This window comes from Abramis brama (genome assembly GCF_963993115.1).
Source record: "Abramis brama genome assembly, chromosome: 5".
NCBI lineage: Eukaryota > Metazoa > Chordata > Actinopteri > Cypriniformes > Leuciscidae > Abramis > Abramis brama.
In genome coordinates, this window is record NC_139967.1 from 24,993,579 (window position 1) to 25,065,667 (window position 72,089).

Sequence of the window (72,089 nt, forward strand, 5' to 3'; positions counted from 1 at the left end):
TGATATAAACGCAACCATGTATTTCTGCACTACATAAACACTTGTTTTTTGTTTGCCTACTACTATGTCTTTGCTGATATTTGTACAAATGGGTATCTATATTTTATTAAAATATGGCTATATCTTGTGGACATGCCCTTCAACAGACTCTTAGCCATCGTCACATGATTGAAATATCTACACCGCTATAAAATATTGCAATTATACAAATATGAAGGATCTAAGGATTTTCAATAGCAACGTGTGTGTGTGTGTGTTACTTTAAGAGAGAATCCATACAACTGTGTTGTGTTTTACTTTGTTTTTTATATAATTTTATAATGATTTACAATCATTATTCATTCATGTAGTTTTCATTTGATTTATCATTTATTCATAATTTTATTATTATCATTCATATGTCATTTTCCATTGTTTTTGCAGTATATAATAACATTTGTTGCGTAGATGAAGTTTGAGCATTGAAACATCCAGACGAAGTTTAAGCATTGAAACATACACGATTATTCAATCAACTCTTTTTTTTAGCACCACTTGGTCTCCTGCTTCTGCTTTTGCCTGGCTTTGTCAGTCAAACTCTCAGGCTAGAAGACTGATATCTTCTGGCAGGGATTAAATGAGGCCCCAGATCTATGCGAGATGTCGACTGTAGGAATGTGATGTTGTTTGAGTTTTACAAAAGAGTCAAAATGACAGAAAAATTCACTCAGTTTCCTCTCAGGTAATGCACTGCTATAGTGCAAAGATATATTTTCAGTGTATTGTCTGTTCTATGAGGATGAATTCCTGAAGAAGTGTGTGAAGAATAATGAGGCTCTGGACAGAATTTTTCAATGGCCACAGGTATCCAGATCTTCAGGATAAAGGATGTTAAACGGTACTGTTTTATGTTTTTCAAGTTAACAATTTAGAGTTAATAAGTGTCAATATTATGACATTTGATAACCAATGTGGATAAACAAGTGTAACCAAGACTTATCATACTGTGGCACAAATCTCTGTATTCAATGCAAAACATACTGGTGTGAAGCTTCCAAGCTCTTCTGCATGGCGAATAGTTCTGGTAAAGTAAACTGCAACTCTGTTAATTGATCTAAAGCATTTATGTTCTGAAAAAGAAGAAGAAAAACACTTAGCCTATGTAGCATTTTGTGACACAAAAGGACATGTAGGGTTATCTTCCAGTTTTTATTTTATTTATTTTTTTAAATGTTTTCATTCAGCTTGTCTGAAGTTTAAATCATTGGTTACCCGTAAGCCAATTACATAACGTTTGGTTATGATGTGTGTCTGGCTCAGCTGCATCGAACTTCCACTGTAAACACATGTATGATGCGGAAACAAAACCATCGAGCGAAATACCGGAGTGAACATGGCTGTGAACGACTTTTGCAGATTATGTGAAGTAAATCTACGCATCCACGGTACAATCAGCATCTACGTCACGGCTCTCAGCCCGCCCTCTGTTCGTTGATTGGCCGGCTGTTTTCAGGCCGGAGGAAAACTGGGAGATAGGTCGCTATCTCAGACTGAGGCCGTTTCTCAATACCAAGTACGCAAACTTCGGACTTGAGTCCCTGTAGTTCGGACTTGACAAGTTTGACTCCGGAGAACGAACTCCCGAGGACGGAAGGACTCAAATCTGATAATTCTGCAAATGGAACAGCGGCGTACTTGATAGCGTCACTCAGCTCGCTCTGGCTAGTCCGGTTATCTCTTTATGTATATATTTAGGCTACAATAAAACAAAATATGTTATAAACCACCACTCTGCCTCTTTTCATTTTCATTTAAAAAAATCTTAAACATAATGGCCACACAAATGTGGTTCAGGCATAGGGTGACCACCATCAAACAAACCAAATGTGGGACGATTATACGTTTGTGTGGGACAATGTGGGTCATTTTACCAACACTAAAACATAAACCACCCCTGTGTTTCTGCACCCTTCAGACTGATTATCTTTAAAGATGGACTTTTTTGTTAGGTTTTTTTTAAATGTATTATTATATAATGTCTAACTTAATAAAAACATTTGAATTCTGCCTTTCAGCTGATTATTATTTGTTCTTTAGTCCCTTCCAGAAAACATCACAATGTAACATAACATGTCTTTATTTGACATGTCATTTAAATTCAACATCACTGAGCCCAAGGGCAGCAGGCATCATGCAGATAACTATTTTATAAACAGTTCTGACCAAGTCCAAATAAAATCCAACAAAATAAACAATGAACAAATAAAATATAAAACAACATGAAATTAGATCATTGACAGTCTTATATATTAAGAATATATTAAACCAAAAACTTTCATATTTTTAGAAGGTAGGCAACCACAGCAGGCAACAAGTTGATAAATTCTGTTAAATTAAATAGTTTAATTTAATTAATTATTAATTATTTAGTTATTTAACAATTAAGTTCATTTTAATTGACCGAATTATCCATTTGTTTTCTGACAGGAAACACATGGAACGAATCACCGGTCCACATTTTGATTGACAGCTGTCACAACTGACCGTGTTTACTGCTTTCTTTTCAAACATTGGATAGGATTTTAAAAAAGGCTGTTGTGTTTGTTTGTACTTCTGACGAAGCGCTGTTAAATATAGGTGAAAAACTACACCGCAAAAATAATAAATAAAATGCTTTCTTAAAAAGGCAAAAGAACGCATGCACGTTTTCTTAATATGAGTATTAAAAACCAATAGACCGATGAAAATGCGGGACATATTCTCAATATGCGACGTGCGGGACAAGGGTTGAAAATGCTGTGCGGTAGCCTACAACGCAAAGCGGGATGGGTGATCACCCTTGGCAACGCAATTGATTATCTTCAGTGCATATTTATAACAACACGAAATATAAAACACAACCCTGACTCTTTTTGTTTTCATTTTAAAAATATGATACATAAAAAACATTATAATATTGATCATTAAAACTGACATTTAGCAAAAAGAGACAGGGTTGTGTCATTTTATTTTATTATATATGTACATACAGTGAAGAGAATGTAGGCAACATGCATAATAAAATATTTTATATGTTTTAAATATATAAAATAAAATGACATAACCTTTTTTGTTAAATGTCAGTTTTAATGTAGCCTAGAAATCTAGACGCACCCTAGCGGCAGCAAAATGTATTTCGCAGCCAGGGGGGTCTAGCAACTCTCAATAGGGATCTCCCAGTCACGTGACCCCTAGCCGCGTGTCAGCCATTTTGACGGAATACTTCAGCGCACCTACATACATGAGAATGCGGATTATCACATGTTTTATGGCTGCGAATTGATTAAAATAATATAATAGTATATAATGGTCACTATATTAATTATCTTGAGCCTGCTGTAATGTTCCTATAAATATATTTTCTTTCCAACTGTGCATTCTGAATAATAAATAGGCTAAATATATTTATCCACAAAGCTGCAGCAGTCATATGCTCGTCTTCCCATTAACAGTTTTTTTTTCCTTCTCTTTCTGACATTTCTTACCTGTTGGGTTTACATTTTTTAATTAAATTGACTATAAAGATTGCTTGTGTGTGCTGGTGTTTATTCCAGTCTTTTAAAATAGTTGAATGAATGCTCGCGATCGTGCCTAGTAACGATGTTAAATAGGCTAGGCTATTTAATCAATAATGTACACAGGGTAGAGGAGAATGACAGTCAACTACTTTGAATATTATAGCATTTTGGGCATAAACATGTAAATAATGAAAAGACTGACATTGAAAAATGACACAGAATGATTAAAATTTAAATATTTAATTCAAATAAATAAATGTTCGTGGTTCACACTGATGTTATTCATTTGTTCTCACACACTTCAGCGTCACGGTCACTGGTTTAGACGAACACTGACCATTAGCTGGTACTATTATTAGCACAGCGGCCGTCAGCTAACTCTTCACGTCATGTCATCACAAAAAGAAATATACAAGAGGAAGATATAGGAATTAGTAATCATAGATCCTTATGAAGCACCACAAGTTCTTTTTACAGACATTAAATGTGTAGAAAAACTTCCTGACATTGAGTTCGGTGACATTTACAGCTAAGTTACCTTATTCACTTCCCATCACGCTACACCGGAGCTTCATTAAAAGCATACACAAGCTTAGCAGGCTATCGGTATCACAGCATCGCTCGGGCATGATAGAAAAATAGGTGAATATAGACATTCTCTGGTGAATATTTCGCGACGACCTGTATTATGACCAGCGGTTTAGGATTTTCTATACCGTCAAAATGGCTGCTCCAACTGGCGTGACGTCTCGTGGGACGAGACCGGAAGTAGGGTAAACTCTTTTCCGGTGAAAGCACTAGCAGTAGCAGTCGGAGGACAAATGCGGAGACTAAAAGCGGCCAGTCCTGTTGCGTACCTTTTTATGTTTGCACTCATAGAAGAAACAACCGTATTTATTATTGCACAGCTTTTCTTGTGACGAAATGTTGAAAAAGCGCTGGATTTGGGCTATACCGAGAGAAGAGGGGCACTTTTTTGTGTGTTAAGCACTTCACGGAGGATGAAGTCCGTGTAACTTACGAATCTACGAGAGTCCGGTCGTAGATATCTTACACCGCAGGCCGTGCTTTGCAGGTTTTCATGGAACAACTGGGAGAGAAGTTAAATCAGGCCAGACACAGACGACAAAAAGACGTGTCTGTGGTGTGAAGGAGGAAGCAGATGTTGAAAATGGAGTGTTGATACGGATCGAGTAGCGACAGGCCTATCCGATTGTTAAGTCTGACATCACGCGTGACGTTTAGCCTTTTCCGGGTCCAAGCGCTCCGACCGCTCGTCCAGAAATAACAATGGCGGAGCCAGTAAATTTATTTACGATCACGTCCTTCTTTAGTGAGGCACCCTTGGCGGTCAAAAAGGGTTTAAATTCTTTTAACTCCAACAGAGTGGTTAGTGTAGCTCATCAGTCAGGTGGCATAATTAAGGGTAGAGTCCAGGCATCGATGAAAAAGAAGATTTACGAGGTTGAGGTGAGTTAGCTGTAAGCTAGCTAGCTAGTTGACATCATTTGATATTCCATGTTCTGGATGAGGTATTTCAAAAGAACATGTTCAGGACTGCTATAACTGTGGATGTAAACGAAGATGAAATGGCAAATATGTGACTGCCAGGTTTTAGAGGGTTAACTTAAGTTAGTGAACTTAGGCTAGTCAATTTAGTAACGTTAGTATGATCTGACAGCCCCGGGATGGCTACAGAATTAATAAACATAGGGGTTTTTTTTTTTAGAAGTGTTAGGGTTAAATTGTTTTCAATATAGGTTCACGTTGAGGGCCAAGCAGTCAAGTACAGCACATGCGAGTGCCCAATCGGCAGAGACAAGTGCCATCATATGGCAGCTTTGTTGAATTGGGTTGAGAAAAATGTGTCCCGCACCGACGTGGAATGTGTGTGGAAGAAGGCCAACACTCCGAAGGGGGACGAAATTGCATCCAAGAGAGTGTCTGAGATGACACCAACCACAACACGAGGTTTGTAATAAGTTTGTTGATGTTGCCTGGTTTTAATTATTTTCTTAAATACGTAATGTGGTTTAAAGCTATTGCTAATAAGATTAATCATATTCATGAAACTCTTCTAACATACACTCACGGTGTGTTGTAATTCAGCTAAAAATCATGACTGTGAGCTTTATCACCACATTGAAATATAGTTGCAAGACTGTGAGGCTGAGATGTACACTGTGTTTTTTTTTGTTTTTTTTTAAAGCTTAGATTTTGTGCTATAAATGAATGATCATAATAAAAGGCTGTTGAATTGAGAATCATCACTTGTAATGATCTTAAATACTACTATTCATTTTTATAACCAGTTTTATACCATTATTTCAGCTGGCATCAAAAGACCTGTCACCCAGGAGGACAAAGAATGGGCTCAGGCGTCCTTATTGCAACTTGGGCGTTTTACAGGGATGGGGTGGATTTTGAGTTCAGAGACGCCTCAGGTATTTTTTTTTTTTTACTTTTGTAAAAAATGTACTTTCATGTTCCCTTAAAATTAGTAGAAACATTACAATAACACTACATTATATCAATGACAATTCAGCTAGAATTTTGTCATCCAATTTTGTACAATGTTATGTTTAATCATTTCTTGAAATTTGAAAAGTGTTTCAAACTGTTTATTATAGTTAAAAACTAACATTACATAATTTAGGCTCATTAAAAATATTGGTAAACTACGCACATGTATGTATGTAAACCATTGCTTTCATTTCAAATGTATTTTGTAAACACAATGTGGCTAAGTATGTGGACACCTCACTGACTTCACAACTTGTGCCTAACGTTAAATCTAGACTCTCCCAATCAAGACATTTGATGGGCTGATGACCAGCCCAGGTTTTGTCCAAGCTGAGGACAAGGCTCTATATGTGCTGTCAATGCTTGCTGTCAATGATCAGGAGAAGCAGCAGATTGAGGAAGCAACAGTTGGCCAGGCTAAGAACGCATCATGGTAAGAAAGCTTATTAATAAAAACAAAATTCTGGTGGTTCAGAGAGCAAAAGACTCTGAAACTTTAACACATGGAAAAAGACAACACAAGCATAAATAAGTTAGCCCTGATGACATTCTGCTGTCATTACTCTAAGTCTAAGACAATCCTGAACACCTTGATTAGCTGGATCAGGTGTGTTTTATTAGTGTTGAAGCTGAACTCTGAAGGGCTGTGGCACACCAGGAACTGAGTTTGACACCCCTGCTCTAAAAGAATGTTAGTTGCTTTCGAAAAATGTACTTACTGAAAGTTGATATGGATAAAAGTGTCTGCTAAAGGCTGTAAATTTGCTCAGAATTTAGAAAATGCACTGCAAAATGTCATATGTAAGATGTTTTTTTACATGAAACTGTAATGTCAATTGTTGTGCAACAATGGTCTCTCTTGTGGCTGGTTTCTTTTAACAGGTTTGCATATCGCAAGAAAAGGATAACCGCAAGTAATTTTGGTTTGGTCTTGGCAGCAGTCAAGCGGAAGTCTTACCCGCCTTCCTTATTCAAAACCCTGCTTGGCCAGTACAACCTCAAAGAAGGATCTAAAGTAAGTTGTAGTATAGTGAATATTTACAATGAAGGCATCTGTCTATGAACACACTTATTAAGACTAAGTGGTATTTGTCCCCTCCCCCCAAGGCATGTGATTGGGGAATCCTCCATGAGCCAAGGGCGAAGCAGGAATACACTGAGCGCACTGGTGTTGTTATACAAGAGAGGGGACTGTTCCTATCTGATTCAGGCCTGCTTGGTGGATCTCCGGATGGGACAGTGTCTGGAAACTGCGTGATTGAAGTCAAGTGTCCGTGGTCAGCCAGAACCAAGACTATCCTGCAGGCTGCAGAGAATAGGGACTTTTTCCTGGAGTTTGATGAAGCAGTTGGTTCCCTGACACTGAAACAAACTCACAACTACTGGCATCAGATCCAGGGAAACCTGCACCTGACTGGAGCTAACAGCGGTCACCTGCTTGTGTGGACTCCTCTTGACCTTGTCCTTCTGCCAGTGCTCAAAGACCCAACATGGGCTGTTAACATTAACATTCTGGAAATATTTTATAAAGATGTTTTCCTACCATACATTCTCTCACAGTTGTAGGTACTGTTCAATTTGAAAATAAATGAGAATTTGACATTTCACACAAGCAAGGCATTTATTTATAATACACGTTTGTAGGACCTTCATGCTACACACAGAACTTTTAAATGTAACATTTTATTTTACAGTGTCCTTTTTACATGTTACATGTACTTACCATAGCAATAACAGTACATTAAGCATAAATACATGCAACTAACCCTCAACCAATCCTACCCTAATATTACTCAATTATACTGTAACATTGACACTTTCAAATATAGAGTAACCAAATAAAACTATATATACAGTTATTTATATACAGACATATGTATTATACCCATTAACCTTGTATTTTGAAATTTTTTATCTGATTTCTGCAAGCAAATATGCAGAAACGAATATGTACAATAGTTAAAGGGATAGTTCACCCATAAATAAAAATTAGCCCATGATTTACTCACCCTCAAGTCATCCTAGGTGTATATGACATTCTTCTTTCAGACGAATACAATCAGTTATATTAAAAAATGTCCTGGCTCTTCCAAGCTTTATAAGCTTATGCTAAAAGAGTAACCCTTGAACTTGACGCACAATGTAATGACGATGGCTTCAGGGTGATTAAATCATGGGCTAATTTTTATTTTTGGGTGCACTATCCCTTTAAGCTCAATACCTTTAACTCATCCAATTTAACGGAGAATGGGTGTTTGTAAATTTGTAAGACACACACACACTTTAAGAATTTTGTTAATATTTTGTTTGAACTGGTACGGAATGTGGTCCAAAATATGAAACAATTTCAGTCGCTGAATTGAACGCTCTACATGTATCCTAGCTTTTGAGATGAGTCTGTTATTGTTCACTTCCTCCTGGGTAAACTGTCCATTGACGAGAAAAGACGGGATGTTCAGAGAAACTCCTTCTGGCAAAATGTCCCGAATTGTGAAGCCCTTGTCTGCCATCACCATATCACCAGGATTTAAATGTTGGAGAAGTCCACAGTCAGCTGTTATTGCCTTGTCTGAGGCACTCCCACCGTACAAGTCACTGGCAAAAGTAATGACTCCATTAGGTGCAACACCGATTAAAGCTTTAAGAGTGGTTCGTCCTTTGTACTGGCTGTACAAATGGCACTGTGCATCAAGTCTCTCTGTGTTGGAGACGGCAACCTCTGTGCAGTCGAGCACGATCCTACAGTTGGGGAAGGGCTGGAAGCAGTATGGCAGTGATGTTAGATTCTTGGCTGTTGAGGGGATGTTGTTCTCAAGCAAACCAACATACAAAACATCATACAGGGCACTAATGATGGTGGTGAAGATGTTGGTTACTGCTACAATTAAACCTGGTTGCAAGGTCTACGTGGCCGCAATTTAGTCTAAGCTTCATTAAGGTCAGGAGCAATTGATCAACTAGGGGCATAATTTGGACAGTCCAATCGGAATGATATTGTAACTCAAATTTAGAAAGAAGTGCTTCCAAAAACAGGACAGTGGCAGCATCAGGCAATCCAGTAAAATATTGAACTCTGTCAGGGCTGGAAGAAATTTGACTAAAGGAAAAAGTTTGCTTCTGTTTCTCCAATTGTCTTTTCAATTGGTCATTCTCTCTCCTCAGCATGTCATTCTCCACCTCAAGTGCCACAAGACTTTTTGAAGTACATGGGGTCTCTGCAGTTACCATGTCAGCATCCGTTCCCTCATCCTCACCACTGCTTGGGACCATTTGTTTCTTCCGTTTAGGGGGATGGCTGAGGTGCTCAGGGAATTGGAAAGTCTTCCCCTCATTCCAAGCAAATCGCGATGGCCCAGCAGCTTTTCCATTGGGGAAATGCCAACTGCACACCCTAGAGTTGCAGTTTGGGGTGAAGTTTTCACGCCTGTAAAAATTATAAACAAAATAAATTTTAATTACTTAAATTATTTTTCATGCGAACACACTACAATAACATTAAAGCAGTCATTGGCAATAATTGCTGTCTACAAATGTTTTGTTTGAAGTGTGTGCATGTGTGTACTGAACACTGTAGTTTGTGCAGTTTTTATTTAGCTTGTTGTCCTGTTAGTTTATGCTTGTTCTGTGTATGTACACAGAGCAATGTTAGATCAGAGTCAAATATGTAAACATACCTGGCCATTAATCATGATTCTGATCTTATATCTCAGACTCCCTCCAACAATACTCAATTATAGCAAGAAAAAAACATTAAACCAGTTAAAGTATGATAATATGCTAACATTTCTCATTAACGTTACACCCATTTACCTGTTTTTTAACTTTTAAATCTGTTTTCTTAAAGTAAATTTTCAGAAACGAATGCATGTATGTTATTACCCCATGATTTACTCACTCTGAAGCCATCCTAAAAGTGTATGTCACAGGTCGGGGTGGAGCGCCAGCGGGCCGCCCACCCCTCCGCCCGCGTGCCGCCCCTGAGGAGCTGACCGTGAGCACAAAGGAGGCAGACACAGAATTAAAAATAAATATTCTTTATTAAATAATAAAAACAATATAAAGTCCCTTCCACATCCTCTTTTCTTTGGGAGCAGGTTCTTCCAGCATCAGCAGGCTCTTCCAGCATCAGCCGGCTCTTCACTAGCCTCAGGCTCTTCCAGCATTAACAGGCTCTTCCAACATCAGCAGGCTCTTCCAGCATTAGCAGGCCCTTCCGGCATTAGCCGGCTCTAGCATCAGCAGGCTCTTCCAGTATTAGCAGGCCCTTCCGGCATTAGCCGGCTCTTCACTAGCCTCAGGCTCTTCCAGCATTAACGGGCTCTTCCAGCATCAGCAGGCTCTTCCAGCATTAGCAGGCCCTTCCGGCATTAGCCGGTTCTTCACTAGCCTCAGGCTCTTCCAGCATTAACGGGCTCTTTCAGCATCAACAGGCCTCTTCCAGCATTAGCAGGCCCTTCCGGCATTAGCCGGTTCTTCACTAGCCTCAGGCTCTTCCAGCATTAACGGGCTCTTTCAGCATCAACAGGCCTCTCCAGCATTAGCCGGCTCTTCACTAGCCTCAGGCTCTTCCAGCATTAACGGGCTCTTTCAGCATCAACAGGCCTCTCCAGCATTAGCCGGCTCTTCAAGCGTTAGCAGGCTCTTCCAGCATTAGCAGGCTCTTCCAGCATTAGCAGGCTCTTCCAGCATTAGCAGGCTCTTCAAGCGTTAGCAGGCTCTTCCAGCATTAGCAGGCTCTTCCAGCATTAGCAGGCTCTTCCAGCATTAGCAGGCTCTTCGAGCGTTAGCAGGCTCTTCACTGGACTCAGACAGAGGGAGGAATAGACACGTGTAACTCACAGCATTAGCAGGCTCTTCAAGCGTTAGCAGGCTCTTCAAGCATTAGCAGGCTCTTCACTGGACTCAGACAGAGGGAGGAATAGACACGTGTAACTCACAGCATTAGCAGGCTCTTCAAGCATTAGCAGGCTCTTCACTGGACTCAGACAGAGGGAGGAATAGACACGTGTAACTCGCAGCATTAGCAGGCTCTTCAAGCATTAGCAGGCTCTTCACTGGACTCAGACAGAGGGAGGAATAGACACGTGTAACTCACAGCATTAGCAGGCTCTTCAAGCATTAGCAGGCTCTTCACTGGACTCAGACAGAGGGAGGAATAGACACGTGTAACTCACAGCATTAGCAGGCTCTTCACTGGACTCAGACAGAGGGAGGAATAGACACGTGTAACTCACAGCATTAACAGGCTCTTCACTGGACTCAGACAGAGGGAGGAATAGACACGTGTAACTCACAGCATTAGCAGGCTCTTCAAGCATTAGCAGGCTCTTCACTGGACTCAGACAGAGGGAGGAATAGACAGCTGTGATTGCGAGTGAACAGCAGAAATAATTCCCACACTCACATTTCCACCACACACTGTAAGGTTTCACTCGTGCTCATTTCCACAATAAAACTGCAATTCAACAGACTCAGTGTACCAAGGCTTCCGCCCGCAATCCAGCCGAAGTTTTCTCTGGCTCTCTCATCTGTCTCTCTCATCTGTCTCTCTCATCTGTCTCTCTCGTCCTCTCTCTCCCGCGGCCTCCCGCCGCGACCGCGGCCACGGCCGCTCACGTGCTGCGCGTCTCACCTCTCATTCTCGTCGTGTCCCCCTCTGCTCGTGCCTCTGCTCGTGCCTCTCTCTCCCGCGGCCTCCCGCCGCGACCGCTCACGTGCTGCGCGTCTCACCTCTCATTCTCGTCGTGTCCCCCTCTGCTCGTGCCTCTGCTCGTGCCTCTCTCTCCCGCGGCCTCCCGCCGCGACCGCTCGCGTGCTGCGCATCTCACCTCTCATTCTCCTTGTGTGTTTTATCCTCTCAAAAAGCGGGAGTGGCCTCAATCAGACGCTCAAAGTGAAGTCCCTACACCTGTCGCCAATCTGCCGTTTAGTTGTCATGACGACAAACATTCATACAGATCTGGAGCTGTTTGTCACCCCGTGACATACCCCCCCACCAATCCGCTCCAGTCCCTGGAGCGGGACGCCGAAGAAAAGGGAGAGAAAAAAAAAAAAAAAAGGAGAGGAAAACAAAAAAAAAGAAACAAAGCAAAAAAAAAACAAAAAAAGGGAAAAAAAACTGGTCGCCATACCTTCGGCCCACGGTTGCTCAACTCAGGGCGGCATCCTGCCGACTACGCCATTTTATGTCACAGGTCGGGGTGGAGCGCCAGCGGGCCGCCCACCCCTCCGCCCGCGTGCCGCCCCTGAGGAGCTGACCGTGAGCACAAAGGAGGCAGACACAGAATTAAAAATAAATATTCTTTATTAAATAATAAAAACAATATAAAGTCCCTTCCACATCCTCTTTTCTTTGGGAGCAGGTTCTTCCAGCATCAGCAGGCTCTTCCAGCATCAGCCGGCTCTTCACTAGCCTCAGGCTCTTCCAGCATTAACAGGCTCTTCCAACATCAGCAGGCTCTTCCAGCATTAGCAGGCCCTTCCGGCATTAGCCGGCTCTAGCATCAGCAGGCTCTTCCAGTATTAGCAGGCCCTTCCGGCATTAGCCGGCTCTTCACTAGCCTCAGGCTCTTCCAGCATTAACGGGCTCTTCCAGCATCAGCAGGCTCTTCCAGCATTAGCAGGCCCTTCCGGCATTAGCCGGTTCTTCACTAGCCTCAGGCTCTTCCAGCATTAACGGGCTCTTTCAGCATCAACAGGCCTCTTCCAGCATTAGCAGGCCCTTCCGGCATTAGCCGGTTCTTCACTAGCCTCAGGCTCTTCCAGCATTAACGGGCTCTTTCAGCATCAACAGGCCTCTCCAGCATTAGCCGGCTCTTCACTAGCCTCAGGCTCTTCCAGCATTAACGGGCTCTTTCAGCATCAACAGGCCTCTCCAGCATTAGCCGGCTCTTCAAGCGTTAGCAGGCTCTTCCAGCATTAGCAGGCTCTTCCAGCATTAGCAGGCTCTTCCAGCATTAGCAGGCTCTTCAAGCGTTAGCAGGCTCTTCCAGCATTAGCAGGCTCTTCCAGCATTAGCAGGCTCTTCGAGCGTTAGCAGGCTCTTCACTGGACTCAGACAGAGGGAGGAATAGACACGTGTAACTCACAGCATTAGCAGGCTCTTCAAGCGTTAGCAGGCTCTTCAAGCATTAGCAGGCTCTTCACTGGACTCAGACAGAGGGAGGAATAGACACGTGTAACTCACAGCATTAGCAGGCTCTTCAAGCATTAGCAGGCTCTTCACTGGACTCAGACAGAGGGAGGAATAGACACGTGTAACTCGCAGCATTAGCAGGCTCTTCAAGCATTAGCAGGCTCTTCACTGGACTCAGACAGAGGGAGGAATAGACACGTGTAACTCACAGCATTAGCAGGCTCTTCAAGCATTAGCAGGCTCTTCACTGGACTCAGACAGAGGGAGGAATAGACACGTGTAACTCACAGCATTAGCAGGCTCTTCACTGGACTCAGACAGAGGGAGGAATAGACACGTGTAACTCACAGCATTAACAGGCTCTTCACTGGACTCAGACAGAGGGAGGAATAGACACGTGTAACTCACAGCATTAGCAGGCTCTTCAAGCATTAGCAGGCTCTTCACTGGACTCAGACAGAGGGAGGAATAGACAGCTGTGATTGCGAGTGAACAGCAGAAATAATTCCCACACTCACATTTCCACCACACACTGTAAGGTTTCACTCGTGCTCATTTCCACAATAAAACTGCAATTCAACAGACTCAGTGTACCAAGGCTTCCGCCCGCAATCCAGCCGAAGTTTTCTCTGGCTCTCTCATCTGTCTCTCTCATCTGTCTCTCTCGTCCTCTCTCTCCCGCGGCCTCCCGCCGCGACCGCGGCCACGGCCGCTCACGTGCTGCGCGTCTCACCTCTCATTCTCGTCGTGTCCCCCTCTGCTCGTGCCTCTGCTCGTGCCTCTCTCTCCCGCGGCCTCCCGCCGCGACCGCTCACGTGCTGCGCGTCTCACCTCTCATTCTCGTCGTGTCCCCCTCTGCTCGTGCCTCTGCTCGTGCCTCTCTCTCCCGCGGCCTCCCGCCGCGACCGCTCGCGTGCTGCGCATCTCACCTCTCATTCTCCTTGTGTGTTTTATCCTCTCAAAAAGCGGGAGTGGCCTCAATCAGACGCTCAAAGTGAAGTCCCTACACCTGTCGCCAATCTGCCGTTTAGTTGTCATGACGACAAACATTCATACAGATCTGGAGCTGTTTGTCACCCCGTGACATGTACATGACATTCTTCTTTCAGACGAATACAATCGGAGTTATATTAATAATGTCCTAGTATTATAGAAATGAGAAACGTTAGCAGATTATCATACTTAAACTGGTCTAATGTTTTTTTCTTGCTACGTACACACATCTTCGTGCTTCAGCTTAACTTTGACTAGCGTTATTGCCAAAGCTAATCTTAGCTAGCTAGTTTCATCTTAATTAGGCAGCACAGAACAATGCCTGACAATCCTAACATGATGCAAGATTTGGGTTTATAACAACAAACAACACATAAAACCCATAGACTACATAAGCCTTTTTCTCAAAGCACTGGTTTTGCTTCGGCGCCAGTGGATGCTAACGTTAGCACCCACTGGCGCCAAAATTTCTTCATTCGTTTAAGATTTGTAACTTACCTTATCAACTGCAGCCATTTCCTCTTCTCTTTGTCGTCACAGGGAAATCGGTAAAACGACAGCTGAATGTCACTTTCTTTTTTTAACTCAGATCTGTTCAAACAACACGGGACACAGCACTGCGGCATTGTAAAAACACTAGCGAAAGCGGTAGGTAGATAGAGAGGACGCGGACTTTGGACCCGGAAACAGTATTATCGGAGAGTGGTGACGTCACGACTTAAAAACCGAATAGACCTTCTAGCTGCAAAAACCTAAATTGGGTCAGGCCAATCACGTCGTGTATAGAGTAGGCGGGGGCGGGCTTAACATATGACGACAGAGTTGCGACGGCTGCCACTTGAAAACAAAGAATGGCAGCTGCTGATGGAGAACAACGGTCTTTCGAATCGGCTTTGGCCGCGACTCTGGAGGAAGTTTTTCTTTGAGAAAAGAGCAAAGAACGGCACTTAAGTCATTCTTAAAAAAAGGAAGATGTGTTCGTCGTTTTGCCGGCCAGATATGGCAAAAGTTGAATCTATCAACTAAGCTCCGCTGTTGGGAAAACGCTCTGGTTGGTTGAAGCACTGTCCTATTGCGTGCAGAGGGAATTTGAAAGACAGCCGTTTATCCCGCCCCTCGGATTAAACCGCGTCTATGGTGAGTTTCCAGACCTAACATCTTGATGTAGGTCTGGCTTGCCAGGCTAGTTTTAATGATCAATAATAGCCATTCAATAATAAAGCAAACGATTCAGTCAAACATTAGTCAGCTCTCTAGGCTACAACGTTAAAGTTAAATACACTAAATATATAAAGCTATGAAACTTCACTTTGCCCTCAGCCAAAACGTTTTGCCAGGGAACAAATTATAGATTAATGAGACAAATAAAATAAATAAATAAATCGCCCGTTAGATATACACAAGACGATTTATATCTCATGTTAAACCACTAGACTAGAGACATCCGAGCCAGCGGCAAACGTCAGCAGCACTAACCGAGGAAAGGCTGTTCTCGGCGGGGTACATGAGCACCGAGCGTCCGATTGCCTGGATCTCACAACTCCGAAAACATCAGATCAAATTTTCAAATAGGCGCTATCTATATAAATAAACCAAAGATTTGAGCTTTAAACAACTACATTCTCAAAAGGACTTTGACTGTACTCAGGCCATTTCTCAATATACGTTCTTGTCTGTAGGCTACTTGTGTTCTTGTGGACTTGTGAAACGTCATCAGTCGCTGCCCAAGTACTGTTCCAATTCAAAAGCCGTTTCTCAATACCAAGTACGCAAACTTCGGACTTGAGTCCTTGGTAGTTCGGACTTGACAAGTTCGACTCAGGAGAACAAAGTCCCTAGGACGGAAGGACTCAAGTCCGATAATTCCGCAAATGGAACAGCGGCGTACTTGATAGCGTCACTCAGCTCGCTATGGCTACTCATAGATGGCTACTCCGGTTATCTTTATGTAGGCTATATCTAGGCTACAAATAAAACAAAATATGTTATAAACCACCACTCTGCCTCTTTTCATTTTCATTAAAAAAAATCTTAAACATATTAATGACCACACAAATGTGGTTCAGGCAACGCAATTGATTATCTTCAATGCATACATTTATAACAACACGAAATATAAAACACAACCCTGACTCTTTTTGTTTTCATTTAAAAAATATGATACATAAAAAACATTATAATATTGATCATTAAAACTGACATTTAGCAAAAAGAGAGGGTTGTGTTTTATATTCCGTGTTGTTATAAATATATGCAGTGAAGATAATCAATTGCGTTGCCTGAACCACTATTTTATTATATATGTGCATACAGTGAAGAGAATGTAGGCAACATGTACAGTATAATAAAATATTTCTTATGTTTTAAATATATAAAATAAAATGACATAACCTTTTTTGTTAATTCTCAGTTTTAATGATCAATAATAGCCATTATAAAAGTATAAGTAGCCTTAAAGGTATAAGAAGCTATACAATAATAAAGCAAACGATTCAGTCAAACATAAGTCAGCTCTCTAGGCTACAACGTTAAAGTTAAATAGACTAAATATATAAAGCTATGAAACTTCACCTTGCCCTCAGCCAAAACGTTTTGCCAGAATATTAATGAGACAAAATAAATAAATAAATAAATAAATAAGTAAATCGCCCGTTAGATATACACAAGACGATTATTATATCTCATGTTAAACCACTAGACTAGAGACATCCGAGCCAGGGGTTAGGGGTAGGTCATCAGACCCCCAATGGCGGGTAGGTTTAGGGGTGGGGTTGGGGTAGGTCATCAGACCAATCAGGGATGACTTCCCTAATGAATATTCGTGAGTCTTCCCCTACCATCCTGGGAAAAAAAATATCGCAGTCCGCACAGTCACCTCTCGATGCATCCTCGGTAAAAGCACTATGGGTAAAAGGGGCGGATCAAGAACACATCCGGGGATTTGAACTGGACTTGGCTAGAGTCCAGTGAACTGTATGTGAACTGTATGTGAACACATAATGGCTGCGTCCGAAACCGCATACTCAATGAGTAGGTACTTAATTTCAATAAGTACTTACTTAACGAGCGCTAAAAGAGTAGGTACTTTATAGCCAGATCTCGTTGAGTATGAATGCGAACCGGACATCTGCTATGTTGTTATCATTGTTATCATGTGACCTACCTACGACGCGTTATCACACGCGCAACAACTTAAAAGATGTGGACACGTTTAATTCATCTATCTGTAAATATCTTGATATTGATTAAACTTGATCATTTTGTGGTCTTTTTGAAGAAACAGCTGCCCATTTATTTTGTGAATACATTTAGGGTTGATTTAAGTTCTTATATTTAACCCTACTAATGTGACCCACCGTTTTATAAATTGTCATCTCTTGAATATGTTGTTAATTTCTTTATTTTATATCCAAACATTTTCATCCACAAGCAAAAGTGGCTTACTGCTTTGTTTTCCTCTTTTTCTTGTTGAATTTAACTCTCGTTTCATCCCTCAGGCCTAGGCCTATAAATAACAAAAAATGCATTTTTTAAATGTATTATAATCAATTATTTAAGAAAATATATATTAAGATATTCAACCTTGTAGGTTCTTTTTTCCTGTGTAAAAAAACTCATATTATGTATGCAAACCCATGATATACACTCACCTAAAGGATTATTAGGAACACCATACTAATACTGTGTTTGACCCCCTTTCGCCTTCAGAACTGCCTTAATTCTACGTGGCATTGATTCAACAAGGTGCTGAAAGCATTCTTTAGAAATGTTGGCTCATATTGATAGGATAGCATCTTGCAGTTGATGGAGATTTGTGGGATGCACATCCAGGGCACGAAGCTCCCGTTCCACCACATCCCAAAGATGCTCTATAGGGGTTATGCGGAACGCCCAACGTTCGAACCGGAAAACAGGTATAAACATTTCCGGTTTGCATTACCGTATGCATCTGCAGCGGTAGGTGATCTCTGAGGTAACTTATTTTGCGCTTTTTTTAGAATACAATTCTTATTTCTGTTTTAATTCAAATGTCACGAATGCTTAAATATCAGGGGAAAAAAATATATAAAAAAAATAAAATGCAGTCTTCATTTGATTGTTTTAATCGTCTGCAAGCAAATATAAAAGGTTAAACTACTATGATAGCATACAAGTCTAAACTAACTTACTGATAGTTAGCTAACTCTACATCGGGTGCCATTAGCAAAAGCTACATATACTAACTTACATACCTTCATAATCATGAATAAATGAGGAGGCGTAAAAACTTAAATCCTTTATCTAACGGAGTACTCGGGGCTCTGGAAGTCCGTTTGGCAATACGATGTTCATCTGAATTGATAGAATGGGTAGATCCTGTAAACACCGGCTATAAAAGGTCGCCATTCCTACGCTGTGTTTACCTCAGTAGCTGACGACCGGAAGTAGTTATATCTGTTTTGTAGAACCCGGAAGTATGTTGCGCATAACACTTATTGGGTTGAGATCTGGTGACTGTGGGGGCCATTTTAGTACAGTGAACTCAGGCCACGTCCACACGAAGCCGGTGCGTTCCCGATCCGATTTTTTTTTTTCTTCCTCGTTCTAAAAAAAAATTCCGTAAACACGGCGTCGTCTCAGGAAATATCTGCGTACACACGAAACCACTGAAACCGACTGAAAACGGTGTAGTATATATGCCAGACCAGTATGGGGCGCTGTAATTCTGACACAGAGATACACTATACACGGAGAAGAAGACTTTGAGCATGCGCATAACCTTGCGCGCTGTATACGAACCAAGAAGAAGAGGACGAAGATTATCGCTTGTTGCTCACCACAGTTGCAGTGAAGCAATATATTTTGCTGTAATAAAGTTAGTAGGCTTAGTAGCTTGAACACAATCATGTAAGTCCGCCATTATTTTTGTTGCTGTTACACGTGACACAGACGACACGTGATGTGATGACATCATCGTTTCACAAAATATACGGATTGGCTGTACACACGAAACCGCAAGGGTGTCGTTTTCAGATTTATCCACTTTGGGACCCGGTTTCAAAAAATAGCGGTTTCAGTCTCCCAAAACGCCGGATCCGTGTGGACGAAACGCCAATACGATAAAAAATGTATACGTATACAGCGAAACGCGTCTCCGTGTGGACGGGCCCTCATTGTCATGTTCAAGAAACCAATTTGAAATGATTCGAGCTTTGTGACATGGTGCATTATCCTGCTGGAAGTAGCCATCAGAGAATGGGTACATGGTGGTCATAAAGGGATGGACATGGTCAGAAACAATGCTCAGGTAGGCCGTGGCAGTAGTTGATACCAGGGACCTCCTGTCAAAAAATGATTGATTGGCAGGTGCCACGCCCCTTCCGGTGACAGGTACCCGCCCCTTTTGGCATAGGATCAAAGGGATCAAAGAAGATCAGATGAGATCAAAGAGATCAAAGGGGTTTTGAAGTCTTTTTGACAGCTAGTTTTGATTTTTGATTGACAGGTTGACAGCTAGTTTTGGGTTTTGAAGTCTTTTGATGCCTTTTGATATTGACAGAAAGTGTTTTAATAATTACATCATGGCTATGACAGCTAGTTTGATGTCTTTTGATATTGACAGAAGGTTTTGAAGACACTGTGATTAAATAATTATGTCATGGTATCTGACAGAAAGTCTGATTGTTTGAAGCCTATTGAAGCCTTTTGAACATGACAGTTAGTGTGTGTGTGTGTTTTTGAAGACACAGTTATAATAATTATGTCACAACAGCTAGTTTCGGGTTTTGATGCCTTTTGAAGCCTTTTGAACATGACAGTTAGTGTGTGTTTTGGAAGTTGGTATCACAGGATCCTCCTCCCTACATATTCCTGAGCGTATCCGGGCTGTACTGTGAAAACTGATAAGGAAAAAACTGTGGAAGTTTATCTCACACAAATGTTGAAAAGCCATTCAGTTCTTTTAAAACAATATAAATTATTATACAATAAATAATATAAAATAAAGATCTTACTAAAACCTCACACCAAAAGTTTAAATAAAATGAGAGTCACAAAAAATTGCAATGAGTCTCTCAAAGCACCGTCTCAAAACATAGGAGCGCGCTCGTGTCTCTCTCTGTGTGTGTGTGTGTGTGTGTCACGGGATTCCCCCTGCAACACTTTTGAGCTCTGACATCTGAAACGTGCTGTTCAGACACTGTGATTAAACAATGTCATACAAAACATTCTATCCTTTAAAATAATATAAATAATTATAAAAAAAAGATCTTACTAAAACCTCACACAAAAAGTTGAAATAAATGTAGAACTATCCACTGAGCCAACCATTTCAGTTTAAATAAAATGGTCACAAAAAAATTGCAATCAGTTAAATGTTTAGAGAGTGGAAGAAAAAAACATACAGCTTATGAAACAATGCAATGTATGAAACGGGTTCACGAAAATAAAAAATCATCTTATATGTTTAGAAATCAGGGGCCCTCTGGCCTCTCTTTACACCAGCGTTTGACCTGCGGGGCTCTAACTCACAGATTAGAATGCTTCTCAAAGTAAAAGCCAGAGCACATCGTATTCCAGAGATCAGTGAAAGTGAGAAAAAGAGATTTTATAAAAGTGATGTATATTTTACACAAAGGTTGAAAAACCATTCAGTTCTTTAAGAGTATATAAATGAAATGCTTATAAAATAAATATCCTGCTTATTTAACAAAAGTTGAAAAACATTCTATTCTTTAAAAGTATATAATATAATATAAAATCACAGAGTGGTTCTCTCTCACAGCACCGTCTGTCGGTCTCTGACTTCAGTGATCAAGATATCAGGTGCTGAATTTATTTCAAAGTATAATCTTAAAGGTTTAAATGATATCTTTTAAAAATAAAAGATGTTTTAAATTTAAAAAATATATATATATTCTACAACGATGGTCTGTGGAAAAACTTCACTTTTTATTTATCATAGGTATGTAAAATAATTTGAAATTTTAAGCGTCACAAGTCATCTCACACCTGTGAAAATGTTCAATAATTCCTTAAGTTGTATCTGTGAGAAAATGACCACATAGGCCTATCTTCAGAGAGAGAGCAACAATGAAAACATTTAGAAACTGTGAACCTGTAACCTGTAACTGAAATGTTAGTCTGCTAACGCCTTTCCAGAGCCCAAGTTTTGTTCATACTAAATTTATTTCAAAGCATAATCATAAAAGTTTAAATATGATCTTTTAAAATGAAAGATTGTTTTAGTCTGAAGTTTAAAGTTCTTAACTTTCTTTAAAGTTTAAATACATTCATAGCTTCTATTTATCTTTGAGAAGATTACTGTAATGATTTTGTTTAAATTGAACCTAAGGTATAATTGTTATTAAACAATGTCTGTTCAAAAACTTTAGATGGTTGAAAAACTGTACTTAGTCGTCTTAAATCTCATTTATATGAAAAGATTCAATCATAATTTTTTGTCCATGTGGAGTTTCAATTTTTATGGCTTTCCATAGCCATAATGATTTTTGTACCGTAACTGCATATTCTATCCCTTACACCTAAACACGCTGATCTTTCTGAATTTATTTCAAAGCATAATCGTAATTTTAAATATGATCTTTTAAAAATGAAAGATTGTTTTAGTTTGAAGTTTAAAGTTCTTAACTTTCTTTCTTGAAAAAATCTTAAAAGTTTGAATACATTCATATCTTCTATTTACCTTTTAGAAGATTACTGTAATGATTTTGTTTAAATTGAACCTAAGGTATAATTGCTATAATGTGAGACAATGTCTGTTCAAAAACTTTCAATGGTTGAAAAACGTAGTCGTCTTATATCTCATTTATATGAAAAGATTCAATCATAATTTTTTTGTCCATGCAGGGTTTAAATTTTTATGGCTTTCCATAGCCATAATGATTTTTGTATCGTAACTGCATATTCTATCCCGTACACCTAAACACGACCATCACAGAAAACTACATTTGTACATTTTCAAAAATGAAATGAAATGTAAACAAAGTTTTAGATAAATAAATATATAAATAAAAACACCTTACATTTCCAGAGAGATGAAGTAGTTCTTTATGCAACGATAAAAAACAATCCAAAAAGCAAATAGTTTAAGTTGCCATAAACAAAACAGCCCCAGATCCTTCAGAGATAAACTACAGTGTGAAATAAATGTTCCAGACCCTCACAGAGACGAGAGGACGACAGACCAGATGAGCCTCGGAAGATAATGTCACAGTAAATCTAGTCCGCGTTCCAGAGTACATCCATAGTTTTATACTAAATTCATTTAAAAGCATAACCTTAAAAGTTTAAATTAGATATTTATATATGTCAATAAAAGTTTTATTAAAATCATATCTTCTTAGAAGACTTATGTAAGATATAAATGATTTTGCTTAACGGTAACCTAAATTATAATTGTTACTAAATAATGTCTGTTCAAAAACTTTAGATGGTTGAAAAACTGTACTTAGTCGTCTTTGATCTTATTTATACAAAAATATTTCAAACAGAATTTTTGTCCACTAATGAAACATGTTGTCAAAGTTTGTCACAATGTTTTGTTGCTGCGTTGTTTTTAAGAAATGCGAGGAGTCCGTGTTGCTCTTATTTAGACTAAGTTGTATCATTGTTTTTATTCATCAAGTTAAATTTAAATTTGCAAATCCAAAAACTGTTTGTTACTTGGATGATGAATATCTTCACTTTATGATAGGAAAGTACGGACAGCGCCTTTGACCAAGCCTCTACATATGGGGCACTTGCGCAGAGAAGATGCACATTCTTTGCACACAACTAGGTGACCACAGGGGATGAAGACAATGTTCACTTCCTTATCCATGCAAACTTTGCATGTGCGCTCCTCTTGAAGTCTTCTTAACTGTTCCTCCATAGGCAAGTCTGAAAGATCTTGACTCGGTGATACAGCTTCATTTGTCTGGGCCATCAGTTTTCTCAGCAGGCAGACATCATTCTTCTTAATCCAGTTGCGGAAGACCTCTGCTGCTGCATTTCCTTTCGACAGGACTAACTCAATGAGCTGCCCTGTCTGCTGCTTGACTGTAGTGCAGTTACAAATAATGCCATACTCTTTCTGTGAGATGACGTTCTCCTCTAGAAGATGGTCCATTAAGCTCTGCACACTTTTTAGTTGCTGTGACATGGCAAGATGATGTTTCTTAAGAAAAGTAAGAAACTTACTTTCTCGCTCCTCCTCTCTCTTCTCATCTTCTGCACTTAGTAAATCAGACACCAACTCTTGAACAGTTTTGTAATTTTCTCCACTTGCGAGAATTTTGCTTTCAACGGTTTGCTTCACCACAGGATTGTTCATCATCACTGCATCTTCTGAACAGTCTTCTCCAGGACCCAGGTGTACAACAGCTGGATCAACAAATTCTCTTGAGTCGCTGTCTCCATTAGTCAATAGCTGTTCAAATAGTCTTGGAAATCTTGCTTGAATCTGATAAACAAACTCTTGGCCCTTTTCTTGCAACAGGTATTCACATCTTGGAAACCACTTAGCATGTTCTACCCATGGATCATCACCAGACTCCCAACATCTGAGTCCACCATCACAACAAAAGCACTTCACGTCATCATTACGACCAACATAGTAAAAACCAGCCTTAGCCAATTGGTCTGGTCGAACAGTTATTCTTGAGGGCCAGTTGACAAATGTGAGCAACCTTTCTTCACACTGTTGCTTTGCCGAGTTAGATACATTGGAAAGGCCGCCACCAGATAAAGGTACATTATCTGCACGGTCACCTCGATCGAAGCGGCAGTTGGGGTAATGCCTCTGGTGCTCTGATACTACACGATCTCCCGGTTCCCAGTTGCTAAGCTGGCCTCCACAACTGAAGCAAGCCACTCTGTCGCCCTGGCCAAGGTAGTAGAAACCACTTTTGGCAAGCTCAGCTGGAGTTACTGTAGCAAGAGTCCAATTCTGAAAGGTGTCTAGGCGTTCCAGTTCCCGACGCATGCCAGGATTGTGACAAGTCGGAGGTCGCTGGTGAGACAAATCCTCAACTCCACGGGAGGAAATAGGACTGGAGAGGGCCAGGTTGCTGAATACCGTGTTTAAGTAACCCACCCGCTCCTCCGTTTGGCCTGAAATGGATGCCGTGGTGGTTGATGTTACGGCTGTCGCAGGGTTGGAAAGCTGTAAGATGGCTACGATGCGAAGTGGGGGAAAAGGCAGAGTGAGAGGACGACAGGAGGTTTGCGGTGGCGGGTAAAAATGTGACCACAGGGCGTGTCCACTCAAGCCCTTCTCTCTGCTGGACATCCCATGACTAGTGTCTAGTCGTCCATGACAGAACACATAATCTTATTAAACTTATTAAATACCCTCTATGATGCAGGAAACGATGCTAAGAACAAAATCAAATTTTGTTCAACACCACAATTTAAAATTTTTAAAAATCACCACACAATTTCAGGTATTCACATCTTGGAAATGGTTGCCACCTCGGGAATACAGTCATTTAAATGCAGAAATAAAATATTTAAATATTTAAAGGGTCATTCCACCCATTTGAACATTGTTTTTTATTTAAAGTGGGTCATATATGTAGTCGAAATGTAAAATAAATTTTGAATTTGGTGCCTTCGTGACCGAGGAAAGACAAAAAATAACTTCAGGACGCATTTGTGTGAAAGACAACAACTCCCACAATGCACCACATTGCACAGCTCCGCAAGCCACTCCCACTAATCCAGAAAGCGAAATCACTCTTCCGTCTACAAGGCTAGCTACCACCAGAGCTTGAAATTCATTTCACACAAAATGTCTAGTTAGTTGGCGAACTCATTAGTGCATTACTCCTCGTTTGTATTTCTTTCGAAAAGGTGAATTATTGCATGGTACCTGGATGTTCAGTCAGAACATATGCGGTGCGAAAGTAGGATAGTTCACAACACAAGCGTCCGTGTCCTCGTCTGATTCAGAGATTTCGTCCAGGAGAAATTGTCATCGTTGAAATTCTTTGCCGCAGACGGACTCTATCACTATAATGCGGCTTGTAAAGGTAGCCACAAACACCTGATTCAAGCATCAGACTTCCGAAATCCTCTTCTTCTATATCATATTGAGCACTCTCTTCCGCTATTGTCATAACTTTACATCTGTCTCCACAGCGCCTGTTAGCTTAGCTTCAAACAAGATGGAGGATATTGCTTTCAGTTTCAGAGAGTAAAGTCCCACCCACTGATCTGTAATAGGTCTAGCGTGAGCGGTTCCCGCCCCCTGGGAAAGATGAGGAACGAGTGTCTGTAGTCTCAACAGAAATCCCCCCCTCTTACACTTCCTCCTACAATGATGCAAAATGACGATTTTTGCGTCATTGTAGGAGGAAGTGTAAGAGGTAAATAACGGATTTCTCCCGTCTCAGGGGAAAATGAGAGAGTGTTGCACGACCATTCAATAGTATGACTGGGTTTCTAACAATGCAAAGCTTAATGCAAATGGGTGGAGTGTCCCTTTAAATATTTAATCTTTTAAATCATGTAGTATTTTTAATTATTCTAAATATTATTATTCTAAATATTATTATGTATACTATTATAATACTATTTTTATGAGCTCAGACATTTTTTCATTCAGAAATTTTTATTTCAACATTATACTTTCATACATTGAAGTAGTGAAGAAAATGATAGATCGGCATTACGTACATAAAGTAAAACAATAATGACATTTACAGATGGTCTAACCAGAATATAAAATCTCTGCAGGCTATCATGTCTTGCTCTAGGATGTAGTTGACCAGACTTTCAACTAATTCACCAACGTCAGTTTTTGCATTTTTTGACAGCAGTGACACACAGAGATCCGTTACAAAAGTACAAATAGCGAGTATCTCTGTGATTTCGAATTCGTCAGAACATGCACGCAACACATCCAGAACTTTTCTGAGGATTACGCCGTTCGGCTCTTTGTCGTTAAAAAACATGGGTGTTACATCAGTCCATGACTTTGTCAGGCCTCTTACAACATCCATTTCATTTTTGAGATTTGTCACACGTTTGGTATCCTGCGCACAATCGTTTTTCATACCACACGCAGCATCGATGATCCTGTGCATCAAGCCAACCATCTAGCCTCTAAAATGATCTTTAAACATAGAGTCTAGCGTAGCTCTTAAAGGACACTCTTTGCCCGTGGCGCACTCACACGCCGGATGATACTTGTTCTCCATCAGGTTTTGCGTCGCCATTTTTTCAACTTTTCGAATAGTCCACTATTCGATGATGAAAGATGCTATTCGTTCCTGGAATCTCCTGAGCGAGTCCTTGCGGTACAGTCGTCCAGGGTTTGTGCGTTAATGCGTGGAAGTTTGTGTTTTTGGGTCAGGAGCGTAGTCTGCATCAGGTTCAGGCAAATATTGAAGTGGGCTTTGACAGTCCTTCAACTTTTGATCAATGAGATGATGCAGTAGCACAGCAGTCCGCGGCTAGTAGAGCTAGAGTAGAGTTAGAGCGTACGATGTCCTGAAATATTTATCAGGACAGCGATTGGGGTCCGCACCCTCGCCCCACTGGAGGGGTTGAATAGGGTGTCGTCATCAGGAAAGCCATAAATAACTATGTAAATTATAGTCACGATGCAACAGAAGTAGCGTCATGGAGAAGTTATGCATATGCCACCAGAGAGAAGTTTATTATTTTTACTCAATCCAGTTACAAAATCTGATTAAACATATGTATGGGTGAATTGTTCGCCATAAGTTCTGTAACAAACATTTAGAAAGTAGTTAGGATGTATTTAATTTTGTGCATGCTTTAAGTTAACTATTAAGATGTTAAAGTTCATAGACCTTTAGCGCATTGAGTTAAAATCAATATCACATTAAACACATCATTACCGTGTTTAATAACTTCAATAGTTATCAAGCACCAGCTGATTGAAGTTTTTCTTCAAACAAAAGTAATTTTCTGATAAATCTTCGTACACCTACATGTGTTTTGTTGTATGCACAGATTTTGAGGGTCCTTGTCTTTGTTTCGCGGTATTTTTAAAAACATAGAACCAGAGAACAGAGAACCTTGTGTGGTATTCTATATCCACATAAAGGGTTAAAATATAAAATCTACATTTTAGCGCTATTTAAAAACTAGGACGGTATAATAATAATATAATGTAAATGTCTCACGTGAAGATGATGGTTTAAACCATAATTTTATCAAATCAAGCCAATTCATGTGATTACTGTCGTATATGAACAAAGAGAAGACCTAGAGTTCACTAACATTACAGCTACAGTAACTGTAGGAAACAGATATCCGGGGGAAAGTGTAAAGAAAACGCCATACAAAACATTACAATCACACCCGGCAATACGATAAGTGTTATGCTAGTGATGTTAAACAATATCAAAACAGGTTGTTTCAGAAGAAATGCAAACAAATGTTACGCGCTAATATTTGGTCTTGTTTCAGAGTCGGTATGGTCCGGTGAAAACTTTGATGAGGCCGAGAATAATAGCGCTGTTAAACATGCGCTTCAATAACAATGTTCAATATAAACAAGAATCCAACTCTAATGCGACTGAGCTTGTTTCACATATAATAGTTAGATGATTTATCTAACCATTGAAATTTACGATATGTTAAAACATTTTGGCATTATGCCGAATAAAAAGAAGATCATAAAAAGAAGAACAATTATTATGACATAAAACACAACGTCTGTTTTCTGGATCGGGCCTAAAACTCGGGTGTCAAAGTATTGGTGGGTACAGAATAAAAAAATGAATCAACCCTCCTTTCACGTATCAACTGTGATTCATTAGCTTAACTGTTGTTTAGTGACACACACAAAATAACTGTGTAATTATAACAAAATAAGTGTAATAGTTAGACGAGTTTGAAGTGTAATACTCATCTTTCACGTCGATGTTTCGTAGACATAGCAGAAAGATGTTCTAAAATAAATATGATTTGTTTAGTCTTAAACACTCTCATGTAGAAGGATCGTCATTTAATTCTCTTTATGCAATATTTGTTCATGTTTTTCATACATTCCTATATGTTTGACCACGCTCTGAGACTTTTTGCAAACTGTACAAAAACAAGATCAATTACAGACATTCAAAAGCTAAAACTGATCACTATAGTGGCTTTTCTGTATTTGTTTTAAATCGCTCATTTACTTTTAACCCAGTGGACCTCTAGAATTTACTTTTATGCAATTTTATCAGCAGGTTTTACCAAAGTGTGGAACTTTGTTTAACAGCCTCAAGCTTTAATGAATATGCATCTCTCGGTGCAATAGTCGGATGTGATTCTGTTGTAATAGTTTAAGTGTAAAACAGCATGCACTTTGTGTGATTCGTAGATAGAGGGAAAGTTGCACTAAATGTAGTCAAACAGAAAGACTATCACTTAAATTCTTAATGGTCATTTATTTCTTTAAACAATGATTGTTGACCGCTCTCAAAGAAACGTCTTCACCTAAAACACATACAGTCCGACATACAAAATGTGAAACAGTGTCGTCTGAACAAGATGACTAAATCTAGTGGAGTAATAAAACCATCATTTGGAAACGGCTCTTTTCAATCTTCTTTTCTTAGTGATTTGGTCTTTAGAATCTTAAAGATAAAGAATAAGATTATGTTTGAAAGTTAGTCCATAGGATGTGGAACTTTGCATCACTATGGTGTGTAAAAATACACCCAAAGATTTAAGCACAACTATTTACACATACTAAGTAGGAGAATATCTACCTGTATATTGTAGATTGTGAACATTCCACTATCAATTTATTTGGGGTCAGAGGACATCCTTAGCTCATACATCTCTTTAATTTTGTGCTGGATGTTAGTTAAAAGATAAAGGTATTAGTTAATAACAAACAAACAAAAACTTTAAATCAACATGAAGCCATAATATTAATAAATAAAATATGGTATAATTACAGTTTTGAGTAAATGACTTCCATAATATTTTTATTTTAGTAAAGGTATGCCTGGATCACCCAACACAAAGTTGTGCGTTGTGAGTGAGACCTCGCAAAGATTACACCGATATTAGATTTCTCAAACATTGCACTATGCCTGAAACTCAGCAATCAACATGCATTTATGTAGGACTGTCAAAAAAATCATCTGTTATCATGGTTTAGTTGTATTTTAAAGCACTGTTTTTTTCTTAAAAATGTTGTGTCAGACGTATTGGGTAATCCATATTTATCAGGTTGATATTTGTAGAAATAAGCAAAATACATTTATAAAACAAAAATAACCTTGTGTCAGAACACAACAGGTATGAAGATATGTTTGTTTTTTAACTTTTTATTCTAACTTTAAAGCTAGATTATCCTTTGAAAAGTGTAATACAGTATTTGATTATGGGGGAAAATCTGGAAAACTACCTTACACATGTAGGGTTTTCGCCAACTGACCTAAACCGTTGACCCCTGAAGTTATGACTTCTGAAGGCCTAGATTCACTCGGTTGAAGAAATGGTATTTTGTCATTTAAACAACTGAAAAATAGACTGTGCTTAATATCTGCTAACTCTTTATTGTGATGCTCCCCAACAGGTATTCTACTGATTATAAGTAACTCAACTATATCTCAACTTATTCTAACCATAACCCTACCAGTCCATTAATACTCTACTAACACTAATGAGAGTTTACTTTACACACTCTGACTCTCACAAGCGAGTAAGTGGAGATGCAGGTGCAACACTATAGTCAACAGCTCGTTCAAAAGAACCATCAAAATAGTGTTACCAAATTATGACTTAAAATCGTTTTATGTATTACATTAAAAAGGCGTAATTGACAAAAATTGTAATTCTGAATTAAGTAATAATTATGTAAAAAAGTCAAAATTATGACTTAAAAAGTTTAAATTAAAATGATGACTATGCGTCATAATTATGAGATGAAAAGTTTAAATGATGACATACTAAATTGAACTTATGATAAAGTAAATATTCCATAGTGAAATTTTCTGAATTCAATATAATTGTATTTGTGAAAATGATTCAGTACTGAATCAGCATTTATGAGTTTTTACATATCTTCTGCTTGTTTCTGCAGTTCGTGTAAGCCTCTAAGACTATGAATAACTAAAAATGATTATTGATGAACTTGAATAACTTGAATTTTGTTGGCAATATAAAAAAATTGTCTTCCCATACCAGGTGAAAACCAGGAATCCTAACCGCTAGACCATATGGGAGGCGTTGATACTCCCCGGCAAATTTGAAAAGGCTGCACTGCACGGGACAATATAATGTTGGATATAGTTATGCAGGAGAAGGAATCCTCATCGCCAAAAAGCAAAAATTTATTTTATCGGGATGTAAATAAATATCGGGATAGCTTTTCCCAGGTGGAAAGAGCTAATGAAGGAGAAAGACTTTGAAAAGGACGCTGAAGGTGCCTGCTTTCTTCACGACAGGTAAGTCAAAGTTACGGTCTAAATGACAAGCTTTTTTTCATTGCTTGTTTGTGTAAATCATTATATAGGCAGCATAACAGTAAAACATGTACAGGTAAACTCGATGAAGTGCTATTGGAAGACATGTTGTCATAGATTCTTGACGCATAACGGCTACCGCAGTTGCAACACGCATTTGAAAAAGCAAGGCGCTAGAGAGCACTATTCGTTTAAATGCAAAATAGAATTTCACCGCTAGATGGGAGAAATTCCTACACAGCATACCTTTAAGGATAGGGTCTTTAACAAAAAAGCCTCCAAAATATAAAATACTCTATCAAGTCTAAAAATTAAAATAAAAAGTCACTTGTTTACAGCAAACAGAAATCGCTTGAAAAGTGTAAAACAATAAAACCATAACCTCTAATTTGATATTAAATGCTGAACCGAAAAACAGAGTCATAAAGGAATAAAGTAACTATAATATCGGGAATCATCAGATGCTGAAGACGGAAGTTAATAATCCAGCCGTTGTCTAATCTGATTGGACATGGGAAAATTGGGCTAGTTTTTATTCCATTTGGGCGGGTTTTGAGTTGTCATTGGGCTGGAAATATTTCTGGGACCTGGCAACCCTAGCTTTATGGAAGTTTGAATCGTTCGAGTCACACACACACACACACACACACACACACACACACACAAGTGCAGCGATGGAGCGCATGAACACGAGCAGTGTGAGAGGATTCCTGAGATCTTGCGACGATCTGACTGAGAAGATTCAATGTTTAATACAGAAGAAACTCATCAAGAAGTACTTGAGCAGGTGATATTATGCGCTTACGATTTATGTGTGGATGAAAGAATAGACATTAGTAGAATAGACAAAATCAGCATTTAATGAAGATATATTTTATATCATTGTAGAATGTATTTCTGAGCACCAGACGCTCTCTCTCACTGTATATGGACACACAATCCCATGCATGCCAAACTATCTAAAATGGTGCCTTCGAAGGGCACTAACGTTTTTTTAATCATTATCAACATATTTTTTGATAAAAATAACTATAAAAGAGTTCCAAATGACACTTATTTTTGAACCCCACAATTTTAAGCGCTCCAAAGTTCTAACTAGAGCAGGGGGCAGAGTTAAAAAGGAACTTTGTTGTTCTTGTCTAGCCTTAATTTACTGAAGGCTATGGATGTTAGGTAAATATGTTTATTAAATTAATTCACAATATGTACACATTCATTATTAATCTTATGCCTAATATGATGAAAATGGCTGTTATTTGTTTCTTCTCCTCTCACATTAAATCACATGTATTATATAGGCCTATTTTAAGTTCAAAATGGTGAAATTAGAGAAAAGTTGATTAGTTTGCCTGATTATTTTTGTTGTTGTTTAACATTTCTCAAAACAGCTGTCAAATATGAAATGTTTAGTTTAGCTACTTGCACCTTATCTCACACTTTATGACCGTTATCAGCTGGAACGTCTCCGGTTACTTAACTGTAACCTTGTTCCCTGAGAAAGCGGAACGAGATGCTGCGCTGCTCAGCGCATTGGGAACATATTTTATCGTGACCAGCTGTGAATATTGTGTATAACACGTCAATGAAATTGACCCGGAGGTAGTATAGCCTCGGTCGGTGACGTCATCGGCGCGCCCCCGCGACACGAGGCTATAAGTAGATGAACCACAGGTGCATCGTCAGGATATTTTGTCTGAAGAGCAGTCCTGGGACATCTTCAGCACGGCAAAGTAGCGCAGCATCTCGTTCCGCTTTCTCAGGGAACAAGGTTACAGTTAAGTAACCGGAGACGTTCCCTTTCGAAAGCTACAATCGATGCTGCGCTGCTCAGCGCATTGGGAACGAGAATACCCACGCCGCCGTGCTTGAAAATGTCTGGACCCCCACGGTTGTGCAGGTGTGTTTCACAAGAACGCAAGAAGGCCTAGACATTAGCTTGTGATGTCGACTCAAGGACATGAGAGCCCGGAGTGACATGAACATCCAAACTATAAAATCTTATGAATGTGTGCGGAGAGGACCAGCCTGCCGCATCACAAATAAACTGCAAGGGGCACCTCTTGCCAAGGCAGCAGAGGAGGCGACCCCTCTGGTGGAGTGAGCCCTTAAACCCGTTGGCGAAGCTTGGCCGCGCGCCTCATAGGCAAGAGCAATAGCATCCCTGACCCAATGTGACATGGTTGCTTAGTGGTGGCAGCCATCGGTTGCGGCCCCCATAACAGACGAAAAGTCGCTCTGACTTACGCCACTAGCTAGTGCGGTGGACGTAGGCCTGAAGAGCACGGACTGGACATAGTCTATGAGATCTCTCCTGTTCCGGCATCGTGAACGGCGGAGAGCAGAAGGCCTCAAGCGTGACAGGATGTATAGCCGAAAAAGGCACCTTAGACAGGTAATCAGGATGAGGATGCAAAATCACTTTCACCATTCCTGGGGCAAAGTCTAAGCAGGGTGGTGAAATCGACAGAGCCTGCATATCTCCAATTCTTTTCAAAGAAGTTATTGCCATAAGAAAAACCATCTTAGAGTCAGAAGTTTATCAGATGCTGATTCTAGAGGTTCAAAAGGAGTCTCAACCAGACCCTCTAGGACTAAAGCTAAGTCCCATGATGGGATCTTGGTTTTATGAGAGGCCTCAGTCGCCATGAATGACCTGAACGAACAGAGGATGTCTCCCGAGTGGCACCCCGTCAACCAAGGCATGGCAAGCCGAAAGAGCGGCCACATAAACCTTGAGAGTGGCGGGGCATGTGCCTGATGATAATATTTCCTGCAGGAATTCCAGAACTGAAGCAATCTGGCAGTTGACCGGATCTGCATTATGACACACCACCTTTCAAAGACACTCCATTTGTTGACATAACTCTTTTTAGTGAAGGAAGCACTAGCACTGAGAATGGTCTCAACAACAACAGGCGAAAAGCCCAGTGCCCCTCAGTTGGTACCCATCAGGGGCCAAACATGAAGGTTCCAGAGGTTGGGCCTGGGATGGAATATCGTGCCCTCCGTCTGAGACAGAAGGTCCCTCCTCTCCGGAATCGTCCAAGGCGAGCCGTTGAGGAGAGATATTATCTCGGAGAACCAAACTCTGGCTAGAACTCCTGGGAGCAGAAAAACTGAAGGAAAACGCATACATGCACATTCTAGGCCATGTGTGCGCCATCGCATCCAGACCCAGGTGCTGGGTGATTCAGAGATAAGTAGAGGGAACATCGCGCTTTCTGATAAGAGGCGAAGAGGTCCACCTCCGCTTCGTATCCAAATCTGTTTGACTACTTCTGGGTGGAGTTTCCATTCCCCTCTCAGTAGTTTCTGTCTGGACAGTAAATCCACTCCCACATTCAGGTGCCCTGAGATGTACACTGCCCTGAGTGACAGGAACTTTTCCTGGGCCCAGAGAAAGATGTGCCCCGCTAATCTGTTCAGATTGCATGAGCACAAACTTCCCTGGTGATTATGTGAGAGACTGCCGCTGTGCCGCTCTAGGACATGACAGTCTCTCAACTGAGGGAGAGAGTATTTCAGGGCCAAAAATACAGTCATCAGCTTGAAGCAGTTGATGCCCCTCATTCCCCTTGAGCTGGACGACCACTTAAGACCGCACCCCAGCCCATCAGGGAGGCGTCTGCCGTTAGCATTCTGCGACAGCAAGACACACCTAAAGTGGGACCCAAAGCAAAGAACCGGGGTCTGAACCACATAGAAAGGGAACGAAGCCGCAGCGCGTAACCCTTACCATAAACATGGATTTTAGAAAGTGCACGAAGCGTTCAGCGCGTGACTCACCATAAACATGGATTTTAGAAAGGACACGAAGCACTCAGCGAGTGTTCTTGCCTTTATTTGCCCTTGGGGATTGTAGTTGAAATCCCCCGTTTTGAGCCACAACTAAAATGGTCTCATGCCGTTTTAAAAGGCCCAGAGGAATCATTGTGGACGCAGCTGCCATGAGACCCATGTAATGTCCTGACCTAGCTAGATGTTGCTTAGGATGTTAAAATTGGTCCTGACACGAGCGGGAGACAATTATGCCCGATGGTGACAGAGTCTCATTTAACCCCAAACATGTTACCCTCAGGGTGGGAGAGAGAACGCCCTTGGCGTTGACCTCAGCCCCCTAGAGATAACATGGCTAGGTCGAATGGAAGGACCCAATATTGGTAAGCTTTGCCCCCAAAAGCAAACTTGGGAACCTCCTGTGTTGTGGCAATATTCTATATGAAAATATACATCCTTCAGATCGATCATGACAAATCAAACGTGATGTTGAATTTACGACACGATCGTCTTTACCGTTAACATCTTGAACTTGAGTGCTTTAACTGTACGGTTTAAGCCTTGAAGATCGAAGATTGGACGCAACCCCCCATCCTTTTTGGGGACCAGGAAGTATCTGCTGTAATAGCCTGACTCTCTCTCTGGAAGAGGAACATGTTCTATGGCCTCTTTTCTCAGCAGAGATTGTAGCTCTTGTGACAGTACATGCGCCAGTTCCGGTCTCACGGAAGTGAATACCACGCCGTTGAAACGCGGAGGACGATTAATAAATTAGATTCTATCCTATTTGTACTGTACTTAATACCCAAATAGAAAAACCTGGCAGAAGTTTCCACGCTGCCAGACTCTCTGAGAGTGGTATCAACTTAACACTTCCTTTTGAGGGGATGTTAGATGTTCCGTGTCCTGGATGACAGCAGAAAAGCAACAGAACATCTAACATTTCGCTGGAAACCGCTGCTCCCCGAATCACCAGAGGTGGCGAGGAAGTACAGTGGTTTCGTGAGGGTGTCAGGTAGGAGCTGTTTGATTTACATGTCCCGTAGGGGCACACCCCCACAGACCTGGGACAAAACAACCCTCAGGATTTTGTCTTAGGTCTATTATGCAGCTGCTGAGTACAACGAGCCGGTCCCCAGTTTTCACGAGGGGGAGCGCAACTCGTTACACTCTGCTTTTGAACCCTCCTAAAATGATGATGAGCAAAAAGAAGAGAAGAAAATGTCTCTTCAGACTGGCCCATCATCGTATAACCACACACCCCTGCACCCATGATAGTCTTAATACGTCAAGGGCACAAAGATGCACGAAGAATAAGGTTTTCCCATAACCGAGTTAACGTCATGGAGATCCTCAAGGAGGGCAGTCTAGCTGTAATCCGACCATCACACAAGTCACCACCTTGAGAACCTCTCAAACGTTTTAACATAACGAGAGATGTGTTCAGAGGCAGCTTTAATTCCTCAGAATTAAATATGTCCGGAAAACAGCCAGACAATATTATATTATATATAATACATACATATATATATAATTATATTATATAAATATTATATATATATATAAATATAAATATCAGTTCCTCAGCAATAAACACATCCCAATCAGACAAGCAAACACGGTCTGGATGAGAGGCTGTGTTTAAATCTTTCATAAGATCAACCTGGTATGCCTTTTACACGGCCATAGTGTACAACGCAGTACCAGCCTAACCGCTGAAAACGCATCTGATAATATGATCCCAGGGGAGAGATAGCCCGCGAGCGTCTCTCCAAACTGACGCAATATCATATAATCGCGTGCCCTCGCACCCGCGATAGTAGAATGGCTCGATGTCGAGGACACAAGACATAAATATTTACAATCTTTATTTATTTATAGACTGTGTTTTATGTGACTCTTTTTGTTGTGATCAGATCAATCTGGTCACTGCACGAACGATCGCCACGAGCGATCTCCTTTTATCATCACGGGAGAAACGCTCGGAGGCGACAAACCCACGAGATTCAATGTCCTCTGCCCGAGCCGAAGAAGCGCCGAGGCACGCTTCGGTAGTCAGGCAAAAGGACATCGCGATCTGGAGAGAGCGCGAGCGATAGGGAACCACCGTCTCTCGCTTCTCAGCCAGATCGCACGCGAGCCCCACAATCATTATGGGTGCTACCCCTTGAAATAAGCAAAGCGAACGCAAAGCACTTTAACTGTAAACATTCCACAGTGCTCGCAATCACCATGCTCAAATGCAAGGGCAGCATGTTCTTTCCCAAACAAAGCAAGCAGTAAGTGTGTGTATCCAGTTCTGACATGTAATGGGAGCATGGAGGAACACAACACTTATTGTTTTGCTGGCTCATTTCTCCTCTTTTTTACTTTTTAAACTCTTTGATGTGCGAGAGAGAAAAAGGCTTGAGAAATGAGAAATTTTCTGCACACTGCCTGAATAAACTAACTCCTAGCAAAGATCTGTAGCAGATAAAAGGTAGAGAGAGAGTTTTGACGTTCACACATGCACAGTAATGGTCTGAAGACAAAAGACCTGACGATGCACCTGTGGCTCATCTACTTATAGCCTCGTGTCGCGGGGGCGCGCCTATGACGTCACCGACCGAGGCTATACTACCTCCGGGTCAATTTCATTGACGTGTTATACACAATATTCACAGCTGGTCACGATAAAATATGTTCCCAATGCGCTGAGCAGCGCAGCATCGATTGTAGCTTTCGAAAGGGAACTCGCTCTCAGCGGCTCCTGTGAACAGGGCCGTAGCTAGAGAATTCAGGCCCCTGAAAAAAATATTCATGTGGGCCCCCCCTTCACCAATATCATATATACTGTAAATAGATGAGCATGGAGCCCAAATATAACAGAAGATGGTGATAGATTGTTGTAAAACCTTTATTTTAAAAGTTAAATGTTTATATAAAATTACAACTAATAAAAAAATAACAAAAAGAAAGAAATTGTTGAATTATAAAACAAATTTTAAAAAAGTAACAGCAAAATAATGTTTTTTCCCATCAGTCTGTTATAATTCATAAATCAAAAAGTAAACATTTAGAAATGGACAAGATTCAAGAATGCAGTCAAATTTAAAAAATAAAATAATTTATTGTCTTATTTTTTAATAAAGATCATATGGAACTGGTAATATTATAAATAAATCTAATAAATGTATTCATCCAAGTGCAGTGTGTTGTATTCATGTTTTCTTGATGTAATAAATACTTCATCAGCCGGCAGGTCAGGTGCATAATGCAATGCGTCGTGACTCGTGTACATGTTTTAACTCTTATGTTAAAAAGAGAAATTTTGACCACGTAATCATTCGGCCTTTGAAAAAGTGAATGTTTGAACTCTGGTGTATGCTAAGTGAAAACAGGTGAACAGGTGTATGAATGCGTCTGCAGGTGTATCTAACCCTAACAACTAATGACCAACTTTATTTTTGCTATTGTACATACATTTTATTCTTCTAACTGTTTGTCTTTGGTTAACACAGCTGGAGAAGAACAACAGGGAGGTTGGAAGACACAGTAGAGGAACTACAGAATAAATATGGAGAGAAAACAGCATTAAAAAGGATCAAGTCCATAGTGAAAAAAATCAGAAAAAAGAATATCAAACGTAGGAAAAGATTTATAATTTACTTTGTTAGTAGTTCAATATGTTTCTCAATCTTCAATAAACTTTACTATAATGTTTACATGGTTTTGGTTGTGTATTTAATTGTTAATTTTTTTAACAGATGGTGCACATTCTGGAAACATGACAAATCAACAGCATAATAATACTACATCGTTCGAAACAGCCATTAATTCAGATCCCTAATCAGCTTAACTTCACAATTGACCAGAAGAATGGTGGGTCAATATTTGCTCCAATCATGGTAGAAAAGACAATATATGGTGATGTTAGCATCAGTGCGGTGAGTGTCTGATAATTTAAGAAACAGTTGCGTAGTTAAGAAATGATTTATGTATGTTATATATATATTTATGTATGAGTATTTTTTGTTTTGTTTTTCAGGTGTCTCACTCTACCTTGGTAAACGAACATGGTAAGATCTCTTGTTGTAGAACACTGTGCATTCTCAAGTGTGATGCTCCTGTTAATAATATGACTATCCAACTTTGTCCTGATTTTTAGAAATTCTTCCGAATGTAAGGAATGAGATGAAATCAAGAATGCTGCGTGACGCTGAGAGGACTTTGGAGGGAAGTGCACCACAGACGGTCTCTCTAAACAAGATCTACACTGAACTGTTTATCATCAATGATGAGACTGACCCGATCAATAGAGAACATGAGACCTGGCAGATCGAGACGACACATAATTTAAACACATCATCTCAGAGACTCCGGAGACTCAGGAAATCCTTCAGCCACCCACAGATGAAAATATAATTGTGTGGTGATTTTCCAAATGATACAACTTAGTCTAAATAAGAGCAACGTAGAGTCCTCGGATTTCTTAAAAACATTGTGACACCATGTTGTATGGACAAAAGATCTAAGATCTAAGACGCCTAAGTACAGTTTTTCAACCATCTAAAGTTTTTGAACAGACATTATTTATAATTTATATCATACATAAGTCTTCTAAAAGATAAATAGAAGATATGAATGTATTCAAACTTTAAAGATTTGATTTAAACAGTCTTTTAATTTTAAACTTTTAAGGTTATGCTTTTAAATGAATTTAGTATAAACTCTGGATACATTCTACTACATACATGTAGTATGCTCTGGAACGCAGACTAGATTTACTGTGACATTGTCCCCCCGAGATAGCCTGCCAAGCCAGACCTACATCAAGATGTTAGGTCTGGAAACTCACCATAGACGCGGTTTAATCCGAGGGGCGGGATAAACGGCTGTCTTTCAAATTCCCTCTGCACGCAATAGGACAGCGCTTCAACCAACCAGAGCGTTTTCCCAACAGCGGAGCTTAGTTGATAGATTCAACTTTTGCCATATCTGGCCGGCAAAACGACGAACACATCTTCCTTTTTTTAAGTGCCGTTCTTTGCTCTTTTCTCAAAGAAAAACTTCCTCCAGAGTCGCGGCCAAAGTCGATTCGAAAGACCGTTGTTCTCCATCAGCAGCTGCCATTCTTTTTTTTCAAGTGGCAGCCGTCGCAACTCTGTCGTCATATGTTAAGCCCGCCCCCGCCTACTCTATACACGACGTGATTGGCCTGACCCAATTTAGGTTTTTGCAGCTAGAAGGTCTATTGTACGGAGCCCCTGAGGGGACCTGTGAAAAAAAAAAAAAATAAGACTTTCGCGTGCGCACGAGAAACTTTCGCGTGCGCACGAGAAACTTTCGCGTGCGCACGAGAAACTTTCGCGTGGGCACGAGAAACTATCGCGTGCGCACGAGAAACTTTCGCGTGGGCACGAGAAACTATCGCGTGGGCACGAGAAACTACGAGAAACTTTCGCGTGCGCACGCGATAGTTTCTCGTGCGCACGAGAAACTTTCGGTTTGCGTTATAGCGTCATTAATACAAATGTGGAAATATGGATGATGTATATATCATTTATGTTGTTGTTTGACATGTTTTGAAGTGTATATTTTAGCAAAAATCTCAAGCAAGGTGCTATTAAAGACAAGACTTAGAGGCATATTTTAGTCACAATTCAAATAATTGTATTAACTTTGAATATAGGCCTACTTTTAATAAACTTTGTATTTGTATCTGTATTGATAAAAAATAAACAACAGGCTAATAATCTTCTGCTACTGAGATGAAGGAAACATTTTTTTAAGAAGTAAAGTTCACAAGATTGCTATTTATCTTGATCAAACTGTTCCGTCATCACAGAGCCGCCTTAACCTAATGTTAGGCCCCGGGGCTGAGAGGTTTTGAAGGCCCCCCATCCCCTCGATTTATAGAGTCTCATTTAAAAAAAAGTGTAATATCTAGGTAATCTACATCACAGAATGCATTAGTTTCTTTCGAGACCTACAACAGTGAGTTTTTTTAAATATTGTTTTCAATTTTAATATTGTTATTAACATATCACTGAGCACATAAACACAAGACACAACAAGACACTTTATTTAACAACCACACACAGCAACTAAATTTCAACTTTATGCAAATGAGAAGCGATTTTCGCGAGCGACAACCAATAGGAAAGAAGCCTTTCAGTGGAGCTCAGCTCCCGTCACCGTCTCGAGTGCAGTGCAGGCAAGACAAAAGAGTTCGAGGGCGATTTCACTGTTTTAAATGATTTGACTGTAACTAACCACAAACATGGATAGGCTATAATAAAATGATGCATGGAAAAGAAACTGTCGACAGTCTCAGTGAGTTTATGCTGGATTTAGTGCGTAAATCATTTTGTTTACAAATTAGATGCTTTGCAGTTGTTATATAGCCTACATGTTAAAGATTTTATTTTGGATGTGTTCATTGTGATTATATTGGCTGGGTTTATAAAAGTTTATAAAATTGAAAGGATAATTGCTTGGTGCATTTGGAAACAAAGCTTGTCTATTTCTAAATGTAATCGCGTGCATCTGTCCGTGTGTTGAAAAAAAACTTAGATTAAACACACTCGCAACAGACACACCCCAAAGCGAGACGTTAGCGGCACTGAGCGGACTTTTGCCTCATTCGCGCCGCGGGACCTCTAGACGCGCGTAAACGCGTCTTTGCATTGACTTAACATTGAAACCACTCGCGCGGCGTCGCGCCAGACGCTCTATTCGCGTTTGGTATAAACGCACCATAACAATAACATAACAATAACATAAAGCGACAGCACTACCAACGTCCACAAGCGACATACAGCGACAAAATCTGACAAGTTAAAACAATATGACCTTTTCAGCTCATCATAAACCTGAACATGGGAGGCCCCTGAACTTGGGAGGCCCCTGGGCTTCAGCCCAGGTAAGCCCGTGCATTAATGCGGGCTTGCGTCATCAGCTCTTCCTCAGTTCCGCACTGCAGAATAAAATAGTCATCCTCTGCTGCAGTTGTACGGATTCTTAACGCATTTATTGCAACTACATTTCATCTTTTTCTCATCAAACAACCAGATTAACGAATGGTTCGACACAACCCGTACCGAAGAGCCTAGACAGGTCTTTCTTCTGTATAGATATACTGTATACAGGGTAAATGACGACTGTTGGTCTACCATGGTCGCCCTCGTCCAGTAAGTTTTAAATAATAATAATAATAATAATAATAATAAATTAAGATATAAATCAATATAATTCGTTGTAAATTAAATAGTTTAAACAATAGCTACAAAAAGGTAATAATTGACTGTATAGTCCTATAACGTTCATGCATGAACTGTCATTCAGACTTACTGTCTAACAACCAGAGAACAGAGAACATCAGAGATATTAAAATACATACTCTTCTGAGTTTTATGATGTAGGCCTTTTTTATTATGTATTAGCCTAGAATTTATAAGGATGTGCGCTTGTGCGTGGCGCGCTCAGTCATGTTGAGAGGGAAACACGCATTAGGCCTATATTATTAGGCTAGTATTCAGAAATAGTGTAAAAGATCTGTAAATAAAATACAACATTAACATTATAAACACTATTAATAACATATAGACTATGCGTATTGTACTTCCCCATAGCCAAATCCTTAAATGAATGGAATCAGAAAACAACAAGAAATGAAAAATAACCACTTATAATAATAATAATAATAATAATAAATGCATAGTAGTCTATAAAAATAGCCCATTGTGCCCTTTATTACAAACAACTTTTAGCCTATTTTAAACGCCAAGCCTAAACGAATTTATTTGAATCGAAACTGAAACTATACCGCAAAGTTGGGTTCGCGCATCTTTCGTTCGGTCCAAAGTTTAATACTGAACAGGAATTAATAATCATTTAATAATGAACCGGCTGTGATGTCAAGTTAATGCCAGAAGTGAACCGATGTTGTTAATAGCGCGATTCGCCGGCGCCATCACTTGAATTTGTTCCTCAGTTGGGGAAATAACTTAATACTTTATCGTTTCATACTCTGTCATTCGAAACAGTAAAATGTATATTTTTATTTGTGTACATTCAAAATGAATACAAAATGTCATGCCTTTGAAAAAGAAAGAAAACAACATGATGCGGACGTGTAGAACTTTATCCAAGAGCTGTTGTAAAGCCTATAGCCTATAAACAATCTGTTACAGTAATTTTCTATATCCAAAAGCTGCAACCATATTGTTAAAAGCGCTATATAAATGAGGGCGACTTGACTTGACCTGACTAGAAATCGAAAAAAGAATGATGACAAAGAAAGCTAATGACTGTTCAATGAACATTCTGCAAAACATTTTTGTGTTCACAGAAGAAAGTCTGAAAAAGACAATGTTTTAAATTTATATAAAATATAAAAATATAAATTTTAGATAAAGGTTTGATTTTTTTATTCAAAATGCAATTAGTGTAATTGAATCAGTGTGTCTTTCGTTCAGTATAGTTTTTTTTTATTTAATATTTAAAGTAGAAAATTAGAAAAGAGTTCCTTTTTCGTTTTATAAACAATATTTCTAAAACGTTTTTCGTTCTGAGGTAGAAAATTTAATAAACAGCTTGAATTGTTCGATTTCTAGTCAAGTGTGAAGTCGCCTTCATTTACATAGCGCTTTTAACAATATGGTTGCAAGGTTGTGGTTGCAAGCAGCTTTTGTATATAATAGAAAATTACTGTAACAGATTGTTTATAGGCTATAGGCTTTACAACAGCTCTTGGATAAAGTTCTACACGTCCGCATCATGTTGTTTTCTTTCTTTTTCAAAGGCATGACATTTTGTATTCATTTTGAATGTACACAAATAAAAATATACATTTTACTGTTTCGAATGACAGAGTATGAAACGATAAAGTATTAAGTTATTTCCCCAACTGAGGAACAAATTCAAGTGATGGCGCCGGCGAATCGCGCTATTAACAACATCGGTTCACTTCTGGCATTAACTTGACATCACAGCCGGTTCATTATTAAATGATTATTAATTCCTGTTCAGTATTAAACTTTGGACCGAACGAAAGATGCGCGAACCCAACTTTGCGGTATAGTTTCGATTCAAATAAAATCGTTTAGGCTTGGCGTTTAAAATAGGCTAAAAGTTGTTTGTAATAAAGGGCACAATGGGCTATTTTTATAGACTACTATGCATTTATTATTATTATTATTATTATTATAAGTGGTTATTTTTCATTTCTTGTTGTTTTCTGATTCCATTCATTTAAGGATTTGGCTATGGGGAAGTACAATACGCATAGTCTATATGTTATTAATAGTGTTTATAATGTTAATGTTGTATTTTATTTACAGATCTTTTACACTATTTCTGAATACTAGCCTAATAATATAGGCCTAATGCGTGTTTCCCTCTCAACATGACTGAGCGCGCCACGCACAAGCGCGCATCCTTATAAATTCTAGGCTAATACATTTTAATAAAAAAGGCCTACATCATAAAACTCAGAAGAGTATGTATTTTAATATCTCTGATGTTCTCTGTTCTCTGGTTGTTAGACAGTAAGTCTGAATGACAGTTCATGCATGAACGTTATAGGACTATACAGTCAATTATTACCTTTTTGTAGCTATTGTTTAAACTATTTAATTTACAACGAATTATATTGATTTATATCTTAATTTATTATTATTATTATTATTATTATTATTTAAAACTTACTGGACGAGGGCGACCATGGTAGACCAACAGTCGTCATTTACCCTGTATACAGTATATCTATACAGAAGAAAGACCTGTCTAGGCTCTTCGGTACGGGTTGTGTCGAACCATTCGTTAATCTGGTTGTTTGATGAGAAAAAGATGAAATGTAGTTGCAATAAATGCGTTAAGAATCCGTACAACTGCAGCAGAGGATGACTATTTTATTCTGCAGTGCGGAACTGAGGAAGAGCTGATGACGGAACAGTTTGATCAAGATAAATAGCAATCTTGTGAACTTTACTTCTTAAAAAAATGTTTCCTTCATCTCAGTAGCAGAAGATTATTAGCCTGTTGTTTATTTTTTATCAATACAGATACAAATACAAAGTTTATTAAAAGTAGGCCTATATTCAAAGTTAATACAATTATTTGAATTGTGACTAAAATATGCCTCTAAGTCTTGTCTTTAATAGCACCTTGCTTGAGATTTTTGCTAAAATATACACTTCAAAACATGTCAAACAACAACATAAATGATATATACATCATCCATATTTCCACATTTGTATTAATGACGCTATAACGCAAACCGAAAGTTTCTCGTGCGCACGAGAAACTATCGCGTGCGCACGCGAAAGTTTCTCATGCCCACGCGAAAGTTTCTCGTGCGCACGCGATAGTTTCTCGTGCCCACGCGATAGTTTCTCGTGCCCACGCGAAAGTTTCTCGTGCGCACGCGATAGTTTCTCGTGCCCACGCGAAAGTTTCTCGTGCGCACGCGATAGTTTCTCGTGCGCACGCGAAAGTCCTATTTTTTTTTTTTTTTTCACAGGTCCCCTCAGGGGCTCCGTAGATTTCACTGAATATGATAAAAAAAAAAATGTTACCGACGGCAGCTTTAATATGATTATTTGCTGCTCAATTATTATTGGTGCTTAATTATTAATAATGTCAATGCTGAAAACAGTTTTTGCTGTTTTTTTTTCCAGGATTTTTTTTTTTTTTTTCAGGATTCTTTAAATAATATCTCTATAAGATTAACTCCTGAAGGTTGTTAGACATGGTGGCTAAAGATGAAGACAGCTTTTGTAAATTCAAGAAAAAGTCTGGATAACAGGTGAATGGTCAAAAGGTTATGGTAATGAATTTATTATTTTATTTGGTCTAAATTACAGTCTTAGGAGGCTGTTGAAAAGATTATTTGTTTATAGAGAGAGAGACTGCTTGAGTGGAGGAAGGGATGGTACTCTGTCTGTCTTTCTGTTATCGGCCTGCTAAGCAAGCTTAAAGGGATACTCCACTTTAAAATGAAAATTCTGTCATCATATACTCACCCTCATGTTGTTTCAAACCTGTATGGATTTCTTTCTTCTGCTGAACAGAAAGGAAGATATTTAGAAGAATGTCAGTAACCAGACAGTTTCTGGTCCCATTGACTTACATAGTAGGAAAGAAATATACTATGGAAGTCAATGAGACCAGAAACTGTCTGGTTAGAAGCTGATAATTCTGAGTCAATCTGATGAAAAGACAATACAGAACATGGGACAAGCTTTAATTGGATTAGTTTTCCAGCTCTGTCTCCTATTGGTAATTATGACTACTTTTGTCAGTTATGATGTTGATCTGAATTACTCTCTGGATTAGTATTTATGTAAATCGGAATTGTGAAGTTGAAGTTTGTCATCCATTATGGGGTAAAAACTCTTGTCTAAATTCAACTGAGGGTCTAAATTTAAATAGACAACTAGGATCATAATGGTAAACGTAAACATAATAGACTTGATGGCAGAGAGACAAAATGACAGATTGGCTAAGTCACTGTCAAAATGATCCAGAGAGAGCTCCCTCATTTTTATGAAAGGCCGGTGGGCAAACAAAGGAGGAGTGAATATAACTTCTAAAAATGTTTTATTTCTCAATCCATTAAATGGATGTATGACATTAGATGTCTAAGAAAACTACAATTTAGGTAATAAAGGTTGAAGGAGAAAGCAGCTATATGGCTGTCTTAAGGGTTGAGAAGAACTGAGTAACATAATATTTTGGTTTGTGAAAAACAGTAAAGACAAGTGGGACTGAGACAATACTGATCATATTTTTGGGATTTTCAGACTAACCATTTGATAGAGGAATACAGTGAGAAGTAGTTATAATGAAAACTACAGTTAAAATTAATGTTATGAAAACAAGGGTATTGAAGAATTAATAAAATACAATGATTTCCCTAAAGAGGGAACTTTAAGTGTCACTATGCTGACAGCGGTGAGAGACTCAGTGGAAGAGGGAAGTGAAAAACAAAAAGGTTATTGTATGAGACGTGTGTGTGGGGGGGGGGGGATTGTAAGAAAATAATGTACTGGTTAGATGAGGCAGAGCGAAAAGAAAGGAAAATGATGCAAGGAACTGGCATATAGGGAAATAGGGAAAGATGAGAAGAAATATAGCAGAAAAATGTATGTTATGAAAATAACATTTCTGATAGAATTTATGGAAATGTTTATGAACGCCTGTTAAGTCAAATTAAATTGAAATGGTATGAAAAGTGAGTTTCAGATAAAAAGTAATAAGGCATTGCGTATGATTAACAGGTATTAACATGATGTAAAGATAAGGAATGAACAAAAGTTTTATTAAGCAGAATGGGGAACAATTCTATATTTAAGTGGTAAAATAATGATTGAAATGATGACGTGAATTTATTTAATTTTATTTCTATTTTAGAAAGGTACAAGATGTTATACAATTAAAATGGTACATGCTATGTGACTGTAAACTGAAGGATGATTTCAGTAGAGACTCAAAGTGCTTATGGATTATTATGGGTCTTAAATATTAATATTATTATTATTATTATTATTGTTTGTTTGTTTGTTTGTTTATTTTCAGTTTGACAACCATTGTGTTTTGAACCTAAAGGGTCTAAAAAAATAATGGATTAACTATCTTTCTTAGTTTATTATAAAAGGAATTGAAAATTATAGTTTTATAAAAATAAAATAGTATAGGCCTATATATCCTGGCATTAATGATTATAGACAATGTCTGTATTTAATATCTGATTAGTGACTGTGGCCTTTGAAGCAGACTGAAGCAGCCTTTATGGAAAGACCAGATGTGGTGTTAAGGACCCCACATTGGTCTAAAACGGGGGTGGATTGGAATCCACTGCTGCTTCAATTGATATGTAATGAGTGATTATAATCAAGGTATTAATCAATATTTTTCCTTCTATCACATGAGTTGAATTACTTCTCTGGAGATTTTATTTTGTTATTGAAGTTGCAGTGTGATTACTGAAATGTTCTTTTCTCTAATGTCTGTATTTGATATCTGAATGCAGTAACAGTGCTTATTTATCCCGGTTTCCAGAAATGAAATAGGGACTGGTTTTGTGTTTGAGAAAGGTCTTCAACGTGTTAAAACAAATAGGGATCATTGAAGTCTATAGTTTAAGGGACCATTTCTCAGTCTAAGCCTTACTTTCCATTTAGACAAAAGTTTCCTATCCTTGAGAGAAAGAACTTGTTATCGTGATGGTTTGAGACGAGACTCCTGTTTATAGTTAGAGTGTGTGCTAGTCTTCTTGGTTACAGGTTAAGGAACCACTGGAATTGTTGGAGATTGACTGAGTTGTTGTTCAAAACATGCTGGCACCCAGCAACCCAAATCTGAGAACTGGAAGGTCACGACGTGCCTAACTTCAGGGTCCGAGTCAGGCACGTGCACAGGTAGGGCTCAACCTGTGCAGAGCACATGCCCTTTTTGCCCAAGTTACACTCCGAAGTGCCCTTTTTTTTGGTGGTGTTTTTTTGTTTTTGTTTGTTTTAATCAATGCTATTGGTCACCCTTTACGTCTGTCTGTCTGTTTTACAAATATTTAGCCAATGAAAGTTCTTAAAACGAGTTTGTGTAAATCTTATTCGATCCTCAAGCTGTCAGTAAGCTGATAACTCCGCCCCCTCTATATTCACCGAATCAACTGAAGTTCCACAGCAGCCGCACAGTAGACAGCAGCTGAACGAAGTTTTGCGAAGGGTAAATAAATATCTTGTTGTTTGAATAAGTACTACTAACTTAAACACTATGTCTATAAAGGCTCATTTTATTTATTTGATGTCTGACTCACTGACTGAGACATGTGGGACGTCGCCTGAGAGAGAGGTCTAGGCTAGCATTTGCCATCTAGTCATAGCCAATAGATGGGTTTCCGTTTCTCGAATTACCCATTATCCTCTGCGGCGCGCCGCCATGTTGTGTGTCAAAGCTGCCTGTCAGTAAGCCACTGGGAGACACGGCTCATTCACTGTGCTGCATTAATAGAAAGCCAGTTAATAAGTATTTTTGACTCTTTTGTGTTGAGATAACGATGACAAATTAAGAAGAAGAAAGTCTCTGGAAGCATACAATTATTTTGTTAGAATGTCCGAGTTAAAATTTTATGTGGTCGCATTTGTGCGAGTGCATGGTCATACACTACTCAGTTAAATTCACGCATGAATTCTCCTGCATTTAACTTGTTTTAGCGCCCGCCAAAGTGAATTTTTGTCCCGGCAAAGTCTTATTTGATCGGTGAGTAATGTAGATGAACTGGGTGCATGTTTAACTGAAAGAACGAGCAGATAGAGAGCCGGTCGCGCGCGCGCACTCTCTCTCTCTCTCTCTTCGGAGCCAGGCGAACATGTAAACAAGACTTCACCGTCTCCAAACTAAGCGCTGTCTTGCTCTCTCTCCCTCGTGGAAATGTTAGTCTGGAGCCCTGCATTGACGGTTCACATCGCTGTAGCCAGGCGGCTGATATCTGCACAGCCCTTATTGGTACATTTAGACTCAGTGTCAAGACAACACCATCTGGGTAAAACAACAACAACAACAACAACACAACGCTCCGAGCTAATTTAGTGTAACTTAGGAGAGAGATGGAGAGCAGAGGCACGGAGCGATGTGCTCGACCAGCTGATGTGGCCACAGAGAAAGTGATGAAGGTGGACAATCGTCAGAGTGTGCTTCTGCCCAGCCAACACCTCTCAAGGGCTGTGTCAATAGTAGCCGCCTGGGTACAGCGATTTGACAGCCGATTATAGCTAGCTAGCGCATTTAGCTAGCCCATCTTGGAAATGATTAGATAAAGTGTCACATCTCCAGAGCACAAAACCTCTAAATGTTCACAAGAGCAGCACTGAACATTAACTCAAGCCAAACGGAGAATAATCGTATGATTTTTATGTTCAGAATAATGCCGATTCAGGGTATTATCATGCTCCGTAACACAAACGCTTGACCCACTTGACACACAAGATGGCGCCGTAAGGAGTTGCGGGAGAAATGTGACGTCATCGGAAACCTATCTATACATAGCCTACACTTAAATAGCCTGTGCATACAGTAGCATTTCATCTTTTATAAAATGCGATTTTGGCCAAATGTATTTTACAACAGGAAAAACTGAGCACCCCGCCTATATACGTTAGCTACAACAAACTAACGTTAGTTTGCAACCAGTTGATGAAAATGTAATGTGATGCCACCGGCGCCGTTTTAATGACGGACAAAAAATGCACATTTGCACACATTCGCTGGTCAAAAACTATATATTGATAAGTAATACAACAACATATAATTTTTTTTTTACCATCGGAAAATCATAACAGGTGCGCCCCCGCGCTGTTTCGTACTGGAACTTACACAAAGCGACGAGTGATCCTCGTCACCTAGGTAACATTTCTACGAATTTTTTAATCTATAGTATTCTATACTCTCCGCTCGTCCTCACATGTATAAAACATGCCCCTCAAAAGGTCTGTGCACGGCCCTGGTCCGAGTGTCAGCTGCATAATCAGATGGAGATATGCTTCTGCCTATCTGTATATGTGTGGAAAATTACTAAACTGTTAACCCCTAACAACTACTAGATCAAACGCAAGTTTGTAAATCTTAGGAAATGTAAAAAATAAAATAAAAAATAACAAGATATCCCAAAAGTATGTTGGGAAAATTTTGAAAAGTTAAACACTCACAAAGAAATAAAAAAGTAGAATTTTCTCGAACAGAGAAAAGTGGAAGAGAAACAAGAAAGTGATGACAGGTCTGAAAATCTAAACGAAACGGAAAGATCGTAGGATAGGCTACTGTTAGAAGGCAGAGAGGAGAGCAGCTGTTCGGGTGAGTAGCAGCAGAGAAACAAAAAAACATATCGTATCATAACTTATCATAAACCGCATTAGACTTATTTTTCGAATTAAATAAACGGCTACACGTTTGATAAACCGTTGTGGCAATTTATACATGAATGTCAGCTGCCTCGATATGTCGACACATTTTAGTGTTTCTGAAGGCCTTATAGCTTAATACAAATGCAACCATGCATTTTTGCACTACATAAACGCTTGTATTTTGTTTGATTACTGTGATTTTGCAGATATTTGGACTCTGTAAAACAGGGCTGCCAACTTTTGAGTTTAGCTTGGAGTGAGATTTTTTTTTTTTTTAATTGTGATTGTCAAAACATTTGGTAACTAAATAGAATTTTATGAAGTTTAGTGACAACATGTTACAATGTTTACAGTAGGATACAGTTTTTATTATTGCTTGACAAAAATTTCAAGATTTCAATTTCATTCTTGTGATTTGATTCCGATTTTTATTCAATATTATATTTGGATACATGTTTATTTTAAATTTTATTTACAAAAAATAATCTCACCTAATGCTGTAAACATAGAGGGCCGGGGGCCCAATCTGCTGGTATTATTAAAGGTTAAAAATAACAAATTAAATTAAATATAATGCAGTTTTTGTTATAATAACAATTATTTAATGACATAAGTAAACATATAATAAATATGTAATATAGTGCTCAGCAAAATCTCCTCTCTAGCTATTTTTTCTATTCAATTAACATGCTATGGTCGTTAAATGGCTTTCCTGAGGTAAATGTAACGTTATTTGACATAATTGTTCTCCTGCTGTTATATTGACCTCTTTCCATGGTTGAAAAACACTAATTGGTCGATATTATGTATACTTTCGGTAAGTTGTACTGCATCTTTAAATAAAAAAGTAACAGATGATCGAACCAAGCACTTGACTTAAACGTGCACTTGAACTGAGGCGCTCAGCGATCTGTCACGTCACATTTACAAGCGCCAAACGTATTTTTGTCCGAATTTCGTAATAAAATTGACGGAATCTAAGAGCTGAGAATTAGTTTAATATTAAAAGTACCTCTTTGCTCCCCAATTTTTCTGTGCGTGAGAAAATGGATGTGTGGCGTGAGAGCGTGTGAAAAGTGTCAATTGCGTGAGTCTCACACTCAATGCGTGAGAGTTGGCAGCCCTGTGTAAAAGGGCAATATATTTCATTATAGTTTAGCGACATCTAGTGGATGGACATTGTCTTCAAAAGACCATAGACAGTATAACGCAAAAGACTTATAGTTACTTATAGCGCGCTGTTATTTTCACTGACGTCACATGATTGAATCTCAGGAATTATTTTAATGTGTAGATTTTAACAAGAACAGACCCAGATTATAAAAATACAATTTAAATTAAAATATATAACAAATAGTTAAACAAATAGTCTTGGTTAGTTTAGAAAAAATATCTAAATAAAGATATAGGCTGATGATAAAAAAAAAAAAAAAGATGATCAAGCATATTCCTTTGTGTGCTGTCAATTTCAGAACTACACTTAAAATGGAGCAGAAAACTGATAGTGGAGATGACCAGCCGTGCAATGATGTGGCAATGCCAGAAGAACCCAGAGATGAACGTCTTGCTGGTATACCAGTAGCCTATTATTATTATTATTATAATAACTAAATTCAGTGCTCTTTTCTAAAGACTCTAGACTTCTAAAGATTGTTAAAAATAATAAATAAACTGGATGACTTTATTGTTTGAGATGCCTTATCTGAATTAAGTTACACTAACCAATAGTTGTATTTCTCTTGTAGGAAATAAGTATTATATCCTTTTACCCGGGAAGACATTGAAGTCTCAAAAGGACATCCTAAGAAATGCCCTTCAACAAATACCAGGTCTACAGGAGGTGTCCACCGTAGAAGAGTGTGATGTCGTTTTGGTTTTCTGCATTATTGTTTCTAGGACAGGAACTGACATTGATGCTGCAGTGAATGAACTTAATGCCCTCTCAGGTAATGTACTCTTAATGTAATGCATGTTGTAGCAACTCAATGTAATAACTGCACATAATATAATAAGTATTCCATTATTATTGTAATAAAATGTTCATAATGTAATAATTTTCTCAAAACGTCTTAAACTACCCGCGAAATGCAACAGATTTAAATATTCACGCAATTATTATTATTATTAACCATAAAACATTGGTATTCATTTACGGTCATTTTAAAAATCTAAATCCTGTTTTACCCTGCCTACAAAATCCATTAGATTACTGATATTATTATTATTATTATTGTTATTATTATTGTTATTATTATTACTACTACTTATACATAAGGTATACGGTTACGGATATATGAGGGAGGACTCAAATGCAGAAATGAGTGATCAGGGGTTTATTTGAAAGACAGCAGACAAGACAGGATATTGTGAGGGAGAGGAGGTGAACAGTGCAAACAGTAGACATGCAGGGATGAGGCACAAAGACAGGCAGGCTGAGAGAGCGACCGCTGAATCCAACCCAGGATGACAGTATGAGGGAGGGTAGACACAGAATGGCAGCAAGACACTGGAGGAGAACAGTAAGTGCCTGGACAAGAGGGCATGGTACTGGGAAACAAGGAGACAGGAATAGAGGAGCACATGGCCAACACAAACAAAGACAAGGACAGAGCCATATGTTCAAGCACAACACAAACATAGAGGCATGAAACAAAGACGACAGATATACCTTAGAACACAGTGACAACAGTCATCAACAAGTGGAGAAAGTAAGTGTCAAGAACATTTTCCCTCCAAAACTGATGAGAAGACAAAGAGAAAACTGGTCAGGGAGGCTGTAAAGAATGTTCCTACAGCAACATTAAAAGAGTTGCTGCACTTTCTGGCAGGTACTAGTTGCTCCCTACATGTTACAACTATCTCCTATATTCTCCACCTGGCTGGGCTTTGAGACGGAAACCCTTTCTGACTAAAAAACATCCAAGCTCGGCTAAACTTTGCAAAAAGATATTCACACCACATCACATCAGCAGAAGAACATCATACCCACGGTGAAGCATGGTGGTGCAGCATCATGCATTAGGGCTGCTTTTCTTCCACTGAGACTTTAGTGAAGGTGGAAGGAATCATGAATAGCTCCATGTACCAGTCGATTTTGGCACACGATTTTGGATTTTGGCACGAAAATATTTTTCAACTTTCACCATGAAAATGAGTGGGAAAATATTCCTAAGTCAAGATGTGCCAAGCTGATAGACTCCTATCCAAACAATCTGAGTGTTGTAATTATATCAAAGGTGCCTCAAATAAGAATTAGTTCAGGAATGTGAACACTTTATGCTGTTAGTGATTCCAAGGTTCCCTTTGCGTCAGTTTCTGACACGTATGGGGGAAACTCAGTTTTCTCCAAATACTGAAGCCTGAATGGTTCACATCTGTGCTTTTCACAGACAAATTACCTTTTAGCCCGCCAGAAAGGGCGGGCCGACTTTATAAATAAAAAAAACAAACACCTTCACAAAAAGAGCATTTCTCCTCCGTTTCATGCTGGTGCAAGTGTCAGCTCCCAGCGACGGTGCAGCCATCTGAAAATCTCAAATAACAGTGGGCAGAAAAACTCAACACAACATAATGAGACTGGACACCTGAGGAGAGAACAGACAGCAACTTAAGTACAAGCCAAATTAATAAAATAATGATAAACACCTGTCCTGATTAAATGAATTACCATGACACTAAAGAGTGGTAGGATTTAAAAAGATATTTACCGGATCAGGTTTTGTTTATTCATTTTTTTATTAAATGTCTCTTTGGTTGTCAGTGCATTGCATAACCCAATACTGTCTTTAGTTCATTATTTTTTATTTATTTAGAAAAATTAAAGAATATCTATAAAGAATCATATAGCTGTCAGGTTTATTCTTTTGTTCTGTTTGGTTTTATTGTGTTTTTAGTTAGATTTTTCCGTGTCGTTTTGCCTGTGTTCTACTTCCTTGTTGGTTCCCATGGTTTCTAATTAGTTCTACACCTTTTCTCAGTTCTGTTAATTATATGTATTTAAGCTCTTAGTTCTCCCCAGTTCTTGCGATAATGTGACGTAACAAAACATTGTGTGTTTGGTTTGTGTTCGATCGTCCTTGTTCCTGTACTCTCCTGAGCATTTTTGGATGTAAATCAAAGATTTCTGTGAATTTCCTTCGTCGTGTTTACTGACCATCAGTATATGATAATATGTGACAATAACTAAAATTATTAGTACATTTTACATTTCTGTAGAACATACTTTTTTTTGACAATTTAAATTACTAAATTGTATAAAAACGTATAATTACAATAATAGAAAGCAGAAACGTATATTTTATTAGTGCATAAATCTTAAAATGTATTTCTGGGTTAAAGTGACCCATAATAATGGAGCTGTAACGGTCACCAGCTGGAGTGCCCTTGAGAGCCATTAGAGGGCACTCCACACCATTATCACTCCCTCACAAACTACATTTCCCATAACTCACTGCCCGGACACATCATCACTGATTGCTTTCACCTGTGTCTCATTACCCTGTTAGTCTCAGCCTATTTATACCATGTTCGCTCATTCACTCACTGCAAAGTTTTGTATGTTGTTGCACTGTATTTCCGAGTGGTTTCCCTGGTTTCATGTCTCTTGGTTTTGGGATTTTTTGCCTGTTCTGTGGATTACTCTTTTGCCTCTGACCCCTGCTTGTTTTGTTTGTTTGTTTTTTGTTTTGTTTTTTTGTTTGGATGGCCTACCTGTGTTTTGATCTATTGCCTGTATATTGGATTACGTGTCTGGATTGCCCCTTAATTAAAGCTGCATTTGGATCTCAACCTTCGTGTCTTGGAGCAGTTCGTAACAGGAGCATGTCATAATCACAAAATTCTTAATGAAACTGTTCTGTAGCTTATTAGCCTACTTTTAATGTAATAGATTATTTTACATGGATCTGTTATTATGTTTTGTGCTCAAAATTAATACATTGAAAGATAAAATTCATTATACAATACATTTCTCACAATAACCTATCACATAATATGAAAAATCCTTATTACTTTGGAAAATCCTTATTACATTATGAGGTCAACATATTATAACATTAATAGTGTAATACCTATTACATGATGTGCAGTTATTATATCATGTAAGGGATAATGTACATCCAGCCGGTTGTTATAGAATAAACCCCAGCAGGGTGATCAGGACTCCGACGTGAAGCGGATGGGTCTTGCATCACTCTGAAGGGGTTTTTGTGTCGTCAGTTTTAACCGGTTGTTATCAGGGAACAACATACCGCTGGATGGCGCGATTGACAATTATCAGTATCAGTATCAAGTATCAGAATCATTTGTTCCACAGAAACGTGTAATAAGCTTTGTTATTACCATAGACTGTAAAAAAAGAGAGACTATAACATTATGAGTTGCTACACATGTGCATGTAGTATTTTGTATCATCATCAGTGATTTATCTGATTCTAACTCATTTTAGTAATGAATAGATATAACAACCATATGCCCACTTCATTTCAACAGATTCTAAACACGCTGTCTTCATGGTGCTTTATCACACATTTGACCCAGAGAAGATTGTACTAGACAGCAGCAGATATGTGACCAGAAGGAATACATTCACTATCGACTGTCTGTTCAACGAGGATCAAGGATTCCTGAAGTGTGTGAGGAATGATGAAGCTCTGGAAAGAATTAAACAATGGCTGCAGCCAGAGGTATCCAGTTCTTCAGGATAAATGATACAAATTAAACAGTAAATATAGTGTGAAGTATTTTTACTGTAATACTGTAAAGTATTTTTAATATATATACATTACAACAAATATAATTACTACTGTAATAAATACTTACTAATGAATACTAATTCTTCCTGATCTCTCCGCCAGTCTCATTTCTACGGAGCCGCTAAAGGGACATGTTTGTGTTCCCACGAGAAACTTTGCATTCGCTCGCAAAACGTTTGTGTTCGCTCGCAAAAACATTTGAGTTCCCTTGCAAAACCTGTTGTGAGGCCCTAACCTGTTGTAGCCTCTCAAGACAACATCTTAGCTTATTATGGTAAATTACCAGTTGTGTGGCATGAATTGATATTTTACTTTCTGTGGTTTACAATCACTTTACATAGCGAAATAGATAAAATACCCTTTAAATACATGTTACTTAAAGTGATGATTAAACAAATGCAAAACACAGAATGTTACAAAGTTAGCTGCAAGCATAAAAATAAAGTTAGTGTCTAAGCATTAGCCTACTTGAAATGGTCTGGAGCAGAACTGGTATTGGTTGTGGCAAAACATAATGCAAAACATATGGTCATTGCTCAGCGGTTTTTAGCGCACATTTTGGGTAAAGTATGCTGAAACTCTGTTAATTGATCCAGAAGTCATGTTCTGTTAACAAATATCTTTTGTATCACTCATTTCAGACAAAACAGGATAGACAAGCAGAGTGTGAGTGTGATTTTTTTATAAGATATCTTATATAAAGATTTTTCTAATATAGTAAAATATTTGTTTATACCATCCAATTTTTGTTGTTATTGTTCTATGAGGGTCAAATTGACTCCATTGATTTCATAATGACTTTGGCTTGAACTACTAATCATTCATTCTTTTTCCAGGTGAGATGAAACTTCAGTTTGAATCAGAACTGATGCTTGTCCTGTTGGGCATGCCTGGATCTGAGAAGACTGCAGTAGGACACATGATATTTGGCAGAGAAGAGAGTCAGGCCAATACCTCTTCAGCCGCCCTGAAGATGATCACAGCAGAGAATGGAGTGGTGGATGAGAGACAGGTGGCTGTGATCTACACCCCTGACTGGTTCGGCTCTGGACTCTCCTCGGAGGAAATTAGACAAAACATAAAATTCTGTACCCGTCTAGCTTCAGCTGGTCCTTACGCTTTCCTCCTAGTCATACCAGCAAATCAGTTTATTGAAGAAGAGATAGTGAAACACATGGAGGTTGTTTTTGAGGAAAGGCAGAGGCTCATGCTTGTTCTCACTGTTTCTGATGAACATGAAAAGCTAAAGATTGAAAACCACAAATTCCTTGGGGAAAAATTTGGAAATTGGTTTTATCCCCTCAATATCAGTGAGACTGGAGGACCTCAGGTTTCAGAGCTGCTGAAGAAGGTAGAGAAGATGGTGGCAGATGAGCCTTATGTAATGGTAAATAAACTATAAGTTAATTTATATAGTGCTTTTCACAATACACATTGTTTCAAAGCAGCTTTACAGAAATGCATGATGCAAAATGTTATAATATCTGAATATCTTCATGCCTTATAGTCACATTTAGCAGATTAAAGCGCAGCAGTTGAGATTTGCTATATAATATATACCGCTAAACATGAGTGTACTATATCTGGGTTAGGTTGGGTATACTTATAGTAGTTATATCATTTGTTATTATTTATCGATTGGTTAATTCATGCGCTGTGTGGTGAGAATTATAAATCCTGTGAGTTTTATTCAATTTATACTATATACTATTTGGTGATGAGAATCAAACTGTGGTTAAATGATGGGTAAAGGACAGGGTTTAATTACGCAGTTTACTGAGGAGTTCATTGAAAGTCATGGCATAATACTTTTTAATGGATAATGGAGGGGGAAAATAAAACTTGGGAGAAACAGTCAATACCAGAGGCCCAGTTCTCCTCTGGCTATACAGTCAAAATATAATGACAGTAATTAAGTAGATATGTTACTACATTGATTGAACTGTAAGATGTATGCAGTGAAATTAAATCAATAAGTATGATATTCAAAATATTATAGCTAGAGTGTAATGGCTTTTTGTAGCTTTGGGTGAGTTTTTCTGTTATGTAAAGTGCTTCAGTTTCAATGTACCAGTACTATTCATTTATCTGGGAACATCCTACAGTATAGTGACTTGTTCAGGGGCGCTGTGTTTTGCCCTTTGTAATTTGTATATAAAATGTTTGTGTATATCTAGAAATGCATTGTCCTCTATATCCATATATTTCCATATATTTTCTGTTAAGCAGCTGAATGCAGCACACAAACCTACTCTTGAGAGTTTCTGAATATTAAAGGCTCAGTTCCCATAAAATGAAGCTTCTGTCATCATTTACTCACACTCCAAGCTCATATAATATTCTTTCTTATGTGCAACACAAGTTAAGTATTTAAGTTAAGAAGTTTGCATCACTGGATATTACATTTCCATTTTCACATTTAACATTTAAATATATAGGCCATATCTAATTATTGGGGGATCAATACTTTGCCTGATCACTTTTGCTATATGTTTTCTCTTTTAAGGCCCACAGTCCCCTTGAAGCATCTTTGGGAAAATATCATATAATGAGCATAATGTGAATAAAGTAGTATTTTAATACTATATATAATAACACGTACATTTTTTAATAACGTTTAATAACACATCAATATTTGAATTGACGTGTACATAATCAGTGGAATATGTGGAAGATTATGGATCATTCCAGCTTGAACATTGATGTCTTAATAAAAGGTTGGAAAGGCCTATTCTGAATATATATATATATATATATATATATATATATATATATATATATATATACAGTGGTGGAAAGAGTACTAAATAATTGTACTTAAGTAAAAATATTGCTACTTAAGTAATAATTTACTTGAGTACAAGTAGAAGTACTGAAAAATAATATGACTCAAGTAAGAGTAAATAAGTAGTTTGCTTAAAAACTACTCAAGTAACTACGTTACAAAGTACTTTAGTATTATTTTTCTATTTTTACCCAAAATGGGGAGATGATAGCGATATGGAGCACTAAACACTCTCATGTCAATTCTGTTTCATTCATACTGGAAGCCCAGTACACACTGATTCATACCTCGCGCAGAAAGTCCACAAGTGAGATTCATAGAAGTGATTCACTTATGACGTTTCAGGAAATGGCAATATGGATATAATAACATGCAAATCGAGACATTTGACTGAAGAAACATGAAGACAAACACATGATAGCGATATCTTAGGTATTTTCATAAGAATGATGTATGTCTTTAAAGGGATAGTTCACCAAAAAAGGAAAATTAGCCCCTGATTTATTCACCCTCAAGCCATCCTAGGTGTAAATGACATTCTTCTTTCAGATGAATACAATCAGAGTTATATTAAAAAATGTCCTGGCTCTTCCAAGCTTTATAATGGCAGTGAATGGCTAGAGAAAATTTGAAGCCCAAAAAAGTGCACCCATCCATGATAAAAGTGCTCCACTTTTACTCCAGGGGGTTAATAAAGGCCTTCTGAAGTGAAGCCATGTGTTTGTGTAAGGAAAATACCCATATTTATAACTTTATAATCTAAAATAACTAGCTTCAGCCAGACGACCGACCATACGCATCGATTTACGGTGGAAGACTAACCCCTGACTCGACGCACACAACGTATATATTATAGAAGAGGAGCTTCAATTTGTTGCACAGCCCTATTTGTTTAAACCACGAGAGGCGTCTAAGCTTACGATACTCCTACATTCTACATGTGTCACAGGTTACTCTTGTGGCGCAAGTCAATTTGCTTAGTATGCATACGATCATCTGGCGGAAGCTAGTTATTTTAGATTATAAAGTTATAAATATGGGTATTTTCAAAAACCCATGGCTTCGCTTCCGAAGGCCTTTATTGACCGACTGGAGCAATGTGGAGTATTTTTTTTTAATCATGAATGGATGCACTTTTTTGGGTTTTAATTTTTTTCCAGCCATTCACTGCCATCATAAAACTTGGAGGAGCCAGGACATTTATATTAATTATGTGTGAGTAAATCATGGGTTAATTTTCATTTTTGGGTGAACTAACCCATTAATGCAATGCTAATCAACAATTAATAGAATTTAATAAAATAATATATTCTCACACATGAAACAGAAGTAATTTCAAGTAATTTTGATTTTTGAAGCAAAACATGATATTAAACTCATAAATTGTAGTTTTTGACGGTATGCTAAGCAAACATACTAGCTTTCCCTGTTGTCAAGAGAAAATGTTTTATTACTAATCTTTAAAAGTCCAGGTAAGATCATTTGAATGTTTTTATTTGAATAATTTCATAATTGAAAGCAAAGAAGGTTAAGTGAAAGGTCCGATAAAAAAGAGAGATGTAGTATGAATAAAAAAGTGCCAGTAAAAAAATTAAATTAAATAAAATAAATAAATAAATAAGTGGGGTATGGTTAACGTTAAATTAAATGCTCTTTTTTTTCGTTCTACCGAAAATGTGCTGGGAGCCTACTATTGCTTTTACATGCATCTGATTGACAGACAAATCATGCGATCTTATTTCACTGTTGTTGAGGGGTTTTCAGCTTTGTACAAAGTTTGCTTCGTACATTTAGTTTAACTGTATTGTTAACACTAGAAGTGCCAGAATTCCATAACTACTAGAACTGATTCCAAACTCTATATCTTTAATGATAAATACCCAATTGAGAGATTAATGCATTTATTGTATTAGGATATCCGTCGGCACCTTTGTCAAAGTACTCTGTAGGCCTACTTTTGGTGAAAAATAAATGTAGCGAAGTTGAATACTTTATTTTAATTCTACTCAAGTAAAAGTAAAAGTACCACAATTTAATTATACTCAAGAAAGTAAAAAATCTAAAAATCTACTCAAGTACTGTAACGAAAGTATTTGTAATTAGTTACTTTCCACCACTGTATATATATATATATATATATATATATATATATATATATATATATATAGCATTTAAAAATAATTGCCTTGTGACAAAGCTTCTCTTTACAAACATAAGCTTCAATTTCTCGTTAGATGGAGGAAGCTCTAATGAAACAAAAAGTGACAGTCACCTCAGTGGCCAGACCTTGGCAGTATAAAAATATATCCACCCAGACATTTGAACAATCATACAAGATCAAAAACAAAATGAAAACTGCTCTAGCATCCATTGTTCTTGGCTGTCTCCTCGTAGTGAAGGTGAAAGGTGAGCTCACTCTGGTATAAATAATGTTTTATATTTGTTTTCCACATTAAAATGATCTTTGCATACTGTGATACTTTGAAATATGAATTCTAAAGCTGATCTGAATGAAAACTGGATTGTTATAGGCCAAACCGGGGATGTAAAGGGCAGATGTTTTGTGCTAATAAAGGGATGAATAAAGTCTCTCGAAAGGCAATCGAGAAGGTTGAAATCATCCCTCCAAGTCCTTCTTGTAAAAGACTGGAAATTGTGTAAGAAATGTATTTGTGTTCATGCATAAATGCTTTTCGTGTATATATATATATATATATATACAGTATACAGTATTGTATATCCAGGGTCAAAATTTACTAAGTATATACTGAAAGCCATTAAAAAGATGTAAGGATGCAAAATTCCTTAAAGGGATAGTTCACCCAGAAATGAAAATTAGCCCATGATTTACTCACCCTCAAGTCATCCTGTATATGACATTCTTCTTTCAGATGAATACAAGATGAATACGGAGTTATAATAAAATATTTCCTGCATGGCTCTTCCAAGTTTTATAATGGCAGTGAATGGTTGTTTCTGTTTTAAAGTCCATTAAAGTGCATCTATCAATCATAAAAGAGATGGCCTTAAGTTGCGCTTAGACTTAAGTCGAATCCGTATGTTCGTTTGGCCAGAAGCTAGATATTTTACTTTATACTTTATAAATATTAATATTTTTCTTACACAAATGCATAGCTTCGCTTGGGAAGGCCTTTATTAACCCCGCAGAGCCGTGTGGAGCACGATGGATACGATGGATAGATGCACTTTAATGGACAAAACAGAAACAGCCATTCACTGCCATTATAAAGCTTGGAAGAGCCAGGACATTTTTTAATATAACTCTGATTGTATTCGTCTGAAAGAAGAATGTCATATACAGGATGACTTGAGGGTGAGTAAATCATGGGCTAATTTTCATTTTGGGGTGAACTATCCCTTTAATATTAAGTTTAAAAACATAAACCTAAGGCCTGCACGGTACACATGATGCTCTCTAATTGAAATGAATGCAAGGAAAAACGTAGTATCATTTGTGTCTGCTCTTAGCAAAAACACACAGAAGCATGAATCAAGCATATAGAGCCAAAGCCCTGATCCACGGAGGAGCCACATGATGATTAATCTTCAAATCAGTAATTGGATCTCTAAAAATCATCTGCTTTCATACATTATGCCTGAAAAGCTGGAGTCACAATTTATACATACAGTTTATAGATATACATACAGATTATATACATACTACATATATATATACATATATATAGTATAATGTATTGTATAATGTACTCAAATATTCTGTTCATCTGATGTCTTTTTCTTTGTTAAAATAATATCTAGTTCAGGCAAAAAAAAAAAAAAAAAAATTCTTACCATATTCTCACAATGACAGATATGCTCTGAAAAGGGAACATTGAGATCAAGTCAACCATGTCATGTAGGATATTTTCCCTGAGAATCAAACATTTACAATATCAGTTTCACTTTAATGTCTGCATTGCAAAACTTGTCTTTAAATGTATTAAAGCACATGCATGAAACAAATACTAAAGTGAAAATACTTTTACAGCACAGGACTATGATGGGAGACACACTTCTGGCTTGAAAATTATACATAAATATTTTCTCTCTCTTTCTCTTAAAAGTATGAGAGAGCTCATGCTGCCAGTTTAGTATAAAGCAGGGCATTTCTCAGAAGTACTTTGTTCTAGACTAGAGGAAGTCTCGGGTCATGTGGCCACCATGTCGTCACAATGCTACAGCAAACACAGAAACACCTCGCATTTTCCTGTGATCACTGCTCTAAAAATATCTGACGATCTCCATTTTTCATGAACACTATTCAGAGCAGATAACAGATTTAGTGTAATTAATTAGCTTTGATTTTTTTTAACAAGTTAATAATGTGGTTACATTATTTAAAAAAAATAAGGAGGAAAATCAGTCAATCTGGAAATTCTGGATGTAGCTAAATCATTTGCAACGACTTGCAACTCAGTAAGTGTTGGAATGCAAAAAAACATTGAGGAGTAAACCCCCTAACTTTCTATTCTCAGCTGCTCACGTGTAGACTACATTCCTAAATGAAAAATGGGGAAATTAGGGAAATCCTTTGATGCCACTAAGGCAGGGTCACACACAATAACTTGAAACATGTCTAAATTAGACAAGAGCAGGTTGAAGACTTTGCTGAGTAATAGGCTACTGAAACTTCCTTACCGTGACAGCACAGTAGGCTATTAAATATTTCTAACACGTTGAGCAGTTATGATGGTGAAATGAAATCACAGTTGAATCAGTATCTTGATGTCTATTATGAATATTAAAAAATTTCCTAAAATTCTCTGTCATCAATGTCCTGTTTGACTGCGGATCGGGGTAACAGAAAATGGCGCTACTCTTGTATCACACCGCGGAGTCGCTCACTCTTGTTTCACACAAATGCAACTAATGCCAACTTGCATCTCATTTTTTGATTGTGGTGAAAATAACCTCACTTTGTATTAATATTGATGCAATATGATTGCAGTTAGTCTTGTTGCTGGGATGACTGTTTTGTACATTCACGGGGTGGTGAATGTGATTTCATGTTGTTGATCATGGAATAATATTCCAATCAAGCAGTCAGATTTGAGGGACAAGTTTACAGATTTAAGAAGTTTAAGATTACAAATATGTACACATTTTAAGATAAAGTGTCCTTTTTAAAGAAAACATGCATTTTTGTACACGCATTATTGCATTAAAACATTATGTTCAATTATTATAAATAAATAAAAAATTGTAAGTTATTTTTAAGTTCTTCAATTTAGGGTTGTTATGACTTGGCAGCATTATGCCAGGATGATGTCATTTTTGACAATGGAACGAAAGGGAATTACCAAGGTATGTCTATAAAAGATTAGATTCACATTCACATTCACATCTTTCATCACATCTTGCAAGTATGAGACGGATCATCTTTCTCATGTCATTGGTCTTCCTCATCTGCATGGCTTTCACTGAGGGTAAGAGCTTTTTCACATCTTATCTTTTCAGCATAATATCATGACATTAGCCTACACTTGTAGCCTACTACGTGTACTACATGCTTTATGAGTGCAAGTTTTATTACTTTACTACTTTATTGCTTTTGACATAACAGTGAGCAAACAAACATGACAAGTCTAACAGGTCACCTAAAGAATAAGTTCGATATTTTACACTTGAGTAACAATATCCAGATAGGTTAGCATGTAGTTTTATTTTCTATTTTTTTATTGATATCTCTGCTTTAGGCCAACGGATGTTCATAAGCAAGCGATGCCTGTGCCACAGAACATATGACAGTCTGCGGCCTGGAAACATCAAGGAATGGAAAGTGCACAAACCAAGTGCATTCTGTGACACCACTGAGATTGTGTAAAGCAATTTATTATTCAGAATGTTTTTTATGATGTTTGTGTGTGTTAAACACTGTGTGATCATTGTTTTGATCTGTGTAAACTAAATGCTCCATATTTTGCCAACAGTGTGATTTTGAAGAAACCTCATATAAAAGTCTGCCTGAATCCTAAATCTCCACTAGCACAACGACTACAAGCAAATTAAGACACTCGTGGACAGCTGAGCACCAAGCACATTCCAGATCATACATCAGATGACTAAGAACAGGGTCCCTTTTGTGATTGTGATTTTGGAAATGGTGTCTATAAATAAAAGTGATTTATTTAAAAAAAGATCCTTCAGTTCAGAAGATAAAGACTCTTCAGTTCAGCTTTAATTACTTTAACGTATTATAGAAGAAGGAGAGGCATGAAAGGAAGGAATTATTCTGCTGTTTCACACGCAGTACAGTCTGGATGCTGTCATTGGTCTTTTTTTATGTCATCTTTGAATCTGGTCAACCTATATATTTGTAAATGCCTTGCATGGTTTCCGTTAAAGAAGCTTTGTAAAATTGAAAAAAAAAAAAAAAAAAACTGTTTGTCAAAGAATATTTTGATATAATGTTTAGTCAGAGTTTGCTTTTCAATGTTCTTTATTTTAAACAACATTATTAATATTAAAAAAAAATATATATAAAAAAAATAATGATAATATATATATATATATATATATATATATATATATATATATATATATATAATTTTTTTATTTTATTTTTTTAAATAGATTGTCATATATATATATATATATATATATATATATATGTGTGTGTGTGTGTGTGTGTGTTTTGTTGTATTTATATTGTGCAAATGTATGCTGAATTACAAATTTATTATTTTATTTTAAAACAAATCTGAGTCAAGTTGAATTAAAAAATGAACATGAATCAATGTAGGGATGTCTTATCATTTAGTTTGTCCCCTTTAGTTTTAATGACTGAATGAACTCCAAAAGTTTGTGTAAAACCCGTAGGCTAAAACCTGATGATCATGTTCTTCAGATTTGAGGTGATCCATTATCCATTGAGCTTCAGTGGAAGAACATCTGACCGTCTGTACAACGAGTGACCTGATCATGACACGTTGTAGCCTACGTTTCTGATTAGTGAACTAGAAATAGTGCGGATTCTGAAATATGTATTATTCATGTGGTTCTTGTAATTTTTTCTTGTTGGATTATGCCCCCTACTGGACATGGTTTGTAAAGGCCATGGGGTGCAATACCTGCACAAAGTCTCAAATGAGTAAGAAAGAATGACCATAAATTATCCAATGGCCTGTGCTCCTAACACTACATTGTTCATAATACGTTCCAATGTGAAATACGACAGTTTATAGAAAGATTGTTGAAGGCCACCAGCACTGCATGTTAATGTACTGCCATATTAGATGGAAGTGAAAAACAAAGACCATTCGGGTTTTTATTTTGCAATAGTGATTCAGGGATCAGAGCAGTTTTTAATTTCAGCTATAGATGGGTTTCCGTTTCTCGAATTACCCATTATCCTCTGCGGCGCGCCGCCATGTTGTGTGTCAAAGCTGTCAGTAAGCCACTGGGAGACACGGCTCATTCACTGTGCTGCATTAATAGAAAGCCAGTTAATATAAAGTATTTTTTACTCTTTTGTGTTGAGATAACGATGACAAATTCCTCCAAACTTGGCAACAAGGTGAAGGTTATTTACAGGAACACATTAGACGATGTTTGCAAGGCAAGATATAATGAGAAATTGAGTTATATCGATGGAAAGGATCCTTACACAATGTCGAAAGAGGACTGGTTATGTAGGCTAATCCTGCGGCGTACCCCGTTATTCAGGAAATGGACATTGCCAAGTATCTCACCCACACCGTTAGTGCGTGACGAATTAAGAGGAAGAAAGTCTCTGGAAGCATACAATTATTTTGTTAGAATGTGCGAGTTAAAATTGTATGTGGTCGCATTTGTGCGAGTGCATGGTCATGTACTACTCAGTTAAATTCACGCATGAATTCTCCTGCACTGAACTTGTTTTAGCGCCCGCCAAAGTCTTATTTGATCGGTGAGTAATGTAGATGAACTGGGGACATGTTTAACTGAAAGAACGAGCAGAGAGAGAGAGACGGTCGCGCGCGCGCACTCCCTCTCTCTTCGGAGCCAGGCGAACGTGTAAACAAGACTTCACCGTCTCCAAACTAAGTGCTGTCTTGCTCTCTCTCCCTCGTGGAAAAGTTAGTCTGGAGCCCTGTATTGACGATTCACATCGCTGTAGCCAGGCGGCTGATATCTGCACAGCCCTTATTATATGGTACATTTAGACTCAGTGTCAAGACAACACCATCTGCGTAAAAAAACAACAACAACAACACAACGCTCCGAACTAATTTAGTGTAGGAGAAAGATGGAGAGCAGAGGCACGGAGCGATGTGCTCCAGGTGTAACGTTAGCCTCTGCCTCGACCAGCTGATGTGGCCACAGAGAAAGTGATGAAGGTGGACAATCGTCAGAGTGTGCTTCTGCCCAGCCAACACCTCTCAAGGGCTGTGTCGATAGTAGCCGCCTGGGTACAGCGATTTGACAGCCGATGAGAGCTAGCGCATTTAGCTAGCCCATCTTGGAAATTATTAGATAAAGTGTCACATCTCCAGAGCACAAAACCTCTAAATGTTCACAAGAGCAGCACTGAACATTAACTCCAGCCAAACGGAGAATAATCGTATGATTTTCATGTTCAGAATAATGCCGATTAAGGATATTATCATGCTCCGTAACACAAACGCTTGACCCACTTGACACACAAGATGGCGCCGTAAGGAGTTGCAGGAGAAATGTGACGTCATCGGAAATCTATCTACCTACAACAGGGGTTTTCAAAGTGGGGGCCGCCAGGGGGGCCGCAGCAAGTTGAAAAAAAAAAAAAAGTTAAAAAATGTTACAAAATAAATATTTGCTAATATGAGTATTGTTATGAAAAAACATTATAATAATTTGTTGCATAGCCTATCTGATATCTGATTGATCGGCTAGTGACAAGAATTGGCCGATTTTCACGTGATTTTCAGTCTGACATATGCCGATTCAAATGCACTCGGGCGCCGCATGAATAACATCGCGCAACATCAACATCACACATGCACACAGAACGCACATGTAGGAAACCTTGTGAATTACGGCCGTTTCAGATCGCGAGCGGCGCGTGAGCAGCGCGAATTCTTTTAGGCGTGCATGTTCAGTGAGTGCATTCACAGTGAGAGCGAGCTGGAGCAGCGCGTGAGCGTCAAGCAGGAGCGTCGCATGAGCAGCAGTGAAGCGGAGGGTTTCGATGCCGAGTCTATTTTTGTAGCGCTGCTCACGCTTAGTTAAAGTGAAAGCACACTTTTGATGGACAAAATAAATGATTTCACTCAAAAAAATGCACATAATTTGCATGTATATTGTGTTTTAACAAGGAGTAGGCTATGTCAGAAAAGAAAATGAAGACAAAAATATTTATAGAGAATGTATCCATTTAAACTTGTTTTTATTAACCAGTTTGGGTAAAAGTGGTGTTTTATTATATATATATATATATATATATATATATATAGAAAATAAATATTTGTGTGTGCTGTAAAATGGTTAGAAAAAATGAAATCAGAATCGGCTTAAATCTGTATCGGCAGGTCAAACTCAATGAAAAATCGGAATCTGCCTTGAAAATTGTAATCGGTGCATCTCATCTTTCTGATTGGCTGGTATCAAACACCATCACATAATCTGATGTTCACCTAGATGTTTTATTTATTTATTTCTACATGTGCCGTGCCGTAGTATTGTCGATGGGTTCAATACGGGGGGCCTTGGCCAGAACCTAGTGGTATTTGGGGGGCCTTGGCATGGAAAAGTTTGGGAACCCCTGGCCTATAAGACAAAGGCATATGTAATAAATGTGGCCAGGTCCAGAATGAGGCACTTCTGGTAACAAAGATAACATGTCTCAGAATAGCTGAAAATGAACCTAGCATAGGCCGATCCCAAAAGCAAGCTAGCCTACCTCATTAACTTTGTTCCTTTGGAAATCTTTATTTGGATTTCGCATTAAACGAAATGATATGCAAAACATTTTGTTACATCAGAAATGTATTTAGATAAACCCATTGGAGGAGTTAAGGACTCTAAGATATTATCAAAATAAATCTTAATGTCTCTAAAGGCTTTATTTCCAACGCTAACAATCATTATACGACAATTTAGGATGAGGGCTGTTACATTCAATTCATCAGATGTTTGTAGCCTACTTTGTAGCTGAATGGCAGTGTAATGCAAATATGTCTGAGCAGGTAGCCTACTGAAAAACAAGTGACGTAGCCTATGGTTACCATCCTGTGAGTACAGCGACAAAGTTCACATGTTGTGAAAGACTCATCATTTGGGTTTCACTAAGTAAAAGGCATAACAGGCTGTAGGCCTATATAATATGATGACATCAGCAATGGGGGAGTAGGGAAATAGCTATAAGTAATCTCATAAAAATATTTTCATTTATTAGGGTTCCCGATGACTAATCTGTGAATTATGAGTCATACTTCTTACAGTAGAAATGAGTAGAGCCTCGTGTGGTCAGAATCCACGGAAGCGCCCCCACGAGCTAAATATCAGCGCGAGCCCTTGAAGTTTCTGCATCTATTTCGTGAACGGAAAGTGGAACAAAAGCCTCAACGCACTGTGTAGACGACATGTTCAGGCCTTCTACTACCCACACGCTGTATAGTCTATTAATGAACTTATCAAACCACTCCATTGGTGCTGTGGATTTTGTGGATAATGTGTTGACCGAGTGACTGAATGTCAAATTGCAGTTTACCATTCTGAATAGCTGAGGAAAACCCCCGGTTTGCTATTATTATGTTAATGCCTGTCGATTCCACAGCATGATTTCATTTTCCAGTGGCATAGGCTTTAGTTATGCCCACGAAATAGCTAAATATTTTTTTCTAAAAACTTTTTTTTTTTTTTTCTTCAACTTTGGTTAATTCTGTTTCCTGGATGTGATTATTTTTCTTTCTTTTTCACTTTACAGATGCCTTTTATGTATTGCCTTTCATTTATTTCGTGAAAATTATTTCTTTTATTTTTTCTTTCAAAAATTACATTTGTCCCACAGTTTTTCAAGACTTGTTTTCCAAGTAAACAGGAGACTGGCATGATGTGACATTTGAGTTGTGATGAAAAATCAAGATACATTTATTGTTGTTTTGCATGTAGGCTACATCAAATTCTGGCTATACAATTAGTGGAGGCGAAAATAAGTTAAAATGTAGACTAATTTCCACCACAAAAAGCTGTTGAACTATAGACTAAGTAAGCGGGGCTACATAATTTAAGATCGGATGTTCATGACTTTTAGAAAAACTTCAACAATGAGAGAATTCACCTGTTATGCATGTGTACTGTCACGCATATTCAGTTGTGTTTGTTCTTAGTTTCGTTTTCATGGACTTTTAGTTTGTATTAATTTGTCCTTTGTTTGAGTTTCCTGCTACTCATCAGTTTCCGGACACTAATCTTCATCACAGCTGCTTTCATTTAGCTGGACGATGACGATCACTGGCTATATAGATAAATGAACTAAGTTAATAACTTCTTTTTTTTCCAACAAAAATGAAGCATCACTGATCTTATGTTGGACTATGACACTATATTCTTCTAGATCTGCTGTACAGTTGAAACAAACTTTGTTGCATTATTTTCCTGTTATCACTGTGAAGCTGCTTTGAAACAATCTGTATTGTAAAAAGCTCTATATAAATAAGGGTGACTTGACTAGTTCATCCCCATGTGTATTTGCGTCCTTCATCTTCACTCAGTGTTTGTCCTGTCTCGTTTGCGTTAGCGTGAGTGTAAGTTGTGTCAGTTCTGAACCTTCTGTTGATTGAATCTTTGTTGTGTATTCCTAAACCCTTACTGACATGTACACACACAATGAGACTGTAAAAAAAAGAAAAACACCCATACATTTTAATATTTGTACAAAGTCATTTTGTCACACAGTATATTTTTACAAAAATATGTATTAGTATACACAGAAATGATCATGTATAAGAACATGATACACCTGAAAAACAAATGTTCCTTCTGAAGTAAACAAAAGCAGATCAAAGCTTTGGGACCTACATTCTAAAATATATATGTGAGAGGATGTATATTTTCCTGGTTTATGTAGGCTTAAAAACAGGTAGGCAAAAAAGGTTACTGTAAAGGTCAAAGGCAATTTAAAGTCAAAAGTTCTCTTGAGATCCACCGCATACAAATATGGAAATTTGTCATGAGTGGCTGTAAATAAGCACAAAAAGATGAATAGCTCAATTAAAACAGTCTTTAATCCAAAAATCCTCAGGAAACACATCCATTTAACCAAGACGAGACCGGAGAACTGAACCAAACAGGGAACACAGGCTAAATGAGTTCATTAATAGAACGAAAGGTGAACGGAATCATTCATCAAGGGAACACACTTTGGTCACAAAACAATGAAACTAAACCAAAACAGAACATACATGATACAGTATGGCACTTTTGCTATGTTATTTATTTATTTTTGCAATGGCACACAGAATATTGAAATTTAAAAAATCTTTTCATAGTCACATACTTATTTCTTAGGTTTACAGAACACCAAAAAAAAAAAAACACACAAAAAAAACAAACAAAAAAACAACCCTGAATCTTTGTTTATTACAAACTGTAATCCTAAAATGGCTTGGACAGTATTTTTTGCACTGTAGATTTAATTAAATGTTCTTAAAGCTCTCCTCTGGCAGTTTGGCATACTTTTCTTTTGTAAACTGCTCCAAATTTAATATTAAGGCTGCCTTCTTCCAACTGCTGCTTCCATTGATATTTAATTGGTTTTATATCTGAATTTATATCTAGATTTTATATTGCTTGCCACTTCAGAACTGTTTTGTTTGAAAATTCCATTACTGGAATTTTTTTTCTTTTTTGGAGGTTTACAGACATTTATCTTGCTGACCCATGACCTTTGATGCTGGCTGAATTTACGGTAAGGTAAAGAAATGCCCAAGCCAGCACTTGCTCAGAGCTAGGCAGTCTGAAAATAGATGGAATCTTTAGCTCGACAAAGGCAGCATTTTCTGTTCCCTTATTTTGCAATTTCTGTCTGTTCAACAAGGCAGTTGTGTTTGTCAAACTATTTTAGTAAACAAGTTTCAGCAAAATGATCATCCACTTATTATTCATGCAGTACAGTAAAATTCCCATCTTTGACAAAACGAGAATTTGAGTCTAAGACTTGAGTCTAGATTTGAGTGTAAATTTGCTTTTTTTTTATCGGTAACAATTTAGATAAATCCATTGTAGTAAAGGACATGTAGATATTATCAAAATAAATCTGTATGCTTCTTATGTCATACTTTTCTCCTGTAAAGTATGCAATCAT

The 72,089-nt window shown here is 38.2% G+C and overlaps 2 protein-coding genes, 1 long non-coding RNA gene and 1 pseudogene across 5 annotated transcripts; 3 read left to right on the forward strand and 1 right to left on the reverse strand.

Moving 5' to 3' along the window:
* Positions 1–5,797: 5,797 nt before the first annotated feature.
* LOC311083829 (uncharacterized protein) lies at positions 5,798–14,916 on the forward strand. Of its 2 annotated transcripts, none has more exons than XM_084115567.1 (6): positions 5,798–5,980; positions 6,335–6,492; positions 6,942–7,074; positions 7,167–7,621; positions 9,222–9,481; positions 14,777–14,916. In XM_084115567.1, the coding sequence occupies exons 1-6, from the start codon at positions 5,813–5,815 to the stop codon at positions 14,845–14,847; spliced, it is 1,245 nt and encodes a 414-aa protein (XP_083971693.1). In that variant the 5' UTR covers positions 5,798–5,812; the 3' UTR covers positions 14,848–14,916. The 2 variants fall into 2 exon arrangements, with proteins under 2 accessions (XP_083971693.1, XP_083971694.1); XM_084115568.1 differs by having other exon boundaries at positions 5,799–5,980; positions 9,222–9,468; positions 14,777–14,913.
* A 7,957-nt stretch (positions 14,917–22,873) lies between these two features.
* On the reverse strand, positions 22,874–26,267 carry LOC311083766 (putative inhibitor of apoptosis; annotated as a pseudogene). The gene is made up of 2 exons: positions 26,133–26,267; positions 22,874–24,464 (listed from the first exon to the last, which is right to left on the reverse strand). The product of its transcript is annotated as a putative inhibitor of apoptosis (transcript).
* Positions 26,268–38,188: 11,921 nt separating this feature from the next.
* Positions 38,189–38,731, forward strand: LOC311082946. Its single transcript, XR_014606178.1, has 3 exons — positions 38,189–38,308; positions 38,410–38,440; positions 38,530–38,731. It is a non-coding gene; the product is annotated as an uncharacterized lncRNA (long non-coding RNA).
* An 11,439-nt stretch (positions 38,732–50,170) lies between these two features.
* On the forward strand, positions 50,171–58,304 carry LOC311082937 (uncharacterized protein). The gene is made up of 6 exons (XM_084114125.1): positions 50,171–50,216; positions 51,739–51,836; positions 52,012–52,212; positions 55,757–55,950; positions 56,661–56,685; positions 56,856–58,304. Exons 2-6 carry the CDS (start codon positions 51,752–51,754, stop codon positions 57,419–57,421), a joined length of 1,071 nt encoding a protein of 356 aa, XP_083970251.1. The 5' UTR covers positions 50,171–50,216; positions 51,739–51,751; the 3' UTR covers positions 57,422–58,304.
* Positions 58,305–72,089: the final 13,785 nt, after the last annotated feature.

Excerpts from the sequence above, each read along its gene's own strand:
- LOC311083829 (XM_084115567.1), top strand. The coding sequence starts at position 5,813 with ATGATCTTAAATACTACTATTCATTTTTATAACCAGTTTTATACCATT. Across the intron at positions 5,981-6,334 it reads TGAGTTCAGAGACGCCTCAG|ACTCTCCCAATCAAGACATT; the intron begins GTATTTTTTTTT and ends CGTTAAATCTAG. Across the intron at positions 7,622-9,221 it reads CCATACATTCTCTCACAGTT|CATGTCATTCTCCACCTCAA; the intron begins GTAGGTACTGTT and ends CTCTCTCCTCAG.
- LOC311082937 (XM_084114125.1), top strand. The coding sequence starts at position 51,752 with ATGGAGCAGAAAACTGATAGTGGAGATGACCAGCCGTGCAATGATGTG. Across the intron at positions 51,837-52,011 it reads CAGAGATGAACGTCTTGCTG|GAAATAAGTATTATATCCTT; the intron begins GTATACCAGTAG and ends TTTCTCTTGTAG. Across the intron at positions 56,686-56,855 it reads ACAGGATAGACAAGCAGAGT|GTGAGATGAAACTTCAGTTT; the intron begins GTGAGTGTGATT and ends TTCTTTTTCCAG.